The following is a 61484-nucleotide window of genomic DNA, read 5'->3' on the forward strand; positions in this document are numbered from 1 at the left end:
TAGGAGAGCATCAGATCAGGTGAAGTGCTCTTGGCCCAAAGGGGAATACCCGTGGCCAAGGTTGGGAGAGGCTCTGCTCCTGGCTCAGCTGGACAGAGGAGAGACAGGAACTGTTGTACTGATGCTGCCATCCTCCCTTATTCTACCATTCCAAACCAGTGTCTTTGGGATTTTTACCCGGTTTGGCTGCCAATTCCCACTGTGCTCTGCCCTCTCCCCCGGTGTTCGGCTCTTTTCCCCCCCTTTTCTACCATTTTCCCCCCTTTTCTACCATTTCCCCCCTTTTTCTGCCATTTTCCCCCATTTTCTGCCATTTCCCCCCTTTTCTACCATTTCCCCCCTTTTCTACCATTTCCCCCCTTTTTCTGCCATTTCCTCCCTTTTTCTGCCATTTTTCCCATTTTCTGCCATTTTCCCCACTTCTTCTGCCATTTCCCCCTTTTCTGCCATTTCCCCCCCTTTTTCTGCCATTTTTCCCCTTTTTCTTCCATTTCCCCCCTTTTTCTGCCATTTCCCCCCTTTTTCTGCCATTTCCTCCCTTTTTCTGCCATTTCCCCCCTTTTCTACCATTTCCCCCCTTTTCTGCCATTCCCCTCTTTTCTACCATTTCTCCCCTTTTTCTGCCATTTTCCCCTTTTCTACCATTTCCCCCTTTTCTGCCCTTTCCCCTCCCCTTTTTCTGCCATTTCCCCAATTTTTCTGCCATTTCCCCCCTTTTTCTGCCATTTCCCCCCTTTTCTCCCATTTTCCCCCGTTCCCAAGGCAGGTGAAGGGCTGCACGTTCAGCCTGGCTTGCTGAATCCTATCTCCCCCTGCCAGGTTTCTCCCCTCGTGTTTTGGCAGCGCTTGTAGTGCCTGTCATGTCAATAAAGCCTTTCCCCTCATTTGAATTTCTCTGAGCATTTGTGCAGGTTTATCCATGTGTGAGAGCAGCTGTGAGTGAGATGGATTTATTTCAAGAGGGACGTGCCAGTGTTTGCCAATAGCCAGGAGTTACAAACACCTTGGAGCAGCCTTGCCCTCATCCTCATCTTGTTCTGCTCATCCTCACACAGCCCCCAGAGCACTGCAGGGACACAATGTTCCTTGTCCTGATTTTTTTTCTGAGGTGGCAGGAGCTGTTTGGCACCTCTGAAAGAACCAAACCTTGAAGAAATGGCCCTAAAAGCAAAATTCCCTTGCAGTGGGGTTCTCCTGGCACATCCCAAACCTCCCTGGAAATGTCTGACCCCAAAGCAGGGATGGATAAAGCAGCTCTGAGGGCAGGGGAGGCTGAAATTGTGATTACTGGTGAGCACTGGAGCAGCATTTAGATTGGGAATTGTCACATTTCCTGCTAGTCCAAGCTTTTCCTGGTGCAGGATTTTGGATTTAGGGCTTAGCTTAACCCTAGGATGGGGTTTAGGCTGAGTTTTGTTCTCAGCCCAGTGTTTGCTCCCTGCAAATGCTTTGCCCTCTGTGAGCTGGGCTTGGCTTTGTCCCCATCTCTGTCAGGCTTTTGTCTTCTTTCCTGATTCTTATCTCATCTTCGGTCATTTCTTTAATTAGCTGAAGCTTTTTCCTCTCTCTCTTTGATCTTGCTGTGGTCTGAGACCATCAATAACCTTAATGGAGAAAAGGTGCTTTTTTATTTTAGTTTTGAGATTTTTCCCTTTTTTTGAGAGGAGGAGGAGGAGGAGAAGGAGGAGGAGGAGGAGGAGGAGGAGGAGAAGGAGAAGGAGAAGGAGAAGGAGAAGGAGAAGGAGAAGGAGAAGGAGAAGGAGAAGGAGAAGGAGAAGGAGAAGGAGAAGGAGAAGGAGAAGGAGAAGGAGAAGGAGAAGGAGGAGGAGAAGGAGAAAGAAAGAGAAAGAAGGACAAGGAGAGGAATCCTCTCTGCTGGGGGCTGCTGGGTGAGGAGGATGAGGAGAAGGAAGTGGTTTCTCTATGCTTGTTAACTCCAAATCATCCTGCTCTAATTATTATAATTAGGGGCTTGATGAGAATCTGTTGACATAATGTTCCTCAAGGGAGGAGCTTTGCCCAATTCATGAAGCTCCAAAATCTGTTACAAAACAGAATTTTCTCCATCCAGGGGTGAAGGAATGACTGACCATGGGTAGGCTGGGCATTCCTGGCTGGAAAAAATGCAGCCTGGAAGCCAAATGTGCACTGAAATATTAATGATGAGGAGGGTGAAGGAGGATTTTGCATCCTCACCCGCTGAAATTGTCACAGCTTCTGTGATTTTTGGAGTTTTACTACAGCTCCAGTGAATGCTGCAACTCCCAGCTCCTGATGTAATTCAATCAAAAAGGAACCGACAGGGAGGTGGGGAAAAAAAAGACACAAATCCTTAAATTCCATATAAAAATAGATAAAAGCAACTGGCTTAAAGGATTTGGTTGAGCCTTATTTAAGAAGTTTTTTTTTTTTTTAAAGGAGAAGAAAATGAATTTAGCACACACAAACTCTTTTACCTTGCTCATCAAAGGGTCACAAATTTTCGCTCAGATCCAGATCAGAGCAAGATTATAAAAGTCACAGAGGGAAAATAATCTGCATAGGAGAGGTGGGAAGGAAGGGCAGCTGCACAGTGTCCCCAGCACCCTGTAATTCTGCTTCCCTCTGCTTGCCAGCTCCAAAACAGAAGGCAGCATTTGAAATAATACATCCATTAAGACACCTTCAGTGCCTGTCAGATTTGCTCTAAGAGGATTCTGCTTATTACACACTGGTAATGTTTTTATATTCATAAAATTCCGTCAGAGAGAGCCAAAACAAAATATAAAAAAAAAATAGAGGGAGGGAAAAGGAAAAGCTGCCCTGGAATGGGGCTGGGCTGGCAATTAAAATCCTGCCCTGTGCTGGCAAAAGACACAGGTGTGGACAGGTTGGGCTGGGCCTCTTTGAAGTGAGGATTTTACCGAGTTTGGGCATATCCAGGGGGAGCCAGGCAACAATCCTGAACAAATCTGGAATTGCAGGGAAGGAACGAGGCCATGCCAGGGGGTGTTTGGGGTGTTTGGAGCCATCCAAGGCAGCAGAGCCAGTTTGGTGTCCGAACCTGTAGTAAACCCCTCAGGTTTAGCCAGGGCCCCCTGGAGAATAGAATGCTGACACAGCGGCAAAGAAGTTTCCTGTCTCCAGGGACATCCGCCTTGTACCTTATCCCTATAGCCATGTAAGGCAATATTGTGTTAACCCTACTGTTGGTCACTTATGGTCACTCTAACACCTTTGCCATTGGTCAGGATTGGATCCAGGCCAAGGGTATAACAGTAGCACACTGTACCCCTACTAACTCGGAAGAAGAAGAGCTGAGACCCTTCACGGACCCCTACAATAAAGCCATACTCGTGGAACAGCCAGCGTCTTCTGCTTCTCCTCTCTCTACCGTCTGCTGGAGCCTTAGGCCAAGGGAAAAGCTGCCTAGCAAGCAAAGCTGAAATCACAAGAGCTGCCTGATCACTAAGAGCTGAATATCTCCCTGCTTGCTAGGGGCTGACCCGCGGCCTTGGTCTGAGAGCGAGCTGGCTTCTGGCACCCAGTGCCCTTGGGGACTGAGCTCTGGAGCTGTAACAGCTTGCATAAGATAAGACCAAGCAAAGCTCATTTACGAACCCAGGGAATTCCTCTGGCTGCCCTGGAGGGCTCAGGACCCTGCCCAGGGGGCTCAGAGACCCTGGCACAGAGCCCCAGACCCCTGTGCCTTTGATTGAGCCCTTGGAAAAAACAATTACCAACCTTATATGGAGAATTACAAGCCACAAAAGTTTAAGTAGAATGATAATGAATTTATCATGGGGTGAAAAAATAGATTTTTGGGGTTTTTAGAATGGGGGTTCAGGAGGCAAGATGGAGGGATCTGGGCATGTCCAGCCTTTCTCCTTCTCCTTCTTGGCCTCCATCTTCTGCTGTGATGGTGGCACTTTGGGATTGGTTTAGAGTAGAAGCTCACTGTCTAACATAGGTGATGGGTATTGAGAAGTTATGGTAAATATTGCACACAAAGTTTTTACTATAAAAAGATAACATTGTCCTGAGGGTGGCCAGAGTGCCTCTGTCTTGCTGAACAGACCTCAGCAGGTCAGGAGAAAGAATTTTATAGATAAGAAACAATAAACAACCTTGAGAACAAGAACTGAAGAGTTCTGACTCCTTCTTCAACCACTGGACTGGGAAAAGAGACTTTCTAACACATCTCAGGGTCACTGTGTGCAGCAGAAGCCCCAAGATTTGGCCAGGAGAGAAAGGGGGTGAAGGATACTCAAAGCAAGGGGGGACACCCCTGGAATGATCTGGGATTTGATTCCTGGGGGTTTTCTTATTTTACTTTATTTTTTAAGCTTTGCTCTCCCTTTGCCAGGCTCTGGGTGAAGAGAGGAGCTGTGGGCAGGGCTGTGCTCCTGCTCCTTGCTGTGAAAATTCTCCTTCTCGCCTCAGCCTCATCCAGAGCCACCTCCTCATCCTCCCCTCTGCCATCCTCCCTTCATCCCCACGGCGCTGGGGGTTGGTCAGGGTTTTGTTTGGATTTTCAGGTGCTGCATTTATCTCAAATTCAGTGCTGGGCTCTGGTTCCAGGGCTTGCCCAGCCTGACCAGGACAGGGCTGGAGGGAGAACAGAGCTGTGCCAGGGGAGGATTAGGTTGGAAAAATTTCTCTGCACAACCCCAGGGCTGCCAGAGCTCCAGGAGGGTTTGGACACCACTCCCAGGCACAGGGAGGATTTTGGATTGATGATCCCTGGGCGTCCCTCCCATCTCATATCTCTGTGATATTCCCTACCACAGATGTTCCCCCAGATCCTTCAGAGGACGATTCTGTGTCTGGTGCAAATCAAAACCCTGAGCATGCCCTGCAAATCAAAACCCAGAGCAGGCTCTGAGGATGAGCAGCAGTGGGGAAAAGGGGCTGAATTTCTGCTGGGGATCAGTGAAATGCCTTTTCTGTGTGAATAACTCTGTTTTCCCTGCCTCAGAGCTGCACCTCTGTCTCTCTGGACAGACACAGGAGCCACCTCTCCCTTCTCCTTGCTTTGATTCTTTCACTGGGAATCTGTCAACAGAGGAGCATTAGCAGCCTACATGTGCAGCAGTTTTATTTAACATGATGCCTTTTCCTCCTCACCACCGTTTTTCATTTAATCTTTCAAAGCCATAATTATCTAATATTAATGGTCTCATCATCACGACGCTCACAGGAAGACAGTGGGGCTTTTGTCCACAGAGACAAAGATCTCGCAAATTAATATAACGCTTGTACAGGATTGATTTCAACCTCAGAGTTGCCCTCAGCCAGAGGGACCAATCTGGTTAAAAATATCTGCTGCTAATTATCCAAAGAGCCATCATTCAGCTGGAGGATTGAGTGAAATTGTCCTTCACATGTCACATCCACCTACAAACCCTGCCAGCCTTCATTGTTTTTGTGTGGCTCCAAAAAACACATCGTGGTTTAACCCCAGGCAGAAGCTCAGCTCGGCCCCCAGGGTGGGATGAGCTGGAGGAGGAGAGGTGAGAAAACTCGTAGGATGAGTTAGAGATGGTTTAATAGGTACAGCAAAAGCCAGGAAAGCAAAGGAAAACAAGGAATTAATTTTGCACATTCCATCGTCAGGTGTTCAGCCAGGACGGGCTCTGAACATCCCCTGTGTAGTTGCTGTTTTCTTCTTCTTCTCCTTTTCCTTTTCCTTCTCCTTCTCCTTCTCCTTCTCCTCCTTCTCTTTCTTCTCCTCCTTTTCCTTCTCCTCCTTGTTCTTCTCCTTCTCCTTCTCCTCTTTGTCCTTCTCTTTCTTCTTCTTCTCCTTCTCCTCCTTCTCCTTCTCCTTCTCCTTCTCCTCTTTTCTTCTCCTTCTCCTTCTCTCCTTCTCTTTCTTCTCCTTTTCCTTCTGCTCCTTCTTCTTCTCCTTCTCCTTCTCCTCCTTCTCCTTCTCCTCCTTCTTCTTCTCCTTCTCCTTCTTCTCCTTCTCCTTCTCCTTCTCCTTCTTCTCCTTCTCCTCCTTTTCCTTCGCCTCCTTCTCCGTCTTCTCCCTCCAGTTCCATGTGCTGAGAGAAAATCAACCCCATTCCAGCCAAAAAAAGCCAAAAAAATTGAAACATTTTCTCTCTGTTCCAGGAGGGAAGGGAGGACCTGGGAACTGGGATATGCAGAATTTGGATCTAATATTGCGATGGGGAATCTGCCCCATCCCTGGAGGTGTTCATGGACAGGGGGTGGAGAATCCTGGTTTAGTTGTCCCTGATCATGGCAAGGGGTTTGGAATGAGATAAACTTCCAGGTTCCTTCCAAGCCAAACCATTCGGGGATTTGGGAAAAGGGGAATTGGACTCATCTCCACCTTCTTTCAGAGCCTTGAGAGAGGGTGGTGGCCACATTTGAAGATAATAACAATAATTAATTAAAGGTACAAAGCGTGGATCTCTGGGTGTGCAGGGTGAAGTTGCCTTCCTGGTGCAGGTGATGCTCATGACCACAGAGCTTCAGTCTTGGTCTTGTTTTTAACTCTCCTGTGCTCCAAGGGAGTGGGGAAAGCTGGCTGGGATATTGTCACTGTCACATTTCCTGAAAAATCCCTTGGATTTTCTCCTGGCAAGTTGGGAAGCCTCAGAGAAAAAGGAAAACAATAATTATCTGATTTGCTTCTCCTGTGTTGTGCTCCTATATGGAATGTGTTTGGACGTTGTGATTGTTTCAGGTGATTGTTTCATTGGTTTCATGTGAATTGTTTTGACTCTTTGACCAATCAGGGCCAAACTGTGTCAAGGCTCTGGAAGGAGTCACGAGTTTTCATTATTATCTTTTTAGCATTGAGTAAGTATCCTTTCTGCATTCTTTAGTGTAGTATAGTTTAGTATCCTTTACTATAATATAGTATCATAAAATAATAAATTAGCTGGTGATCGTTTCATTGGTTTCATGTGAATTTTTTTCACTCTTTGGCCAATCAGTGCCAATTTGTGTCAGAACTCAGGAAAGAGTAACGAGTTTTCATTATTTTTTTTTAGCCTTCAATAAGTATCCTTTCTGTATTCTTTAGTATGGTTTAGTATAGCATTTTTTAACAAAATAGAGAATCATAAAATAATAAATGAGCCTTTTGAGAACATGGAGTCAGATTCATCATTCCTCCCTTCATCAGGCACCCCACAAACACAATATTTGTATTTGCCACCATGAGCTGACCCAGGGAAGGATCTGGGGCAGGGAGGGGGAAGGAAGAGGCTGAGTCCTGCTCAGTGCAGCCCTGGGTGGATGTTTGTGCCTGGCTCCATATGGCCCAGCCCACGCAGCCTGGCTGGGAGCTGTGACAGCCCCGGGGATGTGAGGCACGACAGAGGAGCCAGAGCTCCCTCCTGAGCCCTGCCCTGCAGGGGAACAGCTCAGGGACCTGTGTGCTGGAACACAGACCTGCCTGCGCCGAGATCTCACTGATCCCCTCCTCTCTGGCCTTGCTGCATCAGCAGCCAAACACTTCCCATCCAACTTCCCCAGACACCCATAAAAATCCAAAGTAACAAACCTCTGGCTTTTATTTTTCACCTCATTCTTTTCTCGCGTTGATGAAAAAGGGTTTTACTGGAGGAAAGCATCTTTGATGGGAAAAATATCGACTTCTGTGCTCTTTCTTGCACATCATCCCTCTTCCCTCTCACCCTCAAGGTCGTGCATCCACCACAATCAGTGGGATGAAAGCCAAGGGGAGGGAATTCAGGAGTTTTACCTGGACAGGTGTGGCTGTGGCTGCTCTGTTTTAGGGCTGGGTTTTGCATCACCAGCTCTCCCCTGAATTGCTTTGGCTCATTTTCCAGCTGTGATTTTTTTTTTGGAAGGCTCCTGAGTGCCTTTGCCGTGTCCCTGTCCAAGTGCTGGTCGTGTCACGCAGCCAAATCTCCATTTCCCTGCCATCCCCCAGCACAGCAGGGTCAATAATTAAAGGCCTTTCTTCTTCTCCCTGACACAGCCCAATCCTGGAAGTCATTGGAAGCTCCCACAGACCACAGGGAAGTCTGGAATGGCTGCTGGTCCCATTAATTTCCCTCACGTGTCATCAAGACAGGTGCAGAACGAGCCTAATTAAGCTCAAAGCTTCCAAAAATGAAGGAGCTGGTTTGGGGTTTTTTTTAGGAATTCACTCCCAGCAGCATCTGTCTGATACACTTGGAGGGGAGAGAGTTGGGAAATGCTGGATAAGTGGAAATTTCTTGCTAAGGACAGGAGGGAAGGAATGTCCAAGCCCCTGATGCCTGAAAGTCCCACCCAGGTGACATCACGGCTGCTTCTGGGTTTGCAGCCAATTTTACTGCAGAAAAGGGAGGGAAGGCAGCAAAAAAAAAAATTACATCCCTGATGTAGGAGGGAAGGGAGGGATCCCTGACTACCCCAAAATTGCAACTAAAAATCTGATTTTTGTGAGAGGGCTTGGAAAAAAAAAGAGCAGCACTGAGAGGAAAGTCTAGGATTGTGCAGATTTTGTGCTTGGAATTGTGGCAGATGAAGATTTGCCTTGCTCTGGGGATCTATATCTCCAAACCCAGGCTGTAAATGCCCCAGCCTGGTATTTAGGGATTTATTTTTACCTCAGTATATAATCCTAAATGGAGCACCATCACGGAAAATTACCCTTTTTTTGGCCCAAAATGCTCTTTTTAAGGGGATATTTCTGCCTCCCCCTTATTCCTCCCCATCCCCAGCAGCAGAGCTGCCTCTCCCCGGCGTGACTCAGCCTCTGAATGAACCAAACATTCCCAAAAAAACCCCGCAGTGCTCAGAGCTGCTGCTGTTTGATCAATCAGAGGGGAGTGATGGCAGTGAAAAAAGCAGAATTTGCTGCAGCACTGTGAGCTGGGATGTGCTGGATCTGCTCTCCCACATCCCAGCAGCTGCTCCTGGCTCTGGGAGCTCAGAAAGAGCCCTGGAAGAGCAGCAGCAGCTCTGAACAGCCCGGGCACCATGGGAGAGATCCATGGGATGCTTTCAGATGAGCACTTAATTAATGAGCCCATGCAGAGGAGCAGCAAGTCCATGTGGCCTCCCCAGCACTTTGTCTGAGTCAAATCCTGGGAAATCCTGTGGAAATCCAGCTGCTGGGTGTGAATCCCTGGCTTTTGGCAGGCACTTTGTCAAGGCATGGTTGCCACAAAGTCATTTTTTAGCACAGAGACCCTCCGGGGCTGAGCAGGGCCTTGTCCCAGCCCTGAGGGTGGGATTGGGATCCAGGAGAATCCCAAAGCTGCAGCCAGCCTTCCCTCACTCATCCTCAGTTCCCCACTGTCTAAACTGGAGGTTTTTAGGTGGGATACTGGGGAGGAATCCTTCCCTGAGAGGGATTTTGTCTGAGTCAAATCCTGTGGAAATCCAGCTGCTGGGTGTGAATCCCTGGCTTTTGGCAGGCACTTTGTCAAGGCCACAAAGTCATTTTTTAGCACAGAGATCCTCCTGGGCTGTGCTGGCAGCAAGGCAAGGCCTTGTCCCAGTCCTGAGGAGCTGCCAGGGTGGGATTGGGATCCAGGAGAATCCCAAAGCTGCAGCCAGCCTTCCCTCACCCACCCCCAGTTCCCCACTGTCTAAACTGGAGGGTTTTAAGTGGAATATTGGGGAGGAATCCTTCCCTGAGAGGCTGGGGAGGCCCAGAATGGATTTTCCCCATCCCTGGAAATGTCCAAGGCCAGGTTGGACAGGGTTTGGAGCAGCCTTGGGTATTGGAAGGTGTCCCTTCAACAAGGAAATCTCTGAAGTCATTTCCAAGCCAGGCCATTCCCTGACACCAGCAGGGGATAAATGGATGTTTGTGTTTTCCAGAAGAGCTGCTTTGATGGGATTTTTTTTCTTTTTTTTTTTTGGAGATGACATTAGCACAACCAGTCAGCTGTAACCTCTGGGCAGATCAAAACCCTGCTCAAGCAGCTGGCTGGGAAAAAACAACCACTGAGGTGTTGCTAAATGCTTTTATTTCCTGCCACTCTGTTGTTTGGAGATCCTTGCCAGTGAGGAGAGAGAAAAAAAGTTTAATTTGCTCGAAATCCTTGTTCAATATCTGGGGCCTGGTGTATCTCACCAGCACAGACGTTGCTCTGTTGTTGTCCCTCCCTTGAATGACTTGGTGAATTAAATTGGGAATTGGGTGATTCACGGCGTTTAGAGCCTATTTTGGGAGGGGATGAGCAGGACTGGCTGTGTGGGCTGAATTCACACCTTTGTGTGGCTCCTTCCTGCTGTCCCTTGGAGCATCCCAACCATCCCAATCCCTCTCCAGGATCCCTCACAGACATTCAGGCACTCAACACATAATTTGCTCCATAAATGCCAAAGTTTTGCCTTACTTTTCAAAACCCAGCTCCATTTTTTTTTTATTTCCTTGTTTTCCCAATCCCACTGTGCTGCAGAACAGAGATTTTCTATTCTCTTCCCTAAAAATGATCCTGATCTCTGCAAGATTGAAGGTGGTGTCACACAGGGAGGGACATCCAGGACACTTCTCTCTGCACATCTCCATCTTTTAATTTGGATGTTCAAGGGCAGCAGAGCTTTTCCTTCTGGAGTTTATGGCCTGGGAATATTTCCTGGCATTGTGACGTCACTGTCATATTTTCTGAAAAAATCCCTTCACCAGGATTTCTTCTCCTGGGAAGCTGAGAAGCCTCAGAGAAAAATGAAAACAATTTTATCTCATTTGCTTCTCCTGTGTTTTGCTGCTTTGGAATGTGGTTTGGACATTATTTATCCAACAGGTGAATGTTTCATTGCTTTCATGTGAATTGTTTTGATTTATTGGCCAATCAGGGTCAAGATATGTTGGGACTCTGGAAGGAGTAATGAGTTTTCATTATTATCTTTTTAGATTTGTCTGTATCCTTTCTGTATTCTTTAGCATAGTTTTAGTATAGGATAATATAATATAATATAATATAATATAATATAATATAATATAATAATAAATTAGCCTTCTAAGAATATGGAATCACATTCTCAATTCCTCCTTTATCCTGGGGACCCCAAAAATTCCACACTGTGACACCTCCCAGACAGGCAACACGAATTTTGGGTGGCCACAGATGGCGCCAGGGACAGGAATTGTCACCAGGGACAGGAATTGTCACCAGACAGGAACTTTTCCCTTCTCCCTGCCCCAAGGGATGAATTCAGAGAGTTGGGATGGGACCAGCCCTAAGCTCTGCTGGGGGAATCTCTCCTGAGCTGCTTCTGCCCTTTCCACATCCCATTTAGCTCAGCATTTTTGGCACTTTTCAAGGTTTTTTTGATTTTTTCCCTCCCTCTGTACCTTTGAAGGGGCTGTGCATCCCCAGGGCAGGAGGAGGGGAAGGAGAAGCTCAGAAATAAGGGGGAAAAAGGGAAAAATGGGAGAGTGGGATTGCCAAACTGCAGTTATTTAATACTAAAGACTGAGCCAAGTCAGTCCCTTCCTGTTTTACTGAAGCATTTGGCCACACTGGCTATTTAGGTCAGGAAAAATAGCATGTATTTTTAGTGTAAATATCACATTTTGTGGGTTAAAGGCTGTGAAAAGGAGGAACAGCCCAGCACAAGCAAAGCAAACACACAAAGCATCCCTCGAATTCCACCTCGGTGTTTCAAAGTGGAGGAAGGGAGACGAAGGGAATGAAAGTCCCAAAATATTTGGATTTTGGAAGCAAAATCGCTTTGAGTTGTTCTCCCAGGATGGATTCCCCCCTTCAGCCAGCCCTGGTGAGGTGCTGCTCATCCTGCAGATGACTTTTTGCAGGTCCCAGCCCATGTCAGCTCCTTGCAGCTAAAAAAGGAGCCAGCAGATGGGTCCATGCATACATTTAGCTCAGACACGAGGAGGTTTTTATAAGCACTGATTTAACAGGAGCAGATTAAAAAAAAAAAACAACAAACCCTCGACTGGTTTTAGGTAAAAATTGGTCAGCTTTCAAAAGGGAACAGGTTTGCTTCAGTGTTGGTGTTTGTAACCTCTCAGATGATAAATTGCAATTTAAATCATCTCCCAGAGCCGCAGCAGAGAAATTATTCCAAAACTGCCAAAGCAGAACACCTCATCATTGTCAATATTCTTTTATCCCCCTCTGGTCAAAATTAGCACAATTTCACAACATAATTTGCTTGGGGATGAATGACATTTTCAAATGGAAAACAGGCCCCATTCAGCTGCTCATTCATTTGATTGGAAATGAATTTTTTAGTGGCAGTTTCACACACTTTGCTTTCTGTGAATACTCTGTGATTGCAACTTTCTCAGACGTGTGTGTGTGTTGGCAACAGCAGCTTCCAAAAAAGAGTTTCTCCTGATAAATCTTGGCCTAAAGCTTGTCACTTCTGGGTGTCTGGGAAGAGTATTTGGAGCAGCTTTGATTCTTGTTTGTGGCATGTTTTAAATCTCTGATTGGATGAGCATAAATCATTTCCTGTAGAAACTTTTGTGATTATCAAGCTCAGATTTGGTTTTCTGCTTAAAACGGTGTCAAAGACACTTTTTTGAAAGCAATCAATTTACTTTGATTCTTTTCAAAAAAACCCAAACCAACATGAAGAGCCTCTGGACACTTCTTATCTCGAGAGCTTTCATCCATTTTCTTTCATTGCCTCCATTTGTTTGTTACTTATCCCAATCGTGCTTAATTCTGGTTGAGATCACAGAGGCTTTTCAGCAGCATTTATCTCCCCATGTGAACACAAATTTCCAGCATAAAAGGAGCCTGTTCTGCTAATAAACAGTACTGGAGAAATTAGATTTAGGTGGACATTGCAAAGAAATATTTCAGTGTATTGAGTGAAATATACTGGAATATTTAGGTGGAAAATTGGGAAGAAATATTTCAGTATATTGAGTGAAGTATACTGGAATATTTAGGCGGGACATTGGGAAGAAATATTTCAGTGTATTGAGTGAAATATACTGGAATATTTAGGCGGGACATTGGGAAGAAATGTCCCACCTAAATATTTCAGTATATTTTCAATATAAGAGTGGGGTGGGATTGGCACAGGGTGCCCAGAGATCCCTGGAAGTGTCCAAGGCCAGGTTGGATCAGCCTGGGGTGGTGGAAGGGTTGGAACTGGATGAACTTTAAGGTTTCTCCCACCTCAAACCATTCTGGGACTTTATGAAATTAAAAAAAAAATTAATTATTATGAAATGATTTTTGTAGGGGATGTGTTGGGGAAGGCTCACTGATTCCCCAAACTGAGCCTGGCTCTTGCTGCTCCTCAACTTGAAAAAGGTAAAAATACCTTGAATGGTCTTTAATGGTTTTAAATGATCTTTAATTTTTTATTTTTATTTTTACTTTCCTGTAAAGCTGGATCTTTTCATTCCAGAGCAGAGCTGAGGACATTTTCCCCTCTGTTTCTGTCACCACATTGCCGCTGATGGGTGTCACAACCCAGGGCTGCAGTTGGAGCTGTCAGTGCCACTTTGGCCAGGCAAGAAATGATTCCAGGTCATTCCCTTGCATCAAAAAGCTGCTGTGGACAAGGAAAAAATCCCTCTGGAATAAAAATGAGCCTTCAGAGCAACTTTCCTGAGCTTCTCTCTCCAAGAAGCTATTTCTCCTCCCTAACATCAGGACTGATATCCTCCAAAAAAATAGGAATAAAAGCAGATTACTGAGCTCTCCCCTTTATATTTAAGTCATTTTTACCTTGAGGCTTAGTGCTAATTGCCCAGCATTTAATTGTCTTGTATTTTTATTTGCAATTCTATTTTTTTTTTTTTTTTTTACCCAAGGATCAATGCAGTAATTCAGATAAAAGATTGGGAATCAGCTGCTGAGCCACAGAGAATTTATCATTACGTATTGATTCCCATGGCACCAGCAAATGAAACCCTTGTCCATGAAAAAAAAAAAAAAATAAATCCAAGCGAATAAATGAAAAAAAAAAATAATGGGAATAAATGAAAAAAAAAAGGGAATAAATAAAAAAAAAATAATAGGAATAAATGAAAATAATGGGAATGAATAAAAAAATGGGAATTAATAAAAAATGGGAATAAATTAAAAAATGGGAATAAATGAAAATAATGGGAATAAATGAAAATAATGAGAATAAATAAAAATGGGAATAAATGAAAATAATGGGAATGAATAAAAAATGGGAATTAATAAAAAATGGGAATAAATTAAAAAATGGGAATAAATTAAAATAATGGGAATAAATGAAAATAATGAGAATAAATAAAAATGGGAATAAATGAAAATAATGGGAATAAATGAAAAGAGTGGGAATTGCAGGGTGGGTTTGAGGAACAGTTGCTCCATTTTTCTGTGGCCTTTGTGACCCAAACAGGGCAGGGAGCAATGAGCTCTTGGTGTGCCCCCAAAAGGCCTCAGAGAGCAGCAAAACTGAGCTCGGAGGATCATTCCTGGCTCTTAACCATAAATAAAGGGTGGGGAAATCCTGGATTTGATCCATGGGTGGTTATTGGATCCCAGGGGCCTTCGGCAGCCGCTTTGGGCACTAATTACACACCAGCTGATTGCTTTAATCAGCTCCCTGTGCACCCAGCTGAGCTCTCAGTGTGGAGAAGGGGGGAACAAAATGGAAATATTTCAATATTTCACTGGGATTGGCACTTGTGCAAAAGGGGGGAGAAAAGGGAAATATTTCACTGGGATTTGCACTTGTGAAGGGGCAATAAAAAGGGAAATATTTCAGTATTTCACTGGGATTGGCACTTGTGAAATGGGCAAGAAAAGGGAAATATTTCAAGAAAATACCACGCTGGCCTTCAAATCCTTGTGTCCAGGTGGGATTGAGACAGAATTTAATTTAGATATTGAGAACATCCTTAACTGATGTTGGGGAAATGAACCCTCAAACACCAGAGGTTGATGTCCAAAAAGGAGGCAGAGCAGTCCTGGAACTTTATTCCAATCAAGGCAGAGGCCATGGGGCATCCCCTGGGGTCTCCCATTTTTGGAGGGTGCAGCCTCCTTTTTATCCCAATTTCCAGCCACATTTCCCTTCTCTCTTTCCCCATTTCTGAGGTACTTGAGGGGTTCAGACTTCCCAAAACACCTGATCCCAAAGATTCCCCTCTAATGTATAACCCTCCCTTTTAATTTTTAATTCTTACTGAATTTAGGGGTTTTTCCCCATTTCTGAGGTACTTGAGAGGTTCAGACTTCCCAATACACCTGATCCCAAAGATTCCCCTCTAATGTATAACCCTCCCTTTTAATTTTTAATTCTTACTGAATTTAGGGGTTTTTCCCCATTTCTGAGGTACCTGAGATGTTCATACTCCCCAATACACCTGATCCCAAAGATTCCCCTCTAATGTATAACCCTCCCTTTTAATTTTTAATTCTTATGGAATTTAGGGGTTTTTCCCCATTGTTTCTTTCATCTTTCAATGTCCAATTTCATTTCTCAGCAAACCTAAAGTTTATTTGTAAAAGCAAATCTCTTTTTCCATTCATCACTCAGTGGAATCCTTCCAGTTGTTTCTTTCCTCTCCCCGTGCTGGTTTTATCCAGCAGCAGCCCCACAGCTGGTTTGGAAACACAAATCCAAATTCCTCATTCCATTGATGAGCAGAACAACTCTGAGAGAGCTGGAGGTGAGGCCAAGAACCTCCCAGAGCTCAGCCTGAGAACAAAAAGCTGCCAGTTCTTCTCCTCACACCTTTCAGTTCCTAAAAGTCCCTTTTTGGAAAGCAGCCTGACCTTTCCAAGGAGGACAGGCTTAGGCCACCGGTTATTTTTTATCAGAGATAAAAATAAAAAGATTCCTCCCAGGAAATCTCCCCTCCTGGTCCTGCTTTCCTAGGAAAAAAATGACATTTTTAGCCTTCAACACCTCCTGCTGGTGCTGGGAGTGTTGGTGATGCTCTTGGGCAGCTGAGAAGATTTTTTTAATCCAGAATTTCTCAATTAAACTCAAGGCTCTGCAAACCCAAATTTTGGAGGATGAGGATTGCGTGTCCCCATGACTGAGGATATCCAAGACTGAATCAAGAAGACAGAAACGAAGAATACAAAAATAAAAATGCAAAAACACAGGATACAAAAATACAGAATACAGAAATGAAGAATACAAAAATGAAGAATGCAAAAGTAAAGAATCAGAAGTGTTCACTGGGGAGGGTTGTCCGGTTTTCGGCTGTTTGGAGGGCCTGGAAGGGCCCGGGGTGGCCTTGGGGCAGCCCGCGAATCAAAGGACGAGAAGAGGCTTCAGTTCTTCTTTCGATCTCTATGTTTATTAATTGTTTATCTAAAAGATTTTCTTTCAGCCCGACAGAGCTCTGCTCAGCAGCCAGCCATGAGCACACACTGTGCTGCCCTCCGGACAGTCACCTATCTTTATACCCATGGTTACGTGTACAATATTTATCATTTTTCCCCAATCCTTTTATTCTTATTGCCGGGTGCACTTTTAGTAATGACCAATCCCAAAGTGCCACCATCACCACAGAAGATGGAGGAGAAGAGGAAGAAGAAGAAGGACAGGACACGCCCCAATTCCTCCATCTTACTTCTCTAAACCCCCCTGTACAGAAATCCTAAACCCTGTGTTTCACTCTCTAATTAACCAATCCCTTCACCATTCACCCCGGTGAAACCCTCCTATCCTCATACAGGTGTCGTCTCCTGTGTAGGATCAAAGTCCAGCCACCAGACACTTCTGGAACATTCCAGGACTCCCGAGCCCCCCAAGGGTGCTCTCGGTGACACCTCAGTGCTGAGGTGCTGAGATCCCACAGAGGGTGAGCCTGGCAGGCCAAGGAGAGAAGGGGAAATTCAGGAGGGTGTGGGGAGGTGGAATTGGTGGGAAATCAGCGCGTTCCTGCCCAGGGAAGGGCAGATAATGGGGAGAGGCGAGAAACGCTGAGATCAAAGTGGGCATTGATGCTGCAACGGGCCGGGGAGGGATCAAAGGGGAGATAAAAGAGGTTGCCAAGGCATCCGAGGCTTTCTTCAGCTCCCAGCCCTGCCTGCCTTGAAAGGGAGCCTGGAGAAACAGAAACAATGAGCGCAGGGCCGGGGTAAATCAATCCCAGCTGAACCCTGCCCTTCATTTTTGGTGCTCTTTAAGGTGAAATCCAAATTTTCTCATTCTCCTGATGAGGTTCTCCCTGTTTCTGCGTGGTTTTGGTCCAACCCTTCCTAAAAATGGGTTATTGAGCTCAATTCCATAATTCTGGATGTGAGGAACCATCTGAACCTCAACAGGTGAAGATGCCCCTGAATTCCACCCTTCATCCTTCACTGGCATGTTCAGGGAGCTCAGGTTTTGGTCCAACCCTTCCTAAAAATGGGTTATTAAGCTCAATTCCATAATTCTGGACATGAGGAACCATCTGAACCTCAACATGTTTAAAATGCCCCTGAATTCCTCCCTTCATCCTTCACTGGCAGGCTCAGGGAGCTCAGGGATCCAGAATTTCTCTGGATTAAACTCCAGGCTGTGTGGAAACCCAAATTTCGGAGGCTGAGGATTGTGTGTCCCCGTGACTGAGGATATCCAAGGGTTTTTAGGTTTTAGGAAGGGTTTTGGTCCAACCCTTCCTAAAAATGGGTTTTTAAGCTCAATTCCATAATTCTGGACATGAGGAACCATCTGAACCTCAACATGTTTAAAATTCCCCTGAATTCCTCCCTTCATCCTTCACTGGCAGGTTCAGGGAGCTCAGGAATTGCATCAAGAGCATCCAAAGCTCTCCCACCCCATCAGTGCCTCATAAAATCCCAAATAAATAAAATTCAGATAAAATCCCAAATCCAGGGATCCCAAATCCAGGTTCAGAGACCTGAAGTGGTCTCCAGGGCAGGGAATGGGTGAAAATAAAGAAATTCTGAGCTCTAGAGGAGGCTGGTGTGTAAATTAACCTTCAGGGTTTGCTCCTGAGCAATTCTTGCTCTTATCCAGATGGGCCCTGCTCCAAGTGGATGCTTGTGGAACTCCTGAGGGGCATCAGCAGCTCTAAATCAGCATTTTAACCTTCCTTCAATTCCCATTTTCTCATCTGGCCTCTGGGGACCATCTCGAAGCTTTTAGAACAATTATTTGAGATTTAAAGTGAGACAAGGGTGCTGCTGGTGCAGAGCAGGAGATGCTGACCCCAAAAAAATGGGGATTTTCCCCCAAAGTTTGCTGCTGTGAGCTGTGATCACTCTGGTAGAACCTGCCTGGCAACCCAAAATGCAGACACAGCTCGATTTGAGACAAATCCCCCTCCCACAGCTCCCAGCACTGCAGAAACAAAACCTCCCCCCCTTCAAAGCGAGCCCCAGGTTTTCCCAAATTGGCAGGAAATGACTCATCCCACAAATATAGACTGGGAAAAATATTCAGCTTCTCATCCAGGTATGAGAAAGCACTAAAAAAAAGAAAAAAACCTGCCTTAATTAGGGTTTTGTGGGAAGTGTTTTGGAAGTCTCAGGTGCTCCGCTTGTGCTGTGTTGGTTTTTTGAGGCTCCTCAAATGGAAAAGATGCAGGTGAAGCCTCCGCTCTGTGATTCCCACCTGGAAAAGCTTTTCCTGGGACAGCAAAATTGCTGCCCACACATCCTCCCTTGCCACAGTGCTACAGCTAATTAGACAGGCAGTGTCCAAGTAATTAGACAGGTAATTAGACAGGTAATTAAGCAGCCAAACTCTTGACTGACAGGAAATTTGAGCACTCCTTCCTGGGGTCATAACTTTGGGATGTATTTCCCACTGCCTCAAGAAAAGAGATTTTTACCCAGGGTATTTTAGGCTCAGCTAAAATCTGTTTTTTCCTTGGCAGTGCCCAAGAATTCTGTTCCACTTCTATTTTCCGTGGGGGGAGATGGATAGGGAATGACAGAAGAACAAAACAAATCCCAGAATAATCCCCTGGCCTTGCTTTTGTTCCATCCCTGGCTCCCTTTGGCCATGCTCCCCTGGGTGTTTATTCACATTGATTATTTTGATATTGCTCTGGAGGGTTTTGCTCTGATTCTTGGGGAAACAGAAGCAAAATAAAACCCTGCTGGACCAGGGGTAGCTGAGGAGTTTGGGGATGTTTTCCACCACAAGTTTTGGGTTTGGGATCTTCTCTGGGGCAGAGATAGAAACAGAGAGAGTGGAAATATCAAAATCTGTGTGATTTATTTTGATTCCCATCCCTTTGCCCCCTTCCCTGCAGCCCTGCTGTAAATTCCAGCACATTCTCATCCTGGTGCTCCCATTCCACAGGGAATTCTCTCCTCAGGGCTGGAAAATGCCTCATTAGGAAGGAAAAACAGGCAGGGAGGGCTTTGCTGAGACAGGACCTAGCAGGGGAATATTTATCTATTTTTATTTTTTATTTTTTATTTTTGCTCAGCTGTGGTTGTGAAACTCAGTTTTCACCAAGGACTTTTGTGTTGAATTTTCCCAATATATGATATTTAGGGTATTAAGGATTAAGGTAATATAGGATATTAGATCATTAATAATAGAAATCCCCCAGATTTGAGGGGTTTCTCTTATCGATACCCTAAAAACAATCTGAAATGTTGTCACAACACCAACAAAAAATCCCAAATAAACAAGCACAGCTCAGTCTCCTCTTCCCCTTTTGGTGTCTCCCTTTTTGGGGATGTGTCAGACACTGAGCTCATCCTTTCAAGCACCGAGCTCATGTAGAGGAGTTGTTCAAAATACCATGTGTAGATGCATTAAAAAAGCTTGATCTGTTTGTCTGGTGGGAGGAAATGTTTTCTCTTAGGAGGTTCCAAGCAAAACTTAGTCCACTTTTCCCCAGTCTTTCCACTGAACTGAAAAAAAAAAAAAAGATGATTTCATCAGATTTCCTTCTTTTTTTTGGGGCGGCTTTTCTTAAAGCTTCACCTCCATGAATCATGTGTTTATCTTGAAAAATCAAAAAGAAAAACTCTCTGGCTCCCCCCAGCCTTGCAGTGCCATTAAAAATTCGAAAAGCTCCGTAGCCTTAGAGAATAGCCTTTCCAAAGACATGAAAAAGAATTGCTGATTTATTTATTATTTATAGAGCTCATTATATTTTAACTCCAGGGGGTGGCAAATATAGGAGAGGTTCCTTCAAACAACTTGTGGGCCCTCCAGTGGCGCTCTCCATGTGCTGGAGAAGGGAGGGAAGAGCAATTCCAGAAGAAAAGTGAAATAAGGACAGGTAGAATGGGCAGTTTGGGGAGATTTGATGGGCTGGGAGCAGGAATAACTGGGCCAGTTTGGAATTTTCTGGAATGGGATTCAGGAAGTTGGGAGCTGTCGCAGGATCCCCATTGGAGGATTGGAATATTTTCCTTGAGGGTGCTGTGGAATATTGAGAATTTCCAGCTGAAATTCTGGCTCCTGAGCCCTGCCCTGTTTGTTTTGTGGAATTTGGAACCCAAATCACTTTGATTTTTGAGCTCAGAGATGCCCCAGGGATTGCATTGCCTCAGTTTCCACCTTGGAGTCACCACTGGCACGTGAAGTTTGGGCTGCAGCGACCCAGAGCTGGAATTTGGTGAAATCTGCCCAAAATTCTGCTCAGGAAACTCTCAGCCCTGGGGGGATTGTGGTGGGCAGAGAAATCCTCTCAGTTCCTGCTGAGAATTTCCAGCTCCTCTCCCTCCTCATTTCCCTGCTCCGTGAAATTCCTCAAATGGGTCTGAGAGGAGCCCTGGGAGCAAGAGGGGCAGGAAAATGGCCTCAAAATGGCCTCAAAATGGCCTCAAAATGGCCTCAAAATCCCAGATTTTGAGCAGGGGAATTGTTTGGAAACCCACTCATAATTCTGGTGTTTTCCCACCTCACTGGGTGCAGGATTTTTTTGCTGGGGACAAACTGGGAGAAACTGGTTTTGGGAAGGATGGGTTGGGACTGAGCTGATTTTTGGGCCTCCAGACTAAAGGGGAAAAGCCCAAACCAGGAGCTGCTGCTGCTCCTGGCTGTGCCATCATTGTTACAAACCTCAAACCCAAACCTTTATCCTGTCCTGAACTCCCTCCTCCCAATGGGCAGTTTAAAATCACATTTTACTGTTTAAAAATTACACTTTACTGTTTAAAAAAAATCACATTTTACTGCTCTGATGCTGCTGCTGGCAATGCAAATTCAGAATATTTAGAGGAGAAAAGTGCCCTGCCGCAATTTCCAGCGCTCAACCTTTGAACCTTCCACTTCTCTCTGTTTTTAGGGGGTTTGTGATCACAGAATCCAAATATTTTATTATTTAAATCCAGCAGTTTTTTTGCTGTTTGTGACTCCCAATCACAATTTGGGTTAAAATTTCCCCAAATCCTGTTCGTTAGCATAATTTGAGTGTATTTCTTCTGCATCTCAGCACTACCTCTGATTATTTATGGAATCACAATCAACAACAAAAAATCCCTCTCTCTTTGCCAATAATTTGTGATGCAGGTGAGTTTGGGGGTGCAAATAAATGCAAGTAGGTCATAAAACATCCTGACTGTGGTATAAATTTAATTAAAATTAAAATTCAGTTTATACCTGGGCCATCCTGTGCTTTTGTGTTCTTCCATCAGGTGTGACAAAATCCCAGGACTTGCACAGACTTGCTGCGAGTCCTTTATCTTTAATCTGTTTTCTTTGTGCTGATTAGAGCTTTCCTAATATTGAGGGGTGTTAATTGATGCAGATTTATGCACCCTGGCAGTATTTATTATGAAAAAAGGGGGAAATTGTGTCATTTTCAGAGATGTCCAGAGTGAGGGCAGCATTTGGAGGGGCTCAGCTAAATTCCCTAATTCTGGACATGAGGAACCATTTTAACCTCAACAGGGAGAAAATCAGAGAAACCTTGAATTGTGATAATTCCAAGAGCAAGGGAAGAGGCAGCTCCTCCTGGGAGCTCAGCAAAGCACACCCAAAACCCCAAAATCCCAAATTCCCACAGGATTTGGGGATGGTTGTCCCAGAGCTCAGCAAAGCACACCCAAAACCCCAAAATCCCAAATTCCCACAGGATTTGGGGATGGTTGTCCCAGAGCTCAGCAAAGCACACCCCAAAATCCCAAATTCCCACAGGATTTGGGGATGGTTGTCCCAGAGCTCAGCAAAGCACACCCCAAAACCCCAAAATCCCAAATTCCCACAGGATTTGGGGATGGTTGTCCCAGAGCTCAGCAAAGCACACCCCAAAACCCCAAAACCCCAAATTCCCACAGGATTTGGGGATGGTTGTCCCAGAGCTCAGCAAAGCACACCCCAAAATCCCAAATTCCCAAATTCCCACAGGATTTGGGGATGGTTGTCCCAGAGCTCAGCAAAGCACACCCCAAAATCCCAAATTCCCAAATTCCCACAGGATTTGGGGATGGTTGTCCCAGAGCTCAGCAAAGCACACCCCAAAATCCCAAATTCCCACAGGATTTGGGGATGGTTGTCCCAGAGCTCAGCAAAGCACACCCCAAAATCCCAAATTCCCACAGGATTTGGGGATGGTTGTCCCAGAGCTCAGCAAAGCACACCCAAAACCCCAAAATCCCACAGGATTTGGGGATGGTTGTCCCAGAGCTCAGCAAAGCACACCCCAAAATCCCAAAATCCCAAATTCCCACAGGATTTGGGGATGGTTGTCCCAGCATTAACAGGGCCTGAAGAGCTTTTCCTGATCCCAAACTTTGAAACTCACTCTGTGTCCTCAGCAGCTCCTGGGTTTTTCTCTCCTTTGGGAAAAATGAGGATTCACATCTTATTTGTCACTGTTGTCTCATTCCTGCTGCTGACCCGGGGATAAGGATCTGGCACAGAGCATTTTATCAGCTGTAGGAAATGTTCTTCCTTTATTAATTCCATTTGGGATCAATAATTAATGCTGCTGTCTCCTTTGCAATCCCCCTCGGTGGGAGAGGAGGTCAGGATTTCGCTGCTTTGTGTTCCTTGAAGCCCTCAAAATCCCAAAAATACACAAGGATTCCTACATTACTAAATTTTTCCCCTTGTTTAGCGGTCAGCAAGATCCCAATTTATGGGGACAAGGTGGATAATTGGGAAGAGAATTCCCAGCACAGAGAAAAGGTGGCAAAGATTGAGCAAGGATCATCCCATCCCTCCCTGGTCAGGGAGAATAACAATTCAGAGAGGCTTCGGGGGCAGAAAGTGAACTTTAAATTGGCAGGAAAAGCAGGAACTGAGAGGATTTCTCTGCCCACCACAATCCCCCCAGGGCTGAGAGTTTCCTGAGCAGATTTTTTGGGCAGATTTCACCAAATTCCAGCTCTGGGTCGCTGCAGCCCAAACTTCACGTGCCAGTGGTGACTCCAAGGTGGAAACTGAGGCAATGCAATCCCTGGGGCATCTCTGAGCTCAAAAATCAAAGTGATTTGGGTTCCAAATTTCACAAAACAAACAGGACAGGGCTCAGGAGCCAGAATTTCTCTGGTTTTTAGCTACCAGCTCCCTTTGGGCCAGTCCACAGCACTTCAAGGCTCTTCCTTGGCTGCTTTCCTGAGGCATTCACCAAGAGCAGCTAAATCCTAAGCTGAAGTTTATTTCTGGAACAGCAAAATGCCAGGGTGGGATCTCTGTGCCAGCAGCACAAATCTCAGCCCCACTGGTGGCTCCTCACCCTGCTGTGGGCAAAAAGGGAATTTCAGAAAGTGGCAGAGAACCTGATAAAGGCTCAGGGTAAGAATGGCAGAGGGATTTGCACACTCTGATGAACCAGGAGATGTTATCCTCCTTCCACCTGCCAGGGAAACAGGGGAAATTGAGATAAAACTCCCAATTCCCATCTTTTCTGTGTTTGGTGGTAAAATGGGGACTCACATTTGCTGGGAAATCAATCCAGTGGAGATGCTGATTCTGCCAAGGGGCAGCCACCTCTTAAGAGGATTTAAAAGTGCTAAAAATGCCATTAAAAGTGCCATTAAAAGTGGCATTAATTAGGGCCACAAGCCAAGTGCTCACTGATGGGACCCTCCTCAGAGGCAGTTCCCCCACATCTGGGGGGTTCAGGAGCAGCTGCTCCTCCAGATGTGCTCCTCAAGCAGCTGCCCTTGCTCTGCCTCCCCCCTGCTCTGTTCTTGCACCTCCTGATTGATTTTCACCCTCCAGAATTTTCCCATTTTCCATTTGCAGAGTGTCAGTGGGGACCAAGCCATCTGATACACACAGCAGTCATGCTTGGGACTGAGATCCTTTTCTTCCCCCTAATAAAACTAAAAATCCTAAACACTGCTCACCTCTGCCAGCTCAGCTGGGAGATTTTCTAGCCCAGCCAGGTCGTTGGGCTGGAGGGAGAATCTGAGGATGCTGCTCAGTTCCCTTTCCTTATGGAACCAACCAGGACTCTGAAAAATGTCCTGGCTGATCACTAAAGCCTGGTAAAGGCTTGGGATGAGGAGTTGGACACCCTCAGTGACAAACTGGGCCAAACAGAATCATCAGTGGTCGTGGTTTGGAAAGGATGTACTTCATGAAAACAGGCTAAAAATGCCTGCACAGTCTGGATACTTGGACGAGTTGCACCCTCTGACAAACTGGGTCAAACAGAATTCATCAAATCTGGTGAGGCTTGGACAGATCTGGAACTCAGGACAACTGGTCCAAACAGAATCAGTAAAGTCTGGTAATGGCTTGGGACAAGGAATTGTCACTCTCAGTGCCAAACTATGGCCCAAACAGAATGGCCCTGGTCACTGAGGTCTGGTGATATCTTGGGACAAGGAGTTGGATGCCCTCAATGACAAACTGGCCCAAACAGAATCACTAAAATCTGGTAAAGGCTTGGGACAAGGAAGTGGACACCCTCAATGACAAACTGTCAAGGTCAAACAGGATGGTTGACTGTATCAACTACAAATGCTGGTGATCTGTTGTTAGCTATGGGACAACAAATGGAAGCTTGGAAATATCTCCTTCCAGATGCCCTAAAAACTATGGCCCAAACAGGATGGCCCTGGTCACTGAGGTCTGGTGATATCTTGGGACAAGGAGTTGGATGCCCTCAATGACAAACTGGCCCCGAAAGTGACTGAGCAGAGGGAAATAAAGCCCAGAATTCAGCCCATGCTGCGTGGGAGATGGGACAGGGGCAGGTGAGGTAAAGCAGGGTCAGGCTGGAGGTCTGGCACTGCTGTCCCAGCCCCTGGCACTCCTGTGACACTGGTGGCACCAGCTGAGTGTCACACTGGGCAGAGCTGCTGGATTTTAATTAGAGTGAGACTCAGCGAGCCCGTCCTGCTCAGCGTGGCCGGGGGAGAATGAGCACAGGAGCATTTTCAATTTAAGCTTTAGTTAGATAATGCCTGTTGGTGCCAGTAGATTACAGAGTGGATATTAAATCCTGCAGGATTTGCAATGGCAAAAGCACTCACAGAATCCACAAGCAGCAGGGAGAGCAGGGCTGTGGAGCTGTCACCCCCTGGAGGAGCCAGGAGGAGGAGATGGGAAGAAAATCTTGCCTAAAAGCACCATGGGCAGGCTGTGGCTTTTAAAGGTGTCCCTGTTAAGGAGATTTCCTGCTCCTGACAGGGGCCAAGGGCAGGGAAAGGGTGATGGGGTGGGTCAGACTGCTGGAGCAGGGCTGGGTGCGGAGTGCCAGAGATCCTGCTGGGGTTTGGGGCCAAGGATCCCACAAAAACACCCCTGGCAGTGACCCTGCATGTGGCAGTCACATCTTCTGGAAAAATCTCTTCACCCAGGATTTTTCTCCTGGGAAGCTGAGAAGCCTCAGAAAATAAATAACGAAATAATTATCTGATTGATTCTCCTGTGTTTTTTCTGCTTTGGAATGTGTTTGGAGATTGTTTATCCACAGGTGATTGTTCCATTGGGTTCTGATGTGAATTATTTTCACTCTTTGGCCAATCAGTGCCAAGCTGTGTTGGGACTCTGAAGGAGTCACAAGTTTTCATTATTATCTTTTACCATTCAGTAAGTATCCCTTCTGTATTCTTTAGTATTGTTTACTATCCTGTAATATAATACAGTATCATAAAATAATAAATTAACTGGTGATTGTGAATTACTTTGACTCATTGGCCAATCAATGCCAAGCTGCCAGACTCTGGAGAGAGTCATGAGTTTTCATTATAATCTTTTTTACTTTCTGTAAGTATCCTTTCTGTATTCTTTAGTATAGTTTAGTATTCTTTAATATAATATAGTATCATAAAATAATAAATTAGCTGGTGATTGTTTCATTGGATTCTGTTGTGTTTTGACTCTTTGGCCAATCAGGGCCAAGCTGTGTTGGGACTCTGGAAGGAGTCACGAGTTTTCATTATTATCTTTTTAGCCTTCTGTAAGTATCTTTTCTGTATTCTTTAGTATGATGTAGTTTAGTATTCTTTAATATCATATAGTATCATAAAATAATAAATTAGCCAGTGATTATTTCACTGGATTTCTGATGGAAAGACTGACTGGGATTGGGTCCTATCAGGGTAAGCAAACCCTCTGGGGCAGAGTTTGACAGAATTTGCTGTAAAACCTCCCCAAAACTCATCCCAGAGCAGGGGGTTCAGGATCAGCACTGCTCCTCTTGGCGCTGCCTGGCCTCTCAGGGGGCGGGCATTGAAAATCCCAGTCACAACAACATTAAAACTCTTATTTACAAAACACTGAAGACCCGGTAATAACAAACAGAAAGGACAAAATATTCATCCTTCATTGCTCTCATATATAAGAAGCTTTACTGCTCCAGGTCTAGATACAAAGAGTGTAAGATTATTCGTTTAAAAGCACTAAAATGTGCAAATTAATTACCATAACTACCCAAGCGTGCTTTAGCTGGCTTAAATGCTGGGCTGGTTTTTTTCCAGGTTAAGGGAAATATTAACCTGTAGGAAGCTCTATCCAGGTCTGTAGCCTGAAGAGCTAAAAGCCCAAAGATGTGAGTCCTGGCAATGAAAATTCAGGAGCTATCATAGCCTTTGATTGAACATCCCAATAGTTTCATTAAGGCCTCGTCCCTGCGTTTTATGTTTGCTAATTAGCAAATTCAAACACTTTATCTCCGTGTTATCTTTGTGCAAGAGAGTGGCAAATTTATGGCATTATAAAATATTGCGAGAATTTAAAGGTTTGCAGGCAATTAGATTTTGTAATTCTTGTTTATGCCTCTGAAGGATTGTTCATTTTAAAACTTTATAGTTAATATGTACCGAGATAAAACAGTGCCCTGCGTTGCTCCGGTGACTGAAGTCAAGTGGCTGAGTGAGCTGAATGGATTAGGAGAGAAAAAAGCTTTGGAAGTGGCTGCCTTGATCCTCAGCTGGATATTCCAGGGAATTTACCCCGAGCAGAGGCTCTGTGCCCGGGTAGTGACAATTTCCTTGGCATTGTCCCCATCAGGGAGCAGGATGGAGCCGGGGGTTGTTGGTTTTGGGGTGGAAAGGGAAGGATGCGGTGCGGGCAGCCGGGATTCTGCATGCAGAGCAGGAGAGCGGTGACACCTGCTGGCAACGGCGACCTGGGGCAGGGCCACCTCCTGTCCTCGGGACTGTCCCATGCACCTGAGCCACCTCCTGTCCCCGGGATTGTCCCTCACATTGTCCAGGGACCCAGCACAGCCCCGGGGACTGTCCCTGCCATTGTCCCGGGACCCAGCACAGCCCCAGGATTGTCCCTGTCACCCGTGCCAAGCTGGCTCCTGCCCCAGGATCCACTCTGGGATCAGCCCCGGGACCCTCCTGTCCCCAGGACTGACCCATGGACCAGCCCTGAGCCACCTCCTGTCCTCGGGACTGTCCCTGCCATTGTCCAGGGACCCAGCACAGCCCCAGGATTGTCCCTGTCACCCGTGCCAAGCTGGCTCCTGCCCCAGGATCCACTCTGGGATCAGCCCCGGGACCTTCCTGTCCCCAGGATTGACCCATGGACCATCCCTGAGCCATCTCCTGTCCCCAGGACTGAATCATGAATCTGAGCCACCTCCTGTCCACAGGACAACACAGGGACTGGCCCTGAGCCACCTGCTGTCCCCAGGGTCCATCCTGGGACTGTCCTTGGAGCCACCTCCTCCTATGGACTGGACCCTGGAATGACCCCAGAGCTGCCACGTGCCCCTGGGATCCACCCTGGAATTGTGCATGGAGACACCTTCTACTCCAGGACCAATCCTGGAGCCACCTCCTGACCCAGGAGCAGCCTCAGAGCCACCTCCTGTCCCTGGGACTGACCCATCTGAGCCACCTCCTGTCCCCAGGATCCACCCTGGCACTGTCCACGGAGCCACCTCCAGCCCCAGGACCAATCCTGGAGCCACCTCCTGTCCTCACATCCATCCTGGAGCCACCTCCTGCCCCAGGAGCAGCCCCAGAGCCACCTCCTGTCCCCAGGGTGACCTTTAATGTCCATTCCAGCCCAAACCATGCTGTGATTCCCTGATCCAGGCCCCCAGAGAGCTGTCACAGCTGCTGGTGCCACCCTGTGGGTGTCACTGAGCCCTGCTCTGACAGCCCCTTTGGGTGTCCCAATGTCCCCTGCACCCCCCTGAGTGGGCCAGGAAAACCCATAACCCATCACCCCTATTCCTTAGGGGATCATGGAATAATCTGGGTGAGAAGAGACCAAAACAACCTCATTTAATCCAACCCCCTGCATGAAAAACATTCATTTCTCCATTCCAGCCCTGCTCCCTGCTCAGGCCAGGAGCTCCATCATCATTTCCAGCTGTCACCGAGCCCAGGAGCTCGGGGGGTGCTGGAAATTCTCCCTTCTGCTGCTCCAGTGGTGGAACTGAGGCGTTGTGCAGCAGCTCCAGGACGGGCAGGAGATTTCTCTTTGATTGCTTTTTAATCACAGTAATAACAGCAACGCAGGCAGTGAGTGGAATTGATGGCAAAGAGCTGAGCTCTCTCCTCTGCTGGCTCCCTTGTGGGGTAAACAAAAAGGATTTGCCAGCTCCTCCAGTGGATTGGTGTCATCCTGACTCTTCATAATGAGTGGTGGGGAAAAATAGCTGGTATTTAATGCCTGGGAGTAAAAAATATGCCAGGAATCCTCTGGAAATCTGTGGAAAACCCTTGTCCACACAGAGGGATGTACAAGTGCTCCTTTCAGCAACAACCTACTCGGTTTTGGCCTTGAATCTGCATTTTCAGCACCCCACAGGGGTTTTGTGTTTCCTTGAGGGAAAGGAGGAGCTGGGATGGACCCAAGAGCTTTGAGCTGAGCACAACCAGAAGGGCTCAAGAGGGTGGAGGGTCCCAGAACCAACCTCATGGAGAGATCCAGGCCCAGGCTGGGCCAAAATAATCTGATTTTGGCCAATAACTACAGGAACAAGCATTTCCCTCCAGAGGGAACTGGGGAGGTTCAACTCTGGCACAGGCTGAGGGGTTTTTCAGAAATGCCCTTGCAGGGAAGGACTTTTGTGGCACCAGTGCTTGGGAGTTGGATCTAACTGGGTAATTTTGGTGTGTGGTACTGGAGATGTACATCAGCTTTTGGCCCTCAAGGGTGTGGGACTTTCCTCTGACCTTAAACATCCAAAAAGCAGCAAAACTAGAAATGTACATCAGCTTTTGACTCTAAAGAATGTGGGAATTTCCTCTGACCAAAGGAAATTCTAATATTCAAAAAAGAAATTCCAAAGGAATTTCTAAAGGAAATTCCAATATTCAAATAATTCAAATATCCAAAAAAGCAGCGAAACAGCCTCAAAGAGCTGCGAAAATGGCTTCTCCAAGCCTGCTGCCCAAGGATAACTTGGATATTCAAGGGTATCAAGGATAATCAAGGATAATTTGGAGAGGCTCAGCCTCAGTGAGAGCACAGAAACACCAAAGACAGAGCAGAGCCCGTTGGGTTTGGTCAGACATGGAGCTTTCTCCTTTATTTTTTATTTCTGCAGCGTGGTGCACACGTGAGGGGCCTCGTTTACATCACCTGTCCTGAGGAGGAATCACCATCATCATCATCACCACCATCATCATCATCATAATCCCTGGGGCTTTGCTGACCAAGACTGGACCCAAACAGTTCCTGCACACCCCAAAGCCTGGCTGGAACCCCTTGAGAAGCACAGGGAAGGTTCCAGAACCCCCTGAGCCCCATCCTGGGGGGGGAAATGGGGATCCCAGGGGGGTTCTGGTGTCTCCAGGGCTGGGGCAAGCAGGGAGCAGCTCCATTCCTGTGGGAATTTGGGCTGGGAGGGCAAGGGGAGCAAGGAGGGGACAGGGGTGGCCTCAGCAGGGTCCAGCTGGCACCACACAGGGGTGGGGGGGATTTAACATCCAAGCTGAGGAGGGAAAGGAAAATATTTCCATGTTTTGGAGCATAAAAAGGAGGTGGTGCAAGGTTTTACTGGACTTGCTCAATGGCAAAACAGTGAGACCTGGAGGGGGCTGATTTTGTCATCTCACACACATCCTCAAAGCCCTCAGTGCTTTTCCCAGCAATTCCATCCCATTTTTCACATCCTTTTTGTCACATCCTGCCTCACCATGCCTGCCCATTCCCCCTCTGGTCTTTATGGGGGAAAAAAAATTAAAAATCATCATAAAGTGACATTTTAAGTGCTCTGGACAACCAACATTCAGCCCCAGGAGCTTTGGGTGAGGTGCGGGTTAAAAGCCAGGGTATCTTTGCAAAGGGATGAGCCAGGAAGGAGTTTTGAGGTGGGACCTCCCTCAGCAAGGGGCTGCAAGCAGGGAAAAGTGGGGGGAAGCCATTCCAAAGCTGCTTGAATAGAGCAAATTGTGAAAAGGAGCTGTTGGGTCTTGGTTTTCAGCATTTGAGGGCTCTTATTTCCATTTCTCCCCCTGCACTGCATGGACTGAACCCCTCAGCTTGTCCATGGAGAGGGAAAATCCCCTCAGGGAGATCATGGAATGGTTCTCCAGCCCTGGATGTGATCCATCTGTCCAGGGGGCAAATATTAAAAATATTATCCTGAGCAAAAAAAAAAGCTGTAGCAGTAATTCTCACTGCAGGGAAAAAAAATATATAAAATACATGAACTACAGCATATAAATCAATTTTGGTTTAAGGGAATTAAGAAAAACCACCACAAGCTAGAAAAGCACCCAGCACCTATGGCATCTAATCAATCTTGTATCACTAGGATGGATTTGCTTTTTATTTCTTAATTCCAAAAAGTGGCTGGAGGGGCACTTGAACGGGCTGGGAAACCTCCAGCAGCTCTGGGAAAATCCTGGTGGGGTTTTTGGGGAGGTGAGGAGCAAAACTGAGCTTGGGGACCCTGGGGACATGAGATGCCACCAGGGGATGTGACACAAGCAGGAGATGAGTGTCCCCAGGGTGGAGAGGGAAGGGCTTTGGGTTATCCAGAAGGGTTTGACAGCTCTGGGGACAAGGGGACAGCTGCCTAGCAGGGGGTGCCAAATTCCTCAGCTCTGGAAAAATCCTGATGGGGTTTTTTGGGATATGAGGAGCAGGGCTGAGCTGATGGAGGACCTTGGGGACATGAGGTGCCACAATTCCCAGCTCTGGGAAAATCCTGCTGGGGGGTTTTGGCAGATGGGGAACAGAACTGAGCTGATGGAGGACTCTGGGGACATGAGGTGCCACCAGGGGATGTGACACAAGCATGGAGAGGAAATCTGGAGCCTGGGAAGAGCTTTGGGGCATCCAGCAGGGTTTGACAGGTCTGGGGACAAGGGGACAGCTGCCTAGCAGGGGTGACACAATTCCAGCTCTGGGAAAATCCTGCTGAGGTTTTTGGGATATGAGGAGCAGAGCTGAGCTGATGGAGGTCCCATCTCACCAGGGGATGTGACCCCACCATGGAGAGGAAAATCTGGAGCTTGGGAAGAGCTTTGGAGTGTCCAGCTCTGGGGACAAGGGGACAGCTGCCTAGCAGGGGTGACACAGTTCCAGCTCTGGGTAAATCCTGCTGGGTTTTTTTGGGAGATGAGGAGCAGAACTGAGCTTGGAGGACGCCGACGCCATCAGGGGATGTGACCCCAGCATGGAGAGGAAATCTGGAGCCTGGGAAGGGTTTTAGGGTGTCCAGCAGGGTTTGACAGGTCTGGGGACAAGGGGACAGCTGCCTAGCAGGGGTGCCACATTCCACATCTCTAGGAAAATCCCGCTGGGGTTTTTCTGGGAGATGAGGAGCAGAGCTGAGCTGATGGAGCACCCTGATGCCACCAGGGGATGTGACACAAGGGTGGAGAGGAAATCTGGAGCCTGGGAAGGGTTTTAGGGTGTCCAGCAGGGTTTGACAGGTCTGGGGACAAGGGGACAGCTGCCTAGCAGGGGGTGGTGACACAATTCCAGCTCTGGGAAAATCCTACTGAGATTTTGGGCAGGTGAGGAGCAGAGCTGAGCTTACGGGACTCTGATGCCACCAGGGGATGTGACACAAGGGTGGAGAGGAAATCTGGAGCCTGGGAAGAGCTTTGGGGCATCCAGCAGGGTTTAAGAGCTCTGGGGACAAAGGGACAGCTGCCTAGCAGGGGGTGCCACCCAAGCATCCACAATTCGCAGAGGGGCAGAGCAGCTGGGGGTGACAAGGAGGGGACAGGGAGGGAGAAGTCCTGGTGTGCTGAGGGCAGGGCCATGCCTGCCCTGCCCGGGGGAGCAGCAGGGTGGGCAGGAGCGGGGACATCTGCGACAATCCCTCCGCTGAGCTCTCCTCGCACGCAGCAGCTCAGGGCGCCTCGTTGGAGGTGGCTCCGTTGCCTTTGTTGACGTAGAAGGGCCGATAATGGGACTGCAAGGGACAATTCGGGGCACGTCAGTCTGACCCCTCCTTTTCCCCTCCCTTCCACCCTCAGCTCACTAATTCCCGTCTCAGTGCTGCAAGGAATTGGATTTTTGAATTGGTTTTGATGATTTATTTATTTTATTTTTATATAGTCTAATCTGTATGTGGTTTATTTATTTTATTTTATTTTTATATAGTCTAATAATAAATAATTTTATTTACCTATTTTATTTTTATATAGTCTAATCCGTATTTTAATAATTTAATTTAAAAAATTTTAAATCAATTTAAATTTGAAATGAATTTAAATGAATTTAAATTAAATATCATTAATTAATTAAATTCTACTAACTTAACTCTACACTTTTAACTATAAGAATTTAAAAATACGTGTTGATTAATATAATACTATATAATAAAATGTTTCTATTTTAACTTAATTTTTAAAATATTTTATGTTATATATTTACATTGTACTATAATTTTAATTCATTATGTTATAATATATAAATAATATATATATATATAATATACATATATAAATATATATATAAATAGTATACATATAAATAGATAGATATATATAAATATTATCCCTGGCTGCACAATCTCCAGCCTGGCTGTGAATATCCTCCCACCACTGAAGGAATTCAGGAAAAAAAAGGGGTTTTAATGTCCATTTGGAAATATCCCCCAATCACTGAAGGAATAACCATGGAATTCAGGGGAAAATTGATGTTTTAAAGCCCAGTCTGCCTTGGGTTTGTTCTCAGGTGCAGAAGGTGGGAAAACCCCCCAGGCCAATTTGGTGCAGCCCCATTGAACAGCAGGAAACCGCAGAGCAAGCCCAGCCCATCTCCCTGCTCAATGTTCCCTTTTGTCGAGATGCTTTTCATTTTATGGCTCTCATTTCCAGCAGAATTAAAATATAAAAGAGGGGGGGCTTCATTTAAAACAGCTCCCTGGGTGTGAAAAAGACCTTCCTCCTTAAACAGCCCAGTCCTTTGTGAAAATTCATATTTACAGACCTTTTAGGGTGTAGATTACTTAAATACACATTTAAAGGCTGGTTTAAAAGCCAGATTATTGGCCCAACAGACCATAAAAGCTCCTGCAGAGATACTGCAGTATGTATTTCTATTTTGGTGCTTTGAAATGCTTATATTTATCAGCTCAGTTGTTGGGTTCAGGGCTGTGTGGTGAATATTGGCTATAAAAAGGAAATGGTCATTATAAATGTGTAAAAAGGAGAGGAAGGGACACAGGGAAGGGGTGGTGGGTGAAGTTACTCAGATTTTCTCAGTGGGGATTAAAGAAAAATCACTGGGAACACCATGGTGATGATGTTTTAGATCAAACCCAAGGCAGAAGGGATGGCAGAGTTTTGCTGGTTTGCTGCAGCACCTTCAAAGGCTCCAGGCTGGATTTCCAAGGAACATCCAATCCACAGGAAATCTCCTCCTGGGGAGCCTTGAAAATGGGGCAGATCCAGCTGCAGTCCTCAATTTCTACCTGCTGTGGTTTCCCCCAGTGTGGGAATGATCTCTGCTCACTTCCGCCAAACACTAAATCAGCTCTCACAAACGTCAGAATGACAAAAAAATAAATTAAAAAATTGTTTCATTTCTGTTGACAAAAAGCTCCACAATCTTAATTCAGATCATGCAAGGCCTGAATGCAGCACAGTGTGAATAAAACCAGATTAATTCAGTGATCCTAGGGCAGTTTATTTGAGACTACAAGCCCTGAAAGGTCACTGCCCTGTGCCCCTTATCATGGTCAGTGTGAAACCAGGGGCTCAGAGATGCTCTGGGGATTTCTGAGCCCTCATCTGGCATCCTGCAGGACAGGATCACTTTGCTGTGGTTGTTTCTGGTGTCACTGACACTCTGTGGATGCCACGGAGTGACACAGAGTGGGTGACAGGGAAAAGTGCTATCAGTATCATTTTACAGCATTTGCACTTTCCCTATTTCTGCATCATATTTTAGACCAAAACCTTTTCAAAACATCATTTTTGCAGCATTTATTAGAGCTGTAAAAGCTGGGGGGTGTTAATCTGCATCCTGAACAGGAGCAGTGGGGCTGAAACTTTTATTTCCACATTCCCAAAGGACAGGGTGGGTGACGGGGAAAAGTGCTATCACTATCATTTTACAGCATTTACACTATCCCTATCTCCTGCATCATATTTTAGACCAAAACCTTTTCAAAACATCATTTTTGCAGCATTGATCAGTGCTGGGGGTTAATCTGCATCCTGAACAGGAGCAGTGGGGCTGAAATTTTATTTTCACATTCCCAAAGGACAAGGTGGGTGACAAAGTGGGTGACAGGGAAAAGTGCTATCAGTATAATTTTACAGCATTTGCACTGTCCCTGTTTCTGCATCATATTTTAGACCAAAACCTTTTCAAAACATCATTTTTGCAGCATTGATCAGCGCTGGGGGTTAATCTGCATCCTGAACAGGAGCAGTGGGACCGAAACTTTTATTTCCATGCTCCCATCCTTCTTCCTGAAGCTCCCCCAAGAAAAAAAATTCTTCTTTTCCTTACCAATACAGACTGCTTGGAGGAGGATTTCCACGTCTGTGGCGTCACCTTTGCAGACTGGTGCCTCACTATGGAAGGGTAGGCTGTGACAACACAAAACACAGTCACACACACAGCAGCCCCTGCCACCCCCGTGGTGTCCCCAGGAGCAGCAGCAGGACTGGAAGTGCCACCCCATTAGTTTTGCATTGCTCAACATGGAAATGCAGCCGTGCCCCGGGTGGGACACACAGACAGCCGTCAGACAGATGCCTCTGCCACCACCCCATCAGGCAGGAAAAGGCAGGAGAGGAGGGCTGGCTAATTAAAACGTCTGAGGAATGCAGAGAGGTGGAATGCAATCAGCCCAATTAAATTCAGGCCGAGTCCCAGAGTCAGCGTTGTGGCTCTTGCAGAGAGCGCTGCAGGCTGGTTAATTAATGCACAGAGCTGAGCCTGGCCCTCCTGCAGCTCCTCTGGCAGCCTGAGAAGCCCTGAGCCCCCTGCAGCCCCCCAGAAATGTCACAGCCAATGTCACCATGGCCCAGCACCCCCAGTTAATCACACCTGACTCTGCTTGGCAGGTTCTGGAGCTCCTGGATCCCACCCTTGGTGGGAAGTGACAGCAGGGTGATGAGATGGTGAATGAGGGTTTGGTTCTGGTGAGGCAGCTCCTGCATTTTTTTCTTTTTTTTTTTTTTTTTTTTTTTTGGTGTTATTTTTCACCAATGAAACTAGAGGGGCAAATGGTGTCTTCCTCAAGAATCATCTAAAATTTATCCCTGCCCATTACACACAAAATTTAAAATCCTGGATCCTGCCTCTGGTGGGAAGTGACAGCAGGGTGATGAGATGGTGAATGAGGGTTTGGTTTTGGTGAGGCAGCTCCTGAATTTTTTTTTTTTAAGGTTGTGCTGTTTGCGTTATTTTTCAGCCATGAAACCAGAGGGGCAAATGGTGTCTTCCTCAAGAATCATCTAAAATTTATCCCTGCCCATTACACACAAAATTTAAATCCTGGATCCTGCCTCTGGTGGGAAATGACAGCAGGGAGATGACACAGTGAATGAGGGTTTGGTTCTGGTGAGGCAGCTCCTGCTTTTTTTTTTTACCTTTTTTGTGTTATTTTTCAGCGATGAAACCAGAGGAGCAAATGGTGTCTACCTCAAGAATCATCTAAAATTTATCCCTGCCCATTACAAACAGAATTTAAAATCCCTCCACCTGTTCCTTAGATAAAACTTGAATGGTTTTTAACGCTCCTTGCTGCCCTGCTTCAGCTGAGTCTCTCCTGTGCAGGTGAAACTGAAAGTGAGACCAAGGTGTGGGACAGCTCCAGGAAGGCAGAGCAGGATTAGGGGGTTTGGGACCCCAAATGGGGCAGGAAGACAGAGCAGGATGAGGGGATTGGCACCTCAAAGATGCCAAAAGGTGCCCAGTTAGGAATATCCCCCCATCACTGAAGGAATAACCACGGAATTCAGGACAAAAATGGGGATTTTAATGTCCTCCATCACTGAAGGAATAACCATGGAATTCAGGAAAAAAAATGGGGATTTTAATGTCCTCCATCCCTGAAGGAATAACCATGGAATTCAGGAAAAAAAATGGGGATTTTAATGTCCTCCATCCCTGAAGGAATAACCATAGAATTCAGGAAAAAAAATGGGGATTTTAATGTCCTCCATCACTGAAGGAATAACCACGGAATTCAGGACAAAAATGGGGATTTTAATGTCCTCCATCCCTGAAGGAATAACCACGGAATTCAGGACAAAAATGGGGATTTTAATGTCCTCCATCACTGAAGGAATAACCACGGAATTCAGGACAAAAATGGGGATTTTAATGTCCTCCATCACTGAAGGAATAACCATGGAATTCAGGAAAAAAAATGGGGGTTTTCATTTCCAGTTGGGAGTATCCTCCTTAGAGGATAAGGGTACCCAAGAGGTATTAATACCTCTTATTACCAGGAAGGCAGATTAGGGGGGTTTGGCACCTCAAAGGGGTGGGAGGAAGGCAGAGCAGGATGAGGGGGTTTGAGACCCCAAATGGGGCAGGAAGGAATTTTAGAGGAGTTTGGGACCTCAAATGGGGCAGGAAGGAATTTTAGAGGAGTTTGGCACCTCAAATGGGGCAGGAAGGCAGATTAGGGGGGTTTGGCACCCCAAGGGGACAGGAGGAAGGGGGACAGTCAGTTCCTAGTACCGGTCTTAGTGAAGAGGCTCCCATCAGACTGTTTGCTGAAGTCACCGGGCGGATTCTGTCCCACCGAGGAGAACTGAAAAGGCAGCTTAGTGCCATTGCCTACTGGAAGATAAAGAGGTTTTTGTTATTCCAGGGCTGCAGGGGGCAGCTCCAAACACCCCTGTGACACTGCCACGAGTCACTTGTGCCTCTTGTCCCTTTTCTCTCAGGGACAGAGGCAGGTGAGGGCAGGCAGCTCTGTGTAGCCATGATATTCTCTGAAAAATCCTTTATTTAGGATTTTTCCTCCTGAGAAGCTGGGAGGCCTCAGGAACAAAATGTAAACAATGGTTATCTGCTGCTGTGGAATGCAACAGGTGCATCTGTGATTGGTCTCATGTGATTGTTTCTAATTAATGGCCAATCACAATCAGCTGGCTCGGACTCTCTGTCCGAGAGCCATTTCATTCCTTTTCTATTCTTAGCTGCCTTCTGATGAAATCCTTTCTTCTATTCTTTTAGTATCGTTTTAATATAATATAATAAATATATATATAAATATATATAAATAGATATATAAAAATATATATAAATATATTAAATATATAAATAGATATTAAATATATAAATATGTATAATATATAAAATATATAAAAATATATAAAATACATAAATATATATAAATATATATTTTTATATAAAATAATATATCAAGCCTTCTGAACCATGGAGTCAGATCCTCATCTCTTCCCTCGCCCTGGGACCCCTGTGAGCTCTGTGTGGGTGTGAGGTGATGCCAGCCTCCAGGCAGGGCCCAGCCTTGCTCCTGAGAGCCCCAGAGTGCAGGTGTGGCTGCAGAGCAGCTCCCTGGGGCAGGAGGGATGACTCCAGCACTGCCCTTCCTCCCAGCACTGCAGGCTTCCTCCAAAAACCATCAAAGCTTCCCCTGCTGCCCTCCTGAGAGCAGCGAGATGAGAGGGAGCCAGCCCTGGCTCAGGTGTGGCTCTGAGTCACCAGAGCTCCCCAGGCAGGCTGGCCCTGGCTGCTTCCAGGGAGCAGCAAAGAATGGACCTTGGAGGACCTTGTAGGACCTTGTAGGACCTTGTAGGACCTTGTAGGACCTTGTAGGAACGAAGCAAAAGAGGGAAATGTTGGGGAAGGAAGATGGGGATCTGAGAAGAAAAGGCATGAACGTGGGCCAGGCTGTGTCCTTGAGAACACAGGATACTCCAGTTGGGAATATCCCCCTGTTATTGAAGGAATAACCACTGAATTCAGGAAAAAAATTGGCGGTTTAATATTCCCCCATCGCTGAAGGAATAACCATGGGATTCAGGAAAAAAAAATATGGCGGTTTAATATTCCCCCATCGCTGAAGGAATAACCATGGGATTCAGGAAAAAAAATGGGTATTTTAATATCCTCCCCATCAGTGAAGAAATAACCACAGAATTCAGGAAAAAAATGGGGGTTTTAATCTCCAGCCTGGCTGGGAATATCCCCTCATCATTGAAGGAATAACCACTGAATTCAGGGAAAAAAATGAGGGTTTTAATATTTCCCCATCAGTGAAGGAATAGCCATGGAATTCAGGTAAAAAAGAAGGTTTTAGTGTCCAGTTGGGAATATCCCCCCATCACTGAAAGAATTCAGGAAAAAAATGGGGGTTTTAATGTCCCCCCATCAGTGAAGGAATAACCATGAAATTCAGGGAAAAAAAATGGGGATTTTAATGTCCAGTTAGGAATATCCTCTTTAGAGAATAAGGATACTTAAGAGGTATTAACACCTTTTATTAATAAAAGGTGTGATAGAAAGAAGCACCTTGTGCTTCTGAGACTGGCTGGGAGTACTTGGAGTCTCCTCCTGCTTCTGCCACCACCTCCTCGGGGTGCTCTGAGTCTTCTGGGGATCTTTACAAACTGCCTCCTTTACAAACACACCAAAAAAAGGAGTTTTGCACCTCATTTTTCTGTGACCAAGCAGAACCAGGGGCGCCTTTCCCTGGCTGGGCAGTGTGTGATAGCCCAGCAGGAGCTGGCTCTGGGGTTTGTAGGTGCCAGGGCAGCTGAGAGGGCAGCAGGAGAGGTGGGTTAGTGAGGCAGGAAGCTGTGGCACGGGGGGTTAGATCCTCTCAGGCTGCAGGCAGAATTACCCGTACCAAGTGTTTCCTCGGTCGCTTGGAAGGAGGAAAATTCCCATGACCGTGGGTTGAAATTGGCTGTAAAAACAAGAGCATCCAGTTCAGCAGCGGGCTCCTGACGAGGCTGTGCCTGGCACTGCTCTAGGAAAGGTGCCCACCGAGCTGCGAGCAGCCCCAGAGCAGAAATCTGGGCCCAGGCAGCAGAGGAGAGCCTGGGTTTTACCAATGGGTGATGGGGAGTGGGGAACAGAGAGAGAAAAACTTCTCCTGCACTGAGCAGAGCTGCCAGTGCCACAGAGCTGCAGGTTTGGGTTTGGGTACTCAGATGAGAGCTCTGCAGGCAGAGCTTGGGGTTCAGAGCTCCACAGGCACCAGGACAGGAACATTTCCAAGCCCTGTGTCTGTCCCAGGACAGGAACATTTCCCTGACCTGTGCCTGGTGTGTGTCCCAGGACAGAACATTTCCCAGGACAGGAACATTTCCCAGGACAGGAACATTTCCCAGCCCTATGTGTGCACCAGGACAGGAACATTTCCCAGCCCTGTGTCCGTCCCAGGACAGGAACATTTCCCAGGACAGGAACATTTCCCAGCCCTGTGTCCGTCCCAGGACAGGAACATTTCCCATCACAGGAACATTTCCCTGCCCTGTGCCAGGTGTGTGCACCAGGACAGGAACATTTCCCTGCTCTATGTGTCCCAAGACAGGAACATTTCCCTGCCCTGTGTGTTCTTCAGGACAGGAACATTTTCCTGACCTGTGTGCACCAGAACAGGAACATTTCCCTGCCCTGTGTGTGCATAAGAACAGGAACATTTCCCTGCCCCCTGTGTTCCCCAGAACAGAAACATTTCCCAGCCCTGTGCAGTGTGTGCTCAGGACAGGAATATTTCCAGCCTGTGCTGTCCCACAGAATTAGGAACATTTCCCAGCCCTATGTGTGCACCAGGACAGGAACATTTCCCAGGACAGGAACATTTCCCAGCCCTGTGCCAGGTGAGTGCTCCAGGCTCCCACCAGTACACAGACTGGTGTGTAGGGGAAGGCAGTAAAGCCCTTTGAACACCCAGTAAAGCAAAAAGAAGGATTCTTGGAGCTGCTCTGCTGCCATCCTGTGGGCTGCTTCTCTATTTAAGATGTGTTTCTGTGTGCACAGTTCTGTTTAAGATGTGTTTCTGTGCACACAATTCTCTCTCTTATGTGCCTGAGTCCCTTCTACTCTTCATTCCAAGATGATTTTTCCAGCCTCCTCCTGGTTTTGGCCAAACTGTTTGGCACACCAGGAGAAGAAAGCTCAGTGGGAGAGGACAGAAAGGAGTGTGGAGCAGCTGGACAGATTGTTCCTCTGTCTTTGGGTCAGTGTTTGAAGTGTTTTATGCCCCTTTGCCTCATCCTGTCATCCCTGCAGTGAAATATTGGAGCATAAAATGGTTTGGGTTGGAAAGAACCTTAAAAATCATCTAATTCCAGCCTCTGCCATGGGCAGGGACAGATTCCACTATCCCAGGCTGCTCCAAGCCCCATCCAGCCTGGTCTTGGGCACTTCCAGGGATCCAGAGGCAGCCCCAGCTGCTCTGTGCCAGGGCCTCACCACCCTCACAGGAAGAATTTCTTCCTAATATCCCATCTAAACTTCCTCTCTTTCAGTTTGAAGCCATTTATTATGAAATTCAGGAGTCTTGAATTTAAGCAGGGTTTAAACCCAGAAGGTTCAGCTGGAATCCAAGCAGTTCCCCAGTCTGGGCTGCTGTAATTAGCACAGAGCATTCCTCAATCCAGCAAACAGAATTTCCACTGTGGCCTGGGGCAGAATCTGCAGTGACCCAGCCTGAGAACAGGGTGTGTAGCAAAGCTGCCATGAGATATTGGAGATTCCAAGGGTGTGACACAATACAAAGGGTGGTCCTCGTTTTTTCTCCCTCCTGTTTTTTGGGATTCTTGAGCAGAGATGCAATCAGCTGCACTGCTGGACTTGGCTGCCACAGGGACAGGGCACAGAGAGCTCAGGAGGGTTCAGTGAGGATGAGGATGGTGCATTATTCATGAGGTGATCCTTGGCCAGCCAGCCTGCAAGCCAAGTGGGTCACGTCTCCTGCTTTGCCTACTGATTCACCCTGTTCCTAAATTCCCTCCTAGAATGGCTCCAGCAGCTGGATCCTGCTGAACCCTGGCCCGGATGGGCTCTGGGTGCAATCTTGGATCATCTGGATCCTTCCTGAACCCTTTCTCTGCTCCATCCCCACCCAGCACAGGCTCTGGGTGCAATCCTGGATCAGCTGGATCCTCCCTGAGCCCTGGCCCTGCTCAATCCCCACCCAGCACAGGCTCTGGGTGCAATCCTGGATCAGCTGGATCCCTTCTTTTTTCCCTTCCTTTTTGCCAGGCTGGGCACTGTCCCCATCCCAGGGATGACACTGCCTGGTGTTCCTCCCTGCCACATCCCTTTAAAGCCTTCGGGCTGTTTCCACCTGAAAGCTCCACATTTTGGGTAGAGATAAGCTCAGATTGTGCTGGGTTAAAATTGATTTTCAAGCTTCCCTCAGGGTTGGAAAGTTTTGGGTGCAGGGCTGAGCCTGTGGTCTCAGCACAGGGCCTGCAAACTCTGGGAAAGGAGAGCAGAAAAACAAACACAGCTCTCAAAAAATCACCTGAAAGCACAGGGCCTGGAAATCCTGGGGAAGGAGAGCAGAAAAACAAACCCAAGTCTAAAATATGCCACTGTGCCCCTGAACTTGGGAAGAGCCAAGTTGAAATGGGAATGCCAGCCCTGCTCCAAACATCCTCAGGGAGCTGCCAGGCGTGGGCTGAGGGCAGAAAAGGGCAAGTTGGCAATGGAGACAAAGGGCTCAGTGTTGGGGTCTGGGTTATCCTCAGGAAACACCAGCACAGGGCAGGAATGTGCCCTCAGGGACTGTCCCTGATGCCATGGCCCTGTCCCTGCTGCCATGGCCCTGTCCCTGCCCAGAGCAGCAGCTGGAAACACCTGGCAAACCCAGCAGGGCTGAAATTTGGTCACTTTTTCAGGGTGGTTTGGTGCCACCTTTCCTGTTCTTTTATTCCTCACCCTGCCTGGGCTTTCAGCACTCTCAGCTCCTTGCTCTGGATGCCAGTTTGGGAATGCCAGCTGTGATTTTAGAGCTGGGTGTGTTGGAAACATTGGTTCACTCCAAAGATTCTCCCTGCAGTGGCCACACTACAAACGGGACATAAACAAATCACCAGGGCTCTTGTCAGAGCTGACAGAGGAGCTCCAAACTCCTGGTTTTGGGGTTTTTTTAGTACATATTCCTTACTTCTTCTGTCCTTTCACTGTTTGGAAAAAATATGTTTGGTGGTGAAAGTAAAATGCAGCTTTCACTTGATAGCACAGAGAGATAAGCTTTGGGTGGAGAAAAACACTGATTTTATCCTGGAAACCCATGTCAAAACTCCCCTATACTCACTCTTGGATAGAGTTCAGCTATTTCAGCTCTTCCCCATAAAATTGAGAACCTTTTCTGCCTGCTTTGAGACACAAGCTCTGTAACTGGCGAGAAAACGTGCAGAGGGATGGATCTGATGTGGAAAAGAGCAAATTTTGGGCTGGATCATGAGTGAGGTTCCTTTCCTGAGGTGGAAGGGAGCCTGGCCAGCTGTGGGATGCCATCCTTACCTTTGGGAGACAGGAACATGGAGAATCTCTTCAGGTTGTCAGGCTGGTTCCACTCGTAGTTGTTCATCATGAACCGGTGATCCCCTGGGGAGGGAGAGCAGGGCATGAATCACAGAATCACTGAATTAATCACTGAATTAATCACTGAATTAATCACAGAATCACTGAATCACAGAGTCACAGAATTGCAGAATCACAGAGTCAGAGAATCACAGAATTGCAGAATCGCAAAGTCACAGAATTGCAGAATTATAGAACTGCAGAATCACAGAATTGCAGAATCACAGAGTCACTGAATCTCAGAGACACAGAATCACAGAATCACTGAATCAGAGTCACAGAATTGCAGAATCACAGAATCTCAGAGACACAGAAATTGAATCACAGAATCACAGAATGATGAGGTTGGAAGAGACCTCTAAGATCATCGAGTCCAGCCTGTGCCATAACACCTCAACCATAGCACCAAGTTTCATGTCCAGTCTTTGTTAAACACATCCAGAGATGGTGATTCCACCACCTCCATGGGAAGAGCATTCCAGTGCTTTATTATTCTTTTGGTGAAAATATTTTTCCTAATATCCAACCTATCCCTTCTCTGCCATAGCTGGAGACTGTGTCCTCTGCTTCTGTCAGAGACCAACCCCAGCTCTCTGCAGCCTCTCTTCAGGAAGGTGTAGAGAGCAGTAAGGTCACCTCTGAGCCTCCTCTTCTCCAGGTGAAACACCCCCAGCTCCCTCAGTGGTTCCTCACAGGGTTTGTGTTCCCAGCCCCTCACCAGCCTTGTGTTTGAGCATCTCCCAAACTGAGGGGCCACAGCTGGACACAGCATTCAGGGTTTGCCCTCACCAGTGCCAGGCATGGGGGCAGAATGAGCTCCCTGCTCCTGCTGCCACACCATTCCTGACCCAGGCAGAGCCATTGGCCTCCTTGGCCGCCAGGGCACTCTGCTGGCTCATTTCAACCAGCACCCCCAGGTCCAGGGAGCACAGGATGCACTTTGGGGGTCTTTAATCCCCCTGGGGCATCTCTGTCTGGGAGCTAAAGCAGTTCTGGAGCTGGCCAGGGTCTAAAATAAAAGATTTCTTCTAAGGCAAAGCCCAGGTAAGGCATTCAACCTCCCAGCAGACACAGGATCTTCTAAAATCCATAGGGAGACCTGAGGGTTGAGGCATTTTTACCAAAATGATGTTGTGTGGTTAAAAATGACTCCAAAAGTTTGAGTTTGGCTCCTTTACTGTATTCACCTGAGCACAGCCTGGCTGATGGAGAACTGCCACTCTTGAAAGCCCCAGAAATCACTTCTGGGGGGTTAAATGGGTTGGCTTCTCCAGTTTTCAGAGAGAGATGCTAAAGCTGAGCTGCAAACAGCTCTAAACTCTTGGGCAGGGGTGGCTGGTTCAGGTTTCATGGATCAAACAGCCTGGGTTTGGGTTTCTGACACTGATAAAGGCAATGAGGCTTTATCACCACACTTGCTCATGAAAACATTCTTTGGAGGCCTCTACAAACCTATTGTTCTCTGCAAGGAAGTAAATTCGGTTTTTGTGTTTAAATAGCTCCATTCTTTGATTCTCAAGTCACTGAACAAACTTTTCTTTTATTTCTCCCATTTCTTTCAGTGCTATTTAAGCTCCCTGATTATTTGTCTCCTCACCACACAGGTACCTGTTATGACAACTAAAAGGACATGGATTCCCTTTGGAGTCTGCTATTAAGCAGCTTTCATTCCATTAATATAATATTTCTTCCTGGGAAGTTTTTTTTTACAGTGGAAGATCAAGCCAGCTGCAAATGAATTTGTTGCAGTGACTCAGGGGGAGTCTGAGTTAATAACTCCACAGTTCCTTAATGGATTTAATTCCCTGGCAGCCACTGGATGCAGAGTGCTGCCCTCTTTCATCTGCAACCATGGCTTGGAGAATGGAGAGCTCTGAAGCTCCTGGGACTGGCCATAAATAACATTTCCCAACTTTTCATTAGGGCAGGATCCAAGCTGAGTCCCTGGTAAAGCACCTGGAAGCACCCAGGTTCCTGGCAGGAGTTAAAAATGCTTTTGCCACTTGGATTCTATGGATTTCAAATAAAAACGAGGGCTTCTGGCATCTATAACATGGAGGAGACCCCAATTAAAATAATCACGAAGTAATCAGGCTTTATCCTGAGCTACCAGAACTGAGCAGCTGCAGAACCTTGTTGAGTTTTAAAAATGTCCAAGGAAAATGCTCCAGGACTGGCAAAACCCAGCAGATGGGAATTCTGCACAGCTTCAGGTGAACAAAGAAAGAAAAATGCACAGAAGTGATTTTTGCATCTGTTTGTCATCTATTGGTATTGAGGTATTGTCAAATTTCTCAGTAATTCTGGAGCATGTGGAGTGTTGGGAATTTTAATAGGAGTGTTGCAGTGATGGAAGATGAGTAAGGTTCAATTTTTGGTGCTACTTTGAAGGCAGGGGGAGTTTTAAAACCTGCATCTAGCTGTGCATCCTGGGCACTTTGGGATCCCTGACCTTCCTGAAAGGTTGGTCCAGAAGGATCTGGTCCATTTAATTAATGTCCGATGGAGAATGATGGGCTCTGTAATTATTGATACAGGAGGGGTCTCCATTAAATATTGTGAGTTTGAGTGGATTATCAGCGATTTTGCAGATCTGCAGCAGAGTTCCTCACCTCCTGTGTTGCCTGAGCTGTCCTTGAGGTTATCCCTGCACCTTTTGGCCTCCCACATCCTCCTGGAAGAGCAGGGTGCCACTTATCCTGATATCACCCACTGCTGCCCTGGTATTGGGCTTCCTCAGTGGCTGGGAGATTACATCCAGGTGAGATAACCAGGTGAGATCACCACTCATTGCCATCCCTGCACTCCTGGACAACCATCCAGGTGAGGTAACCACTCCTTGGCATCTTTGCACTCCCTGGATAGCCATCCAGGTGAGGTAACCACTGATTCCCATCCCTGCTCTGCTGATAACCATCCAGGTGAGATCACCACTCATTCCTGCTATCCCTGGCTAACCTTCCAGGTGAGATAACCTCTCATTGCCATCCCTGCTGTCCCTGGACAACCATCCAGGTGAGATAACCAGTGATTTCCATCCCTGCTCTCCTGGACAACCATCCAGGTGAGATAACCACTCATCCCTGTTCTCCTGGACAACCATCCAGGTGAGATAACCACTCATCCCTGCTCTCCTGGATAACCATCCAGGTGAGATAACCACTCACTCCCATCCCTGCTCTCCCTCTATAACCATCCAGGTGAGATAACCACTCATCCCTGCTCTCATGGATAACCATCCAGGTGAGATAACCACTCATCCCTGCTCTCCTGGACAACCATCCAGGTGAGGTCACCACTGATTCCCATCCCTGCTGCCAGAGGTCATCCCCTGGGATTAGGCAACGTGCCCAGGGTTACAAAGGTCTGGGAAGTGCAGAGAGCACAGCCCTGTTGTGGTGCCCTGTCCTGATCTCAGGTGTGAGTGAGCAGGATGTCCTGATCTCAGGTGTGATGCAAGACAAGTCCTTTATTCACAGCTAATTGTGAGGAAGTGGGTTCTAAAGTTAAAAGATTGGTGCTGCTGATGTGGTGGTGGCTGTGAGCTCTCTGTTCACCTTAAACACCACTGAGGTGTGGGGAACAGCCTGGGTCAGGGCAGGCAGGAAAGCTGTCCCCAGGTGGAACAGGGAATATTATCAGAATCATTCCAGCTCAAGTTGTAGCTGAACACTCAAATTAAACCCTTTTTTACTTGGAAAATTAGATTTTCAAATATTTCCTTCTCAGTGGCAGGTGCTTGCAGGGTATTTCAGTGCTGAAACCCTGCACTTGTAACATTTGATGTCACACCAGCACCCTCCAGGTGCTAACTGAGTGTACAAATGGGGTTCCAAACTTGCCATCCCACATTTCACCTGTGTGAATTCACCCTTCACTGAGCTGCCTCTGCAGATCTGTGGAGTTTCCCCTCCTGGAAAATGTCCTGCTAAACTTCCAGGAGCTGGATGGGCCCTGGCACAGGGCAGGAGGGAAGGGTGGCTGCTCTTGACTCCACACGTTAAATGCTAAACATGAAACCCTAAAATGAACCAAAACTCAGGGAAGTGGGGCCAGTTTGTTGTCCTGTATGGGATAACCTAAATCTGGCAGTTCAGCTGATTCCATGCCCACACGGGAGTGGCAGAATAACTCTGATATTCCAGAACTCACATTCTAACAACTCTCATCTTCCAGAATTCATTCCAGCTTCAGGAGTGGCTTCTCCCACCTTCCCCCCAGGTCTTTGCTTGCTTTCTTCCTCACCAGGAGTGCTCACCATCCTCACCACCCCTGAGCCTGCCCTCTGGGGAAGCAGGGAGGAGAATTTTGGGGATGTTTTACCATTCTCCATGTGGTTCCTCTCGATGAAGTTGCGGCCCAGGTCTGCCTTGCAGATCTTCTCCACGTGCCTCATGCAGACGTTGAGGAGATCATCCCTGAGCAGCCCCATGGATGGGCTCATGCTCTCCCCTTCCAGCAGCACGCTGTAGGTTGGGAGGGATGGAGGGGGCACATAATTCCTCATCAGAGCCCCAAATTCCTGCCAGAGAAAGGGATGGCATTAATGAGGAGCATAAAGGTGTGGAGGCTGAATTGGAGGGAGATGGTTGGTGTTGGAATCCAAAAGTGGAAAGGTGTTACAGTTTTTTTCATGAAAAATCCTTTCTTTAGGATTTTTTCTCCTGAGAAGCTGGGAGGCCTCAGGAACAAAATGTAAACAATGGTTATCTGCTGCTGTGGAATGCAACAGGTGCACCTGTGATTGGTCTCATGTGGTTGTTTCTAATTAATGGCCAATCACAATCCAGCTGGCTCAGACTGTCTGAGAGTCACAGGATTTTATTATCATTCCATTCCACTCTTTCCTTACAAGCCTTCTTGACACCGGCAGTTTATATACAGAGTTCACACATCTCACACCTTTTTGGGCTTGTCTTTGGGACAAATCCTGTCCTCACAAGGACAAAGGAAAGGGATATGAGGGTATATAATAGTATATAAGCACAGGGTATATAATAGCATATAAGCACGTGTAGGCCACGGTAAATTTGGATTCTGATCACCACTCAGTCTCTCCATCTCCCTCACCATGAGAGTTCACACATCTCACACTTCCTTGGGATTGTCTTTGGGACAAATCTTGTCCTCACAAGGACAAAGGGAAGGGAAATGAGGTCTGTGTCACCTGCAGGAAGAGCACGGAGTCGCTGATCTGGTGGATCTGCTCCCTGTTCTCCTTGTCCTCCCGCAGCAGCTTCGCCCTCTCCTCCAGCTCATCCACGATTTCCTTCACGTTCTCCGAGGCAATCTTCTCCCTCTGGTCCAGGGCAGCCTTCACCTCATCCCTCTGCCTCTCCAGGTCACGGATCAGCTCCTTGAAGTGCTGGTCCACCGTGGCTTTCTCGTTGGTGGTGTAATTCTGGGTGGGGAAGGGGCACAGAGAGGAGGCAGCGGGAAAGAGGAGCAAGAAAATATTAAAATTTCACCGAGTTCTTTGCTAACAGAGAGACACAGAGGGGGATAAATCCAAGGATTCAGCATTTAGGGTATGGAAACTCCAGCTAGGCAAGTCTCAGCTGCAGGAAAGTTGTGCCAAGAGAAGCAATACCTGTTCCTGCAATATTCACATGGATGCAGTCCAAAAGGGCCACTGCCTTCCCAGAGGTAAGAGCACATCTCCAATTTCAATTCATGCACTCACAGGTGACATTTAAAAACACTCTGTCACCTTCTAAATCAGGGCTCTGGCTCCTGGATTATTTGAGGACCAAATTCCCACCATTTCAAAGGATGAAAGGTGCTGAAACTCTTTTTACAAGCCTGACCTCGAGGTGCCTCTGAAATATTCCTCAGAAAGACTGGGGATGTAACTATATTGAGAGTCAGAATTTCTAGGTCAGGTTTCCAATAATAATAATAATAATAATAATAATAATAATAATAATAATAATAATAATAGTAATAATAAAGCAGATGAAAAGCAGAGCTGGTGAGCCAATGTGCTTGCACCACATAAAAGGGAGAAGAATGGCTTTGCCTGTTAATATTATGCAAATTTTCTGGGGTGTCTCCAACTTGTGCTTTCACTGCTTTATTCAGTTAGGCTATAAATGAAAAAAATAATACCATGACTCTATTCCAACCCTTACCACGGTGCAAGAATTACAAAGGAGCCCTCTCTCAGCATGGAAATAAGCTGTTCCACCATAAATAAGATGTTTGTGTGGGTAAATTCATCTGCTCCTGCTGTCTTATCTCAGTTTGGGCAACCCAAAGCCCTCCTGCAGGTTATTTGTGGATTTTGTTTCTAAATCTGCCTGGCTACTGGTGATGGAAGGGCCACAAAGGACCTAAAAAAGGAGCCAGAGCAGGGAGGTGCCTTGGTTTTGTATCAGGGCTGCATCTCCCCGCAGGGAATGTCGCAAGATGACTTCAGTGGGAGTTGTTGTTTCCAAGATTTGGCTGGGAGTTTGGGGATGAGATAAGGGCTGGGGAAGGATGGAGTGAGGAAGGGATGGAGGGATGAGGGAGAGGAGGGGAGCAGGAATTGGGGTTCACAGGAGGGAGAGGGGAACCCCTTGAACGCACCTTGATGCGGTCCCTCTCCTTCTGCCACTTGTCCACCTCATCCTCCACCTCGATGATCTTCAGCTGCAGCTGCTCCTTCTGCAGAGACAGCTCGGTCTGTGGGGAGAGCAGAGGAGAGGAGATGAGAGGGGAGGGAGCCTGGTGAGCCGGTGGCCCCTTCCACCAGCCCCAGCCTGCCCTGCCGTGCCACTCTTGCACAGAGAATGACACAGGAACAGGGGAGAGGCAGGATTGCAGAAAGAGCAAAGAAGGGTTTATTCAAGAGAGCCACATGGTTTTTACAGAGTGATAGGATAGATTCTGTTTGATTGGCTGCTTAACAAAAGCACCTTTCTCACACACCGTCCTTGAGAAGAACAGAAAGACAAAGTAGAACAACACCACCTGCAGATTGATTGTGCTTAACAAGTTCTCACATCCTCACAACTCCCTGAATGTTCTCACAAGCCACTGTGAGAAACCCTTGCTGTTTCTCTCTGTCCCACAGCATCCTGTCCTGGGGTGATGTTATGATGTTTGTACCCCCATTTGTGTGTGCTGTTTATGCTGAATATCATATTCTGTGCCTTCAAGACTGGCTCTGAAAAGTGAAGTTTTGTTTTTGTTTTGCTATCAGCCGCTCCCCCACAGCTGGTGGGACACAGAGACAGGGCAGTAAGTGGTGCTGATTTGCTTTTTGCTTTGCTTTTTGCTTTGCTCTTGCTTCTGCTTATCAGTTAGTTTAGCTCAGCAGCCCAAATTTTCCCTGGACTGTTTCTCCTTTCCCTTTGTTGGACCAACTTGAACCTGCTCCAGACTGGGACCTGGGAACAGCGAGAGTTTGCACCTTGTGGCTGCAGCAGCTGCCCCAGCACCGGAGGGACTGAGAACAGAGAGACCACCCCCAAGAGAGACTTTCTGAAGTTGTCATCTTTTTCAGAGTGGTGACAGAGCGGTGCCACCCAGTATTGCTCATTCTGTGTGCTGGGGAGTGTTTTCCTGTTAAATAAGCAGGTTCTTTCCACTTCTCTCTGAGGAATCCCTCCCAAACTGGTTGGTGTGAGTTTGCTTTCTGGAGGGGCCCCCTTTTGGGAGGTTTTCTCCCCAATTTGCCCTAAACCAGGACACAAATCCTCACTGCTGTGCTGAGCAGAGCAGCAGGGAGGTCCAGCTGGCATCACGTGCCGCCAGCGGGCACCGACCCAGCAGATTCAGCAAAGCAGCAGCACCCACCTCCCAGGCTGCCTTTAATCACATGGGAGTCATGAGCTGCAGGGGAAGGGAGCTGTTTCAAAATTCAGCTGTGTGTGCAGAGCAGGGCCCAGCCCAGGGTGTGCCTGTGCAGCAATAACAGTTTTCGTGTAATTACGGAATGACGTTGGACGAGTGTTGCAACAAGAGGACGATGCCTCCGGCAGGAATTCTGTTTAGACAGGATTGTGGATTAATTTGCTCTGAATTGAGAGCTTTCATGTAGCGATGGAGCTGGGGAATGCTTGGAAAAAAAAATTGAAAAGGAAAAAAAGAAAAAGCCACAAAAGGAGGAGGGAAGAGGTGTAGTCAACCTGCTGGGCTGAGATCAGCAATTTCACTGGGATTATTTGCATTTTGTTGTGCAGTGGATTCCCAGAGAAGCTCAGAGCTGGGACCTGCACAGGAATTGGTGGCACTGTTTCCCTGCATCATTTTTTCCCTGGATCAGCCCTGGACTTGGATGTTGTCAAATCTTTGCCCCATTAACTCCAGCAATCCCTCCCTGGGTTGTTCCCATTCTCCATCCCTGCCCCACAGATCCTTCCCCAGCCTTTGCTGGGGCATTTCTGCATTTCATGTGTGTGCAGGTTGGTCTCAGCCATGGCTGGAGGCAATCTGGCTGTGGGACACCCAGCCCAGAGCTGTTGAGGAATTCCAGAACTGGCAGAAATTCCGTGTTCTGTCATGTCAGGAGAGTCCTGAGAACCTGCTGGTCGCGTGGGATCTTCTGCAAAATCATTAAATTCACCCAAACCACTGAAATTCAGGCCAACAATTAGAGGCATGGATGGATAAATCCACTCTCACACTCCAGCTGTCCATCCAAGAATGCGGTGGAACATGAAAATCTGGGTTTTTATTGATCAGAGTTTGAGGGTTTCCAGTTCTGCACTGGAAATGAAGAGCAGGGAAGGAGCTGTGAACCAGCCCAGACAGGAGCTGCTGTCCTGATGCCAGCCAAGTGTCTGAGCAGCCTCTGGAGCTGGAATCCAGCACAGCTGCTCTGAGAGCCAGCAGCCCCAGCTGCTCCAACCCAGAACATCTCTGTTTGTGGAGGGACAAGGACTGGATGGTGGTTTGGTTGCCTTATAAAACACAGGAAAAGGGGGCAGAGAAAAGGGAAGCGTGCTCAGAGGTGTCTCAGTGCATCCTCAGATTGTTTTCAGGAGTTAGGAGAGCACTGGATTTGTAAATATCACCCACACACCCTCAGCAGAGGCCTGAATGCTGCCACGAGCTGATTCTCACCCTCTGCAGGGATTCAGGGCACACAGGGAAGGATTTTGTGGCACAGCTTCACCAGGGAACCCACACTGGCTTCCACATGAGAAAATCTGCCCTGCTACTGATGGAAAGAACAAAGAGAGGAGTTTGATCCCGTAATTTTCACATTTTCAAGACAGTGGCTTGGAGGAACTCCTGCTGGTTTCCACTGCCACGTAGAGGGGGAGATGTCCTGTGCATGGGGATTCTGCACAGCAAGGAAATGCAATGAGATGAAAATGGTTTAGATCCTTTTATCCACTGCATTAACCAATGTGAGAAATTACACCCAAATTCCAGGGATTTCCTTGAGCCGCATCCAGCAGGCATTGATTGCTTGTGAAGTGAAAAGCTCATCTCCAGAGCAATTATTTCCCTCCTCATCCCCAAAAATCAGGACATCCTTTTAAAAAATGATGCAACATCCTTTTTTAAAGATGTGAAGTCCTACAGAGAAGGATTGGAAGGAATTTTTTGGGAAGAGCAGAACTTTCACAGCCACACAGACACTCCCAAACTCAAGGGATTTACAGAGAAAATGACAGGAAAAAAAAAAAATCAGGTGATGGCTGGAAGGTGGTGATAACAATATTATGCTTTTATGGTTCCTTTTTAATTAAGATGGGTCTCCAAGGAATTTTGGGAACTATTATTTGTAGAAGTGCTCGTGACTCCCAGCAGTTCAAACACCCCCCAGAAAGGTGGTGTGGGGTGGAACAGCCACTTAGGAGCAGAGGCACACAACAATTTGGAGCAGGTTTATGACTTGCAAATGGAAATTACAGAGGTGGCCCCAATGGCCAGGATGCAAATCCCACACTCAGCCAGATCTGGCAAAGGGGAAACGCCAGCACCGTGTGCAGCAAGGGCAGGGGAGGTGGGGTTGTGGCATGCTGCATGAAATTAAATAAATACTAGAAAAAAAATTACCCTAAACATAGGGAAAAAATGTTAAATAGAGGTGCAGGGAGAGTCTGGAATAGTGGAAGCAGTGGTGGCACAGGCAGAAGGGTTCTCTGGAGGTGAAGCACAACACCAAGGGTTCAATAGGTGATTTCCTGATGGTTTTAATGCCTTTTATCTGTCTGGAAGGTTGCTTTGGCTGCCCATGTGTATGACAGAAATACAATCACAATATGGGGGCCACAGGGGTCGGGGACAGGCAGTGCCTCAGCTTCACTCCCCAAGCGAAAACTCCCATCTGTCTTCACACTTCTCAGATTTTCCAGGCTCAGAAATCCTTGATGGACCCTCTAGAACAAATCCATTGGAGGATTTGGGGTTCAGAAGATCCTAATGAGAGATAAAACAGCAACGCCCCCATGGTGGGGGTCCCTCCAGAGCAGAAATAACAGGAATAGTGTGGGAAATGCCAGAAAATCCAGATTTATACAATTTTTTGAGCACAGCAGGCTGAGAACCGAAGGCACTGAGAACCTTCACGCTCAGATTGGGTCCCCTATTAGAGCCTCAGCTAATTAGGGCAGTTGAGAGGCTTCAGTGAAAGTTCAGAGTGTACATCCAAGGAGCTGAACCCAGCCCTGGTGCTGTGGAGGAGCTGCAGATGGGAGATTACAGAGCCCTGCACGATGATGCAAGCGCTTTGTGCAAGGAGGCAGCAGCAGCACAAGCAGCATCATGCCCTGAACACCCTGGGAACAGCCCTGTGTCCCCAGCTCTGCTCATTAACCAAGGGAAAGCTGCACAAAGTGCTGCTCCAGCTCGTTGTTCCCAGTGCAGGGCCAGGCTGGAAAGTCAGGGGGATGTTTGGGACGTGATTCCTGCTGGGTGCACAACTGCATGTTTCCATCTCAGTTTCTGTTAAGCAGAAACCCCTGAAAACTCTGCCAGCATCCCATAAAATGCCACTGGAAAAGCTGAGTCTGCACAGCTTGCTTTCAAACAAGTGGACTTTGTTGGAATTAAATAGAATTAAACCTTCCAATGTTTAATTTTGTTTGCTCTCTGCTCAGTGACAGCGATGCAGGGATGGGAACCCCTCTGGATCCATCTCTGGGTGCACAACTGCATTTTCCCATCTCATTTTCTGTTAAGCAGAGAGGGCTGGAACCCCTGAAAACTCTGCCAGCATCCCCTGAAATGCCCCTGGAAAAGCTGAGTCTGCACAGCTTGGAGAGAATTCTTTGCTTGCAAACAAGTGGAATTTGTTGGAATTCCACTTGTTTGAAGGCAAGGAATTCTCTCCAAGAGTGGAATTCCTTGCTTTCAAAACAAGTAGATTTTGCCTGGATTCTGCCCTCAGTGTGGAGGATTAATGCAGAATTCAGGCAAACAGACAAATTTATTTTGAGCTGTGCCCACAGAGCAGCCACAGCTGGTGCAGGTAAAACCTCACAGCCACACTGCAGCACTGAGAAAAGCCCCCAAACTCTTCCAAAATTTAATTTTGTTTGCTCTCTGTTCACTGACAGAGTGATGCAGAGATGGGAACCCCTCTGGATCCATCTCTGTGGATGGTTTTCTTCAAAGCCTTTGTAAAAAAGCCCCTTTTCAAAGCAGCTCTGTGGGAAAGAGGAACACCCAGCTCCCCTTCCTGTACCCACAGCGAACTTTGCTTTAAAAGATAAAGAATTAGAGCAAAAAAAAAAACAACCAGATCAAAGTGGTTTTCAGCAGAGCTGACCTGGCATGCTGAGCACCAGGGCTGGAGCTGGAATGCGATGCCAGGTTGTTTCCAGCTCTGGGACTGGCAGGCAGAGGTGAAGTTGTCTCCTTTGGAGAGCAGCCCTGTAAAACAGGTTTGGGATGAAGGATCCCCTTTCAGGATGAAGGATGCTGGCTCCAAGGGGGGCTCTGCTGATAAATCAGGGTTTTATTGGCCAGGACAAGCTGCTGTGGAGCGTTCTCACTTTTCAGGTGTGAGTTGTTATTCTCCAGCCTCACCGATTTTTTTTTCTGGCTGGTTTTTTGCGCTGGTTCTGGTGCAAACTGTTACTTTTCCTCTAAAGCTGCAGCAGGAAATGAATGCAAAGTGGATCTGGGGAGAGCATTAAAGGTTTGCTGGGTAAAATAGGCAAATAGCACTGGGTGGGAAGTCAGGACAAATGTCTGTGTCTGAGTCCCTGTGCCTTTCTCTCACTTGTGTCTGCCCAGCAGGAACAGGGGGTGAGTGACTCTCACCCCAGGCTGCTGAAAAGTGGAAGATGGGGCTGTGCTCTCTGTCTGGGGCAGAGATATCAGGTTTGCACTGCCCTAACTATAGGTGTCTGTTCTGGCTTGTTTGCATTCCTCTGCTCTGTCTGCTCCGTGAGACAAGCAGCGTTTCCTAATTCCTTTCTCTACAGCACAGCCCCTCTCCTCCCCGCAGCAAAGCCAGGCTGAAATCTGCATTAATTCTGCAGGTCTGAAGGGCAGATGCACCTAAACCAAGCTTATTCTGTGACACTTTTGTGCCACCAAATCGCTGAGCCCCCAGGTTGGCAGTGCAGCAAAGCAAACCCCAGCTCTGGAACCTTCCCCAGTTCTGGAGCCACACAGCAGCCAGGGGTGAGGAAATCCTTGCAGATAAACCCTGGACATCCAGCAAGGTGTGAAAGGCTCTGTCAGGACACAGCTTTGTGCTGGTCACCACTCCAGTGGCACAAGATTTGGAGTTTCAAAGTGAAAAGCTCTGCCAGGACACAGCTTTGTTCCAGTGGCAGGATGGATCTGGATGAAAAGCTCTGCCAGGACACAGCTTTATCCCAGTGGCAGGATGGATTTTTGAGGTTTTCAAGCCCCTCTGGAGCTGCTGGGATGCCAAGTTGGGAGAACAGGGCAGGGATAGGGTGACCTGGTGTGAGGTTGTGATTTATCCCTCCCGAAAGGGCAGCAGCACCAGGCACCCTCCCAGTTTGTGGTCACAAATTCCAGCTGGGCTGATGTGATAAGGAGAGGTGTTAAACACCAGGGGCTTGGAAATATTCATTGCTCTTTGTGGCTCCTGCTGAGGCTCCACCTCCGGTGAATAAATCAGGGCTGGGAACAAGCATTTGTAGGCAACAGCTTTGCTGCTAATTGTTTTTGTCTGAGTGAATGCTCGCTCGAGTTACAACACGATCAAACTCTGTCAGGAGAAACTCACACATGGGCATGATTCATGTTGATAAATCCTAAATCCTCTAGGCTGAGTAGCAGCAAAGCTGAAGGTGGCAAAAAGACTCAAGAGACAAGGAATCAAACAGCATTTAAATCCCATTCTCTGCTCATGCATGGCTGTGCCTTTAAAACCAAGGTGCTGGAGGTGTCTCCAGCACAGGAGGAAGGATCTGAGCAGCTTTGCTTCCTCAGGAAGCAGCTGCTCACCTCGTTCCAGGCAGGAATTGGACACCTTGGCAGACACCAGGCACAGCTTTATGTCAGGGCTGACATCAAAACCACGAGTTCAGGCAATTATGGAACAAACAGCAAGGCTGGCAGGCCCTGCAGGAATTTGGGAAAGGCTGTCTGAGACGTGGAAAAGGCTTTGTCTGGTTTCAGCAGGGCTGCAAACTGGAGATGACAAGGCAAGAAAAGACCAGAAGAGCCAGAGATAAGCTCTGCACAGGATGCTCTCTCAGCCTGATGAGGTGAATCTTCCCAGCTCCTTGGGAAGAGCAAAGTTGTCCTTCCCATGAAGGGAACTCAAGGATTTCTCACAGCAGGAACCTCTCTCTGCCTGGTCACCACATCACAGCACTGGTTTGGGGTTTAGGAGATCTTAGTGCCCTTCCTGCTCCTGACTGTGTGACTCCAGGCACCTTGTTTTATATAATTAATATTTTACAGCTCTCTTTATTGGCGTCTCTCCTGTCCTGTCTGCTTAGAAAGTTTCTTCCTTTTACCACGGGGATGTGCAGCAACAAACGTGGTGAGACCCTGATTTTTCGCTAGAACAAGTGAAATCCTCCTCATCCACCCAGAAAGCAAACAACAGGAGGCTTTGAGCAAACAAAAGTGAAATCTCCCTGGGTGTCCATCCTCTGAACCTGTCACAGCAACACTTCAGGGGAAATGATCAAGTTTCGTGCTTGCACCAGGGTTTGTTGTTTTTTTTTCCATCTAAACTTCAAAAGATTTTTTCCATAGGTGTGGCTCAACAGAAAAGAAAAAAAAAAACCAACAAAACCTAATCTCACTCTAATGAGCTGAGATAGCAATTTTCAATAGTCATTAGCAGCCATGAGTAACTTTAGCAGCCACTGATTTGACAATTTGTATTCTGGAGGTGCTGATCCTGACTTTCTGTGGGCAACACCACACAAACACTGCCAAAACGCAAGAATATTTTTAAAAACTTGGCATTTAGGGCTTTGATTCAGCCTGTGCTGGAAGTCAGGTGTGCTGGCAGCCAGGTTCTCCATCCCTAAATGCAGCTTGCAGAGCTGTGCTGCTGCAGCCAGGATCAGGAGAACACCAATCCCATGGAAACAGCAGCCAGGACATATCAGTTTCCACCAAACACTTCCCACTAGCACCACTGCATCCAGGATTCCACCCCAAAAATGACCGGGGAGCAGGGGAGCAAAGGCTGTGCTGTGACATCTGCAGGCTGCTAGGAACTTAAGGAATGAAAGGAGGAATGAAAGGAGAATAAAATTACCTCTTTGCCCGCCTTCTCGATCTCCACTGTCACCGTGCTGTGGTTCTTGTGCTCCTGGAACATGCAGAGGTAGCAGATGCACATCTGGTCTGTCTGGCAGAACAGCTCCATGGTCTTGCCATGCACGGGGCACTTTCTGGCCTCGAAGTCCCTGATGGGGTCCAGCAGCTGGTGGTCCCGGAACGCCGCTCCCTCCAGGTGGGGCTTGAGGTGCAGCTCGCAGAAGGAGGCCTGGCACACCAGGCAGGACTTGACAGCCTTCTGCTTGTTGTCGATGCAGGAGTCGCAGAGAACGTCCTCCAGCTTCACGCGGGGCCGCGAGCCCGCCGCGCGCTCGGCCTTGTTGAAGGGTCTCCTCAGGTCCCCCGTCTCCACCAGCGGCAGGGAGGATTTCTTCAGGTCCCCCGCAGAGAACAGGGACTTCCTCCCTTCCCCGTCAGCGGGCAGGAAGCTCTTTTTGGAATCCAAGGAGAACAGGGACTTCCTGAGGTCTCCCTTCTCCGGGAAGTTGAGGCCTGGTCTCCTCATGTCTCCGATCTGGCCGCTGTTGAACTGCATCTTCTTGGAGTCGGCCGAGTCCATGCTGAAGTAGGTTGACCTCTTCTCGTCGGATGACTCCACAAACTGAATGATGGGCCTCTTCCAGTCACTCCCAGAGAAGAGGGAGCTCTTGATCTGCCCTGTCTCCAACGCAGCGCCGCCCGTGCCTTTTATAGCTTCTTTCTCGCCTCCGCCAGGGCTCGTGGCCTTCTTGGCCTCCTCTTCTTTTTTGGGGGTAGTTGGGCTCTTCACGTCCTCGGGCTTGCTGGCGGTGCCGTTTGTCCTGGCTGCACTCCCCGTTTCCATGGCCTAAACGGGTTTGTAGGGGTTTCTCTGCTCGCTCTCTGCTCCAGCTCCCGGCTCTCAGCCCCCTCCAAGGCAGGCAGGCTCTGCCTGGTGCTGCTCCCAGCCAGGAATGGCTCTGGAATGCAGAATTCAGGGAACCTTCCTGCCCCAGTGACGCTCCCCGAGGAGGAGCAGCGCGCCCGGATCGCGCCCAGGTGGATGCAAGGGGGAAAGAAAGGAAGGAGGAAAGGAAGGAGCAGACGTGGAGGGATCAGAAGAGCTCCAGCTGTGCAGTTAATTATACAAGGCAGTCCACACCCAGGAACATTCTTGTCTAACCAGGTTGGGGAGGAAGGGCTGTTTATATACATAGAAATGTCTCCTTCAGAAAAAAAAAAAAAAAAAAAGAAGAGAAAAGAAAGAAAGAAAAAAAGTCATTTTCATTAAGATGTAGCAACCAGTTCCACCACTTGTTTCAAAAATAATTTGGTTCCTTCCTTGCAGAGATGGGCAGGGTCGGGGAGTCCACAAGATGCCCAAGGTGGGTTTGTTAACTGGGTCATAGCCGTGCACCAAAATAATTAGGGTTGTAATTAAAATGAACGCCTAGAATAAAGCATTCTTCAAGCAGGCTCCCCCCGGGGCTTGCTGTGTTCAGGAGGGAGGAGAAATTCATGGTTAATGCTGGGTTTAAACTGCCCTATTATCTTTATTTTGGTTTTATTTTGGGTTTGTGCAAGGTCTGTCCATCTAGACCTGGAAATAACCCAGCCACGGATGAGAACAGGTCAAAATTGGCTGGGCCTGCTTTTCCCACAGGCCAGGCAACCTCCAAAAGATGAGTGGTGAAATAAAACCTCCACTGTGTGCTCTGAGATAGGTGTATCCCATGTAGCTCTTCCCATAAATGCCCTCAGAACTGGAACACACCTGGAAGAGGAACCATGGTGCAGCTTAGATGGTCAAAATCTCTCTTGCCAGAGAAAAGAAGTGAAAAAGTTTTAAAAATTATCTGTCTCCAGTAGCTGAATTCCTGGGAAATGTTCACTTGTTGGAATCACAGATGATTTCAGGAGAAAAAAATCTCTTTATGAGCACTGGTGGATTCCAGCAACTTCCGAAGGATGAGCCTGATCTTCCTTTCACATCCCTTCAGATTGTACTCGGAATTTCAGTGAGATTTCTCTGAGATGAATGCCCAGGGTGCAAATTAACCACGCCAGAGATTTGTGCGAGTTTTCTCAGAACGCCCTGGTGGCGCTGCTGGAGGTGATTTTTACCTGTAAAAAATCTCCTTGAACATCCACCAGGAACCCCCTGTTGGAAAGGATTTGAGTAAAAATCCAGCTCTGCATTTTCCAGCTTTTTTTGAGGTGTGGAGGAAGCAGAGGCAAAGCAGGAACAGCATAAATTCTGGGTCTGATAGGAGAAGGAAAGAACCTGTCTTACAAATGTAATTTTTCAAGGTCTTTTCTGTGCAAAATGAGAGAAAAAGAAAGTGAAATTCTTTTTCTTGGCTCATAGACATGCTCAAAGACATTTCTTCACAACTCTCTCTTTATGAGAAATGCCTTGGCATTCTGCATTTTTTTGGGTAGTAGTCGTTGGGAAAGGACATTTCTTTCATTAATAATTTTTTATTAACAGGCCCACAGCCTTTCATGAGTCAGAATTCATTCCCCAGCCCAGGAAAGGGCAATGCCGTTTTTTAAGACCCGATTTCATAAAGGAAGAATTTGACTGACATCAATGCATTTCTTTCCCCCTGGCTTGCTGGGCTGAGCTGTTCTTTAGAACATCAACACTCCTGTAAGTCTCCAAGTAATTAAAAATACTGCAGGGTGGAGGCTCCTGTTCTCACGTGTGCTGAGGAGACTCAGCAGAGCTGCTCCAGCCAAGGTTAGTCCTTGAGGAGCAGAAAACATCCCAAGGAAGAGGTCTGGCCACAAAGGTGGCCTTGGTTTGTTTTCCTGATGCTTTGGTAAGATTTTGGGGTGGGTAAGGCAGTTAAAAGGTTAAGGATTGAGTTTTTAGATCTTGGTTTTACTGATGCAAATGCAGATAGATCCCAGAACCACGGGATGGGTTGGAAGGGACCTTGAAGCCCATCCAGTGCCATGGGCAGGGACATCTCCCATTGTCCCAGGTGCTCCAACCTGGCTTTGGGCACTGCCAGGGATCCACCACAGCTGCTCTGGGCACCTGTGCCAGGGCCTGCCCATCCTCCCAGGGAACAATTCCTGCCCAACATCCAACTCAAATTTCCCCTCTTTCAATTTGAATCCATTTCCCCTCTTCCAGCTCCTGATCCAGAGTCCCTCTCCAGCTTCCCCTGCAGATCCTGGGAGGTGCTGAGGTCTCCACACAACCTTCTCTTCTCCAGCCTGAGCATTCCCACCTCTCAGCCTGTCTCCAGCCCTTTTACCAACCTCGTGGCCTCTTCTGGACCTGCTCCAACACTTCCACGTCCTCGTTGTGTTGGGGACCTCATATTCCACGTGCCCTGAGGTCTCCATACAACCTTCTCTTCTCCATTCCCAACATTCCCACCTCTCAGCCCGTCTCCAGCCCCTTTATCAACCATCTCACACCAACTCTGCATGAAGGCTCCAGGGACACCTCCCTGTGGCTTTCCAGAGTTAAGGGGGTTTATAAAAAGAGGAGAAATGGGTTTTTTAGATGGGTAGATAACAACAGGACAGTGTTTTTACACTAAATAAAGGAAGGCAGGGCTGGAACAGATGTTTGGAAGAAATTCTTCACGCTGGTCCTGCTCCAACACTTCCACATCCTCCATGTGTTGGGGACCTCATATTCCAGGTGCCAATTTGTGCACACACACATTTTCCAGGCAATTTAGGAGCCAAAAACACAGCCCAGCCTGGCCATCTCG

General features: G+C 47.3%; 1 protein-coding gene across 1 annotated transcript; it reads right to left on the bottom strand.

The window, feature by feature from the left end:
- Positions 1-29692: 29692 nt before the first annotated feature.
- TRIM29 (tripartite motif containing 29) lies at positions 29693-58612 on the bottom strand. Its single transcript, XM_064731953.1, has 10 exons — positions 57767-58612; positions 49690-49785; positions 48287-48520; positions 47443-47641; positions 45732-45734; positions 43060-43143; positions 39425-39484; positions 37285-37386; positions 35098-35177; positions 29693-32545 (listed from the first exon to the last, which is right to left on the bottom strand). The coding sequence occupies exons 1-10, from the start codon at positions 58610-58612 to the stop codon at positions 32483-32485; spliced, it is 1767 nt and encodes a 588-aa protein (XP_064588023.1). The 3' UTR covers positions 29693-32482.
- Between the last annotated feature and the right edge of the window lie 2872 nt (positions 58613-61484).

The sequence above is a fragment of the Zonotrichia leucophrys genome, chromosome 24 (assembly GCF_028769735.1).
Source record: "Zonotrichia leucophrys gambelii isolate GWCS_2022_RI chromosome 24, RI_Zleu_2.0, whole genome shotgun sequence".
NCBI classification, from domain to species: Eukaryota; Metazoa; Chordata; class Aves; order Passeriformes; family Passerellidae; genus Zonotrichia; species Zonotrichia leucophrys.

Coding starts and splice junctions, on each gene's coding strand:
- TRIM29 (XM_064731953.1), bottom strand. CDS start 58,612: ATGGAAACGGGGAGTGCAGCCAGGACAAACGGCACCGCCAGCAAGCCC. Junction 49,786..57,766: donor TCGAGAAGGCGGGCAAAGAG/GTAATTTTATTC, acceptor CTCTCCCCACAG/ACCGAGCTGTCTCTGCAGAA. Junction 37,387..39,424: donor AGCGACCGAGGAAACACTTG/GTACGGGTAATT, acceptor TTTATCTTCCAG/TAGGCAATGGCACTAAGCTG.